Genomic DNA, 72,089 nt, shown 5'->3' with positions numbered 1-72,089 from the left:
AACACGGGTGGAAAATTTTCTACAAACTAAACCTAATATAAATTTCAACTAGAAATTGTGTTTACATAATTTTAAAACTCTAATGGGAAAGGAAGGAAATATGCAATAGTGATATAGAAAATTCCCAGAAGTCCTATTAAAGAAACAGAAGAGCATCCAGACAACTCTGAGGCATATATAGAGCTCTTCAATAATAAAATGATGTGATTTCACAAAAAGTAACTTTAAAAATCAAGTGTCTACTCACTCACAGCTCTACCAGGAATTTCAGGACTCAGATTCTAAAAATAACATATATAAACTAACAATTCATGTAAAAGCCAAAAAGGGTTTAGGGAATTGCAAATCCCAAAGGCATTAATAGTTTAAATTGCACAGTTGGTTTGGAGAACTATTTTCTGCTATTAAGAATTCAACATAGGAATAGAAATACCTTACAACCTCACATATAAAACCTGTTTACACACATAAAAACTATGTGCTACATGCAGATCTACTTACTATACTAAAGTGATGACCAATAGAAATGTTTCTTTTCAGCCAAACAATATATCATATATGCTAACATCTAACAGAACAACTTAACTAAACCAAAATATCAAATGCCTCATGCTGAAATGAACCCAGGAAGTAACTAGTACTACAGCCGATTTAATGACATGTACGGCAACAGTAAATGATGTTCATAGACATACAAATGTAATTGTTATGAAAACATTTTCCATAAAAGACATACAATACTTTTACCCAGTAGATTCTATTAGGTATAAAATAGTGCTGTTATCAAAGTTTTAATGAGAATACAGAAGGTTTTTTTCACTTTCATGCTGACATTAAAACATTTTTCTAAGTTTTTATTCCAGTAGATTTATGCACCTACATCACATGCATACAGTGCCTCAGGAGACCAGAAGAGGTGTCTGTAACTGGACACTAAGTTATGACTTGCCATATGGCAATGAAAATCAAACCTGCATCCTCTGGAAGAGTCAGTGTTCTTACCCCTGGGCCATTTCTTCAGCCCCACCTTCTTTATTTATTAAAAACCTTGTTTAGTATGAGAACTGAGCATGTGTTTGTTATGACGTAGCATCTCCTGGATGTGGAAGATTGCTAATTAAAACTTATTTAAATTAGTCATTTTCTACTATTGATGGCTTTAACTATTTAAAGGTAGTGTTATTTTGATTGCATGAAAATCTTTTTTTTTTCTAACCAGATAGAGAGGAGTTGTGTTTCATGTCTATAACAGCAGCAATTAAAGGAAGGTCCTACAGATATTTGATAGGTCATGCATCACCATCATGCAAGGGAAACAAGTTTCAGATATCTCTTAGTTTGGGAATCTCACAGTTTCCATCTGTAGTTTCTGAGAGCATCATTCCACACTCCAAATAAGCAGACAAATCAATTAGTTGCAAAATGAAAACCAATATAGAAGTTTGGCTGTGATCATTTTTCACTGGGGACAGATGACTGTCATTTACTAGCAAATATATTGCATGTAGCTTAAATTGCCTGTTGATTTAGATGTATATGGCATCCCTCCAAAAACACCAGACAGTTGACTTCAGCTTCTGAGAACAAGACTGAATTTACTGGAAGACTTCCCCTGGCTGGTATGACTTAGGGTGTGGCTAGACATAGTTTTCTCCTTTTTGACAAAGTCCAATGCATACTTACCATTTATTAATTGGAATATAACAGCTGCTTGGTTTTCAAGGTCTGTACTAAAGCACCATGTCTCACATGAGTTTTATAACTAAGACAATGCAAGTCCTGACCAGTGTAACATTGCAGAAATGGTGTTATTGCTAGAATAGTGAAGACTTTGACTTGAACTGGGTCTCTGGTTCTTTCTTCCTGCTTCTCAGGATTCAATGACCTCAAGCAACACTGCTAACTGTAAACTTAAACTTTCAAGAAAATTAGGTTGATATAACATTTTTTAAACTTTAAAGGTCGTTCATTTTTCACTTCATTAGAATATTGAAATCCAAATCAGTTTCATGAAACTAAATGCTTACTCTATTAGTAACCAGTGAAAAGTCTACTCAGTATTTCCACTCTGTTAGTATAAACCAAAGAAAACTTCATGTGTATCTTAAATTAGTTAGGGTTAATATTGACTAAGGTTACTAGAAATTGTTGTACCATGTGACTGAGAAATGTAGAGAATTCAATAATCACTCTTTGAGCCATTGCTTTCACAGAAATTATAGAAAGTAAGGGAATAAGCAAGTATTCACATATGCTAAAATAGAAATGACATTTCTGTATAATCATCCACCAAACCCATCAAACAAGACTTCTTTTTAGACTAATATGCTTGACAGATTATTGAACAAAACAAAGCAAAACAGCTCACTGCTTTCATAGCTAGGAAATTTCTCTCTCTCTCTCTCTCTCTCTCTCTCTCTCTCTCTCTCTCTCTCTCTCCTCTCTCTCTCTCTCTCTCTCTCTCTCTCTCTGGGTGTGTGTGTGTGTGTGGTCTAGCAATTGCCATTTGTCTCTCTTGAGTGTGTTTTATCCTTTACAATTTGGGGGATAGAATTCAGTGGAATGTTGTCAGGACTGAATTGTCTCATCTGCATCTGTCTTTTCTAGAACCTTGTTAGGTGCATAGTAGAGAATGCAAAATCTACTCATAACTCCTTAGTGTACATATTCATAATACATGAACACATGAAAAACCTGCCTCAAAGGTTGTGGGTGATTTCTCATTTAAATTCATCTTATGTTTACTGCATTTAGCATGGTGATGAGAACTAATCAAACAAATGGACTTTTGTCATCCTCACTGGATATTTCTTCCTATTTTTTAAATTTATTCTTCTTACATACAGTGCAGGCTAACCAGAATTTCCCCTCCCACCACTCCTCCTAGTTCACCCCTTTGACACCTCTTCTCTTCCCGAGATCCACTTCTCCCCCAGTTTCCTTCTGCAAAGAGTAGGCTAATAAGTAGTGAACAAAATAATTGAGTTAGCTTCACCCTCAATGTTTCATCTCTCTCTATGTATGTAATGTCTGAAAGAAGGTGCACATTTAAATGATGAAACTTCAAAGCATGTAACCACTAAGTTTAGAAAAGTGAGCATGGTGGATTGGTGAAGAAGGTTGAACATATGGAAATTCTTCTGCAGTCTTGAAGATGAAAATGAATCATAATGTTTCCATCCTTTCCAAATCATGAAGTATATGTCTAAGAAATGTAAAAATAATCAGCATACTATTAAAACTCTGGAAACCTCTTTACTATATTATTCTTAGTTTGCAAGCCTAACTTCCTCATGTATTAATACCATTAAAAAGTCAGAAATTGGTTTATGCTACAGTACATATTTAAATATTGTTCAGTAAACTATGTCTGCTAGGGTGGCAAGAGATCAAGATAAGTCTGCGTGTCTTTTTCTCACTCTCCCTTATATTCACACCTAGGAAGAGGAATAGCCAAAGCAATGCAGTTATTAACATGTGGGGTTTGGAGATAAACTTGTCCCATTCATTGTGGGGAAAGCTCAAAGGTCACTATGTAGACTTACTGACCACCTACCGAGAGGTACAATATTTCCTTAGAATTGTACCTTTCTCTCCAGGAATCAGGAGAAAGCTCACAAAACTCATACATTAAACAAGATTCAAATTTGCAGAAAAGCAGACACAAGGTCTTTAAAAGAGACCCATCCCCCTGAAATGATGATTCATCTTGTGCCACCTCTCCGCACCCCTGTAGAAATCCCTTCAAACATTCCAACAATTCACTGGTTGACCTTATATGACTTCACCAGAATCTTTATGTTGTTCTATCATTGGTTTCCTGGATGGGTTGAGGATGCAAGTATGTCTAACCAGGAAATGCCTCCTAAGCAAGACATTAATTGGGAAGCATTTGACCTTTCTCTTAATTTGTAAGTAGTTTACAGCAGCTCCTAACAATGTTAGTTCTTAACTTGCAAATGTTACCATGCAAAACTTTCTTAAAGAAAGTAAGACAATTATTGAGTTTCCACTTCTAAGTGGGAATGAAGCATCCTCACTTGGGCCTTTCCATCATATAAAACTTCATACAATCTGTGAGTTGTTTCATGGGTATTTTGTACTTTTGGCTGATATCCACTATCAGAGAGTACATACCATGTATGTCATTTTGAGTTGTCATTACCTCACACAGGATAATAGTCTCTAGTTTCATCTATTTGCCTGCAAAATTCAAGATGTCTTCATTTTTAATACATAAAATGTCTTCATTTTATGTAAATGAACCACATTTTCCACTCTTTAGTGGAGAGACATCTGGGTTGTTCCCAGGTTTTGGCTCTTAAGAATAAAGCTACTATGAAGATAGTGGAGCACCTGTCCTTGTGAAATGGTAGAACATCTTTTGAATATATGTCCAGGAGTGGTATCACTGGGAAAAAGGGGACAGGATCAGGTATGGTGTGGGGAGTTAGGCAAGAAACCCAGAGGGCTAGAAGAAAGAATGGAAAAATGCAGGTGTGGGGAAGCGAGTATGGAAGGAAACCTGGGATGTGAGAGTCTCCCAGGACTTAGTGGGAATGACCTTAGCCAAAACGTCTAACAGCAAGGAAATGGAACCTGAAGAGGCCATGACAGGACCCCTATTGGAGAGATGGGACCACTCACCTATCTTTAAAATTTTTTACCCAGAATTGTTCTGTCTAAAGAAAATACACACACACACACACACACACACACACACACACACACACACACACACAAAATGGAGCAGAAACTGAAGGAAAGGTCATCCAATGACTGGCCCAACTTGGAATCCACACTAGGCATGGGCAACAAACCCTGATACTATTACTAATGCCATGCTGGGTTTGCAGACAGGGATATAGCATAGTTGTTCTCTGAGAGGCTCTATCAGCACCTGACTGGGACAGATGCAGATACTTACAGACAACCACTGTACTGAGGTAATGGATACCTATGAAAAATTTAGGGAAAGGATTGAAGGAATTGAAGGGGTTGGCAATCCCATAGGAAGAACAATAGTATCAACTAACCCAGATACCTAGGAGCTACCAACCATGTAGCATACATGGGCTTGTCTGTGGCATTTCACATATATGTAGACTTGTATGACCTCTTGAGAATGGATGTACCTCATTCTGTAGACACTTGATGCTACAGGGAGAGGGTGAAGTGGGCATGGGTGGGAGGGGAAGTGCCCTCTCAGAAGAAAAGAGGAAGGGTCTGGGGAGAAGAACTCTGGGAGGCAGGACCAGGAAGGGTTCAACATTTGGAATGTAAATAAATAACACAATTTAATAAGAAAGTAAGGCAAATTCAGCTAATCATGAGAGACAAGCTTTATATTTAAAATGGTTCTTTTATAAAAACTTGGAACTAAATAAATGATTGTGTAAGTAACGACAAAGCAAAACTTTAAAAAGAGTCTGACTGAGAAACAACAAAACGTTAAAGTTTAAAATAACAGAATAAATAAGGGTGTTTAGAATGAATAAGAGATAAATTCAGTTGGGAATATACAATCGTTATGAATTTTAAATCTATAAAACGACAAGAGACCTCAATAAATATGTGGCAGATTTATGAAGAAGTTATTTAAAGTAGAGCGAGCAAGAAGTACAACACACATGGTAAAGCCATCACAGCCTTCCACACTACTGGGTCTGATCAAGTTTGAATCCTTTATGCTCTGGTTAGGCTTATTGCTCTGAAGCTTTATATATCCTGAACGGAGCAGTGGGACTTAATACACAGAAGTAATTAGGTTAGATACAGTGGCAGAGAAAGAAGTAACAAGCTTCAATTTCCTTCCCAGGACCAAAGGCACCATTTCTGACATTCATGCCTAAATTTTCCCGTGGGTAGAATTCTGGAGATCTATGAACTGTGTGTTTGAAGCATGGCTGGTCAATCAAGTGAGGAACTCTTCTTGTATCCTGCTATCCTTCATGCAGTTTATTTGCCTCATTTTTGTTAACATCTTACTACAGAAGTCATTTGACAAGTGAGTAGAGATGCTTACTTCTTACTACATTGAGGAGATGCCTTTCTTTTTTGAGGGTAGTATGGCAGAAAGCCTGACATCCAAGGGTCTCACTACTTCATTTTGAATTCTGTCTTGTGAGGTCTATGAGCTGAGACCATGATAAAGTAACATAACAAACTCAGAAACAATGTGGGTGCTTGGCTCTTCACATGTGATTTAAGATCCTGTGTATGGAATGGAGTTATAAGTGTTATAGTCACTGTTAACAGCTTTAAAGGAAGCAACCTAAAGCCACAAGAGACCAATGTAATTGTTCTATAGTTTTACTCATTTGATACAATAAAATTTAGTTATGTAATACAGTGTGAGGTCAGAATGCTTTTTGCCTCTTTTTTATTTTATAATTTAAGCTTATACTTAGGAAAAATTTTAATCATTTTATTGGATATTTTATGCATTTACATTTCAAATGTTATCCCCTTTCCCCCTTCCCTCCCTCTTTTCCCCTCCCTTTGTGTCCATAAATATGCTTCCACTTCCACCCACCCACTCCCACCTCATTGCCCTGGTATTCCCTCACACTGGGAAAATGCCAGACAATGCTGTACTGGGCTACATATACAGCTGGAGCCATGGGTCTCTTCTTGTGGGCTCACTGGTTGGTGTTTTCGTCCCTGGGAGCTCTAGGGAGGGGGCTGGTTGGTTGATATTGTTGTTCTTCCATGGGGAATCCTTTCAGCTCCTGCAGTCTTTTCTCTACCTCGTCTATGGTGCTGGAACTGCAGCAAGAATCAACAGGTTAAGGAGCCCAGATTTCAGCATTTATAAGATCTGCACTAATTATGAAGGGATGTCTATGTAGCCTGTGTCTTATGGGAAGTAAAACTGGATTCATTTATAAAAGTTAGAAAATACGGACTCATAGATGACAGAACTTTAGACCATGAAACTCATATGTACATTGGCTCTCTCATTCAGTCTGAACATCATGCTAGGGAGATGATTCATTGGGTAGAACATTTACTGCACCAGCTTGAGAGAGGTGGAGTTGTCCAGAACACATGTAAAGCTCTGTTTTGTCACACATATAAGAGCTCACTACTGTAATCCCAGCAGAAGGTAGAGACAGTCCCTCAAAGCTGATGGGTCAGACAGTCTAGCAAAAATCAGAGACCCTGTCTCAAACAAGGAATAAGGATACGATTTAACACCTACAGTAGAACTCTGAAACCTGAATTTCAATTAAAAAATGTCTTATGTATATAAATGCATTGCCTACATATATATACATGTATCAGTTGACACCTATGTGGACCAGACAAGGTTTCTGAATCCCCTAGAATTAAAGTTACAAATGGTTATAGGTTTTTCGGCATGTGTGTGTGTGTGTGTGTGTGTGTGTGTGTGTGTGTGTGTACTAACAATTGAACCACAGTTCTCTTGAAAAACATTCATTGCTCTTAACCACTAAGCACTCTCTCTAGTCCTCTTATTTTGTTTAAAATTTTACAATGTACACAAATTTACAAAAAAAAACCCATATTTTTTCAACATATATTTTATACACACATATACATATATTCAACATATTTCTATTTGCCTATATAGAGATATGGGGAAGTTCAGCTGGCTTTCAGTAGGAACTTGGCTTTAGTATTTTTTATTCAACTGTTGTTTCCTTCACAAATGATCAAAGCTATAAGAAGTATGTGCAGCATGCTTGTATTCCAAGGGAAATTATAAAATTATTTGGTGCACAGGTATTCATTCAGCCATGTCTGAGAAACATTTATTGAAACTCAAACTCTTTTGGAAAGAACTAGAAATATTATGAGACTTAGGAAGAAGAGCTAGATGAAGACTGTCTTAGTTCAATGACTCTGTTTTCTTTATATTGCTTTGACCCATGGGTCATAAGCAGCAGAAATGCTCTGACCTATAGTTCAAGATTAGTTCTGGAAGATGAAATTTGGATCCCACATACCTCAGTTTAGAATTCATCTGAATCCTGATGTGGAAGTCCCTCTCCCCAGGAAGCCATCCTCTTACTCTAACTTCAGCTGAGAGAGCATCAGGGACCTTTCCCGAATTCATTTGTAAGGGGGCTAGCTTTACTCAAGGGAGCTTTGATATTCTCAAAAGTTAATGTTCAACTTATTTTAAGGTATTCCTATTTTGCAATGACAAGATATGGACAGTTAGGAGTTAAGGAGAATTAGGAAGGATAAAGGGAATTTTAGGTCTTGAAAAAATTAATCCTTAAACCTTAGAAATTAGTCTAATTAATTCCTTAGTATTATTCCCAGAAAGGACATGAAAGATGTTCCTTCCCCGAATGTAGCACTGCTGCGCTGCTTATCTCAAGCTTTGCTTTTCTGGGGTTGTCTTTATTTATTCCTACAAGGCCATGACCTTAAGGATTTGGTGCAGGTAATGCATTCCATCTTGCTGAAGGCAAAACTGCACACAGAAAGCTCCGCTGATCTGGGGAGGTTCTGTTTGTGACAGCCCTGCAGTAATCTGAGATGTCTTTTTAACTCTACATGGAAGTAGAAATTGATTCTAGTAGCTACTGAAAAACACCACGCACATGGGCATGTGTGGACACACACACACACACACACACACACACACACACACACACTCAGAAATGGGGGAGGGGCATTTCTGTGAGCAGTGCACTGTAAACCTGGTCTTCCAGATCTGAAGCTGAGCAGCAGAGGAAATAAGAGGAATGGAAGAATAGATCTAAATATATATTAATTATTATAATATACTTTATTATTTAGAATAATAGATATTAAAAATAACTCGAATATTATTAACATTCTAATTGTTTCATTTAAAAACAGTGTTTTTACATTTGATGTCTGATAAGTGTGTGTGTTTACTTGACCTAATCAAGACTTGTACTATTTTCAAACACAAAAATCTGTCAAAATTAAGACAGATGCAATGTTACTCCTCATTAAAGAAAAGAAGCATCTATTATTTTCTTAGATGCCGATGTCTGAAATTAATTTTGGCATTACTTCCAACAAAATAGCAGTATTTTAAAGATTTTTTTATTCAGTTTAGTTTTTGTTCTGGGTGGTAGCGTGTGTGTGTGTGTGTGTGTGTGTGTGTGTGTGTGTGTGTATGTGAGAGAGAGACAGAGACAGAGAGAGACAGACATAGACAGACAGACTAACACTAACATAGAAACAGTTGCTATGGAAGCAAATTCCTGAAATGGAGCTAGGAAAGACAACTCCGAGCAATGCAGATGGCAGCAGTCTTCATCAAAGGCTCTACTGAAACGTATTTTAGTGTTGTTTGTAATTCATAATCTCAAGAAATCTTCTGGTTAAACTGTCTACACTAGAAACTGCTATGTTTACAAAGATTTCTAACACTAAAATAAGCCCACTATCAGTGGCCGGAAGCACTGAATTACATTGTACTTCAACAGAGTTTATTATTGAGAGCTTTATTTGTGCATAACTAAATTTTTGTCCAGAAGCCTGTCCTTTTTGTTGTGATTGTTGTTGTTGTTGTAGTGATACAACTTAAGCTATAGTACAGACATTTCTTTACTTTGTGACATGGTCTCATGTGTATCAGCAGACTATGAATTTCCTGTGTAGCCAATGGCAACCCAGAGCACCCGAACCTTTTGCTGTTACATCTTTAGTGCTGGTATTAGAGATGTGTGTCACTATACCCATTTTTGTAGAGGGTGATGGGGCTCATATTCTGGACTTTATGCATTTCAGAAAAGTGCTATATTCTAGACCTTTGCTTTCTTTTTGATCACATATTCAGACCTCAACATGACCAAGCATCCTGAAAGGACATAGGGATTTGTGTTACAACAATTATATGACTTTATTGACATTTTGTGAAATGAATTTTCTTATATGTATAGTGAACTTCTCATAATTTGATTAGACTCTACCTAGTAGGTAAAGTGGTGAAAGCATTCTAAGACTATCAGCTGTGTTCCCAACATATGGTTCACATCAGACCTCCTTATCTTTAATTTGTACAATTTTTGCTTCACAGAGATGCAGACTATTTTTTTATCATATTTGTCTGAATAGGTATTTATTTGGCACAAAGAGGTCTTATCTGCATTGCAAAAATTAACAGAACATTTTTGATATTTTTTCATCTAGCCGGAATAGATAGCAAACTTTGTAGTGAATCACACAAATGATACTGATATTATTCTTATCAAATGATATCAACCTAGGAAAAGCAGTGTCACACAGCCATCCTTTTTGTGTGTACACCATGAAAAGCAGCTTGCCTCAACTACTAACTTGATAAGCATGGAGTATATGAGTTTTCTTTTATATGAAAGCATTATATAATACTTAAAGGATAATAGCAAACCTTATGCTCAAGGAAGTATTAGAGCAAATTTGCAAATTCACTTCTAGTATATTGAACTGGAGTAGAGCTAAAATTATTGACTCTTTTATTCATAACAACAAATCCCTATTTTTTATTTTAATAAATGTCTACTAGTTTTAAAGTTACAATTGAGAAAATGGTAAAGGTAATTGGGTTACAAAAAGAACAAAAATCGCCTGACTCCAAACAAAGAGAGTAAAACCAACTTGCTGCAAAGACCCAGTCTCTGTCATTTAGACCACCAAATTAATCTTTCCTATGCAAGAAAGTAAACAAAGGATTTACTTTGAATCAAATACTTCCGGGCTCAGATGTATTTAATTAGTAAGATTTGAATTCTTGATTAACTTAGGATATACAAAAATCTTTTCATTTTTTTCCTCTTAAATCCCTCTGTAGCTCTGATTTCGGGCAAAATACCTTCTAATATTTTAGTCATTGTGAAACAACTTCTCCAGAATTGCAGTTCTCCATCATTGGCCAAGAGAATAAAAATGATAAGGAAACATCTGACATTTCCTAGGCACCTTTCCTCTTATGTCAAAATCCTGTCTTTGTGTCATGCAAAAGGGCTCCTTGCTTGTCTAAGCCATTGGCTCAAAAAGACTTAGCTTAAGGTAGTGATTCACATAGGAAATACTAGAGGATTTGGTCTCTGTAGCAACTGCTCAGCTTGGCTGTAGTGCAGACACAGTCATGGTCAATACAGAAAACAAGAGATATATCTAACATAACTTTATTGGAACCCAGTGGGTTATATTTGAAGCATAAACTGTCCATTTTTACCTCTGCCCTAATAACAAAATAAAATCACACTGGGACATTAGTTTTTTTAACCATAAATCAGAGAAATTCCTTGGAGCACTAAGGTAGATTTTGTATGTCATACAAGCAAGGCTTGATCGTTGGACCTTTCTACTTCAACCTCCTGTTTAACTGGGCTTTGTAGACCTGTCTCAAGACACAGAAGTTTGCAGATTTTCTTATGTCAAGTAAAGAACATGTAATAAAGGAAACCATAAAACATTAGATTTGGATCAGAAGCATCAAATAATGGCCCAATACTTGTACTATCTTTCCATGGTGGGCTGGGCAAGAATACAATGGGAGTAATAAACACTTGGTCTCAACTCTTGAATCTATGTGGACGGCTGGTTTATTTATAACTCATGTGACACTGCAGAAAGATGCTGAGCATCCCCCAAATCTTCTGTATGTAGTTTGAGATATTTAATCAAGTATTTCTCTGTTGCACTGTACTCAATCCTGTGCCCTGGTCTCTTGATATAAGTTCTGACTTCTTTGAAGCTATTATGATCTGAGGAGACAAACACATAGAGATGACATAGGCAGTTCTTCTAGGATGAAGCCACAGCCATGGGTTTTGTTAACACAGATGCCAATTATGTAAAACACTGTGGTTTAAATAGATTTCCCTTTCAGACTTTTATGTCCAATTGAAACTTAGGCAGGGAATTAAATAATGGGTTTTCAATACTAAGTTTTCATAGACTAAGACTTAGAGTTTTCATAAACTAAAGATCCACATAACATGACTCAAAGGAAGGGGTTCAGTCCTTTTCTCCCCTCTGCCCTTTTCATCATGTGACAACACAACATCCTCTCTCCTGGAGATGCCACATTATGGTGCCATGTTGGTAACAGGACAGCCTTTTCCGTCTAGTGAATATTCTAGGTACAAATCTGTGAGTTTTCTGAGGTCAGAACTATAAGAGACACATTTCTGTTCTTTATAAGTTACATAATACAAGATGTTTTGTTAGAGCAGCACCAACAGCCTGCATTCAGATGATCCCATCTGCCTACTGTGGCAGCTTCCAGTGCTTTCCAGCAAAGACTGTTCAGCTGAGACAAATGCTTGTTTTCTTGTCTTCTGTATTACTGAATCAGGGCATCTTGGAATACAGAGGACCTTTCTTTGATAAGTCTGGAATAAGTTGTAATGTGGGTTTTATTTTGGAAAACATTTAGTTGCAAATAAGTATGTCAAGAAGTATAGCATATGATTATGTTTACTGACGTCTCTGAAATGATGACATGTGGAATCCCAGCTTTCTCTACATAAAACTCTGACGGATTTGTTACAGTTTGGGCTTCCAAATACATTCTTTGTAGTCTTCTACAAAAATCATTTTATAAGGAAAATCAAGGTGTGATTGCAGGAAAAAAATGAGTAGCTGACAAAGTGTAATAACATTTTAATATTTCTCTATAATCATAATTGGTGATTATTTTATGTCTTGACACTTGGGACTCCAATCAGTTTTACTTGCATAGAAATGCTGTTTTGGGTTTTAAAGATGACTATATTATTACTGAAACTCAGCAACTATTTTTTTTCCACAAACATGGTCATGGAAAATGATTGTATTTAGAAAACGTTCCTGAAATAAACTGGATTACATAACTGGGCTGTAAAACTCAGGATTAGAGGGCTGGCCTACTGTACAGGAATCCTTGGTTTCAATTTTGCAAACTGCTTGTGAACATATGCACACATGCACACACATATACACGCACACACATATAGACCAGCTGTCTAATACCCTTCTTAGGCAAGTAATTGATACTGAGGTACTGCATAAATTCCAGTCTAGTGACCTTCAAAATAACGGTCAATTGTAAGAGTCAGAATGGTCTTCATTAATCTTACTTTTACCCAGGAAGAATCTGAGCTTTGAACATGTTCATGGAATGATATATAGCTAGGAGCAATGATTTCTGTGCACATACAAATTTATTCTAATCTAAATCACTCCAGAAACAAGTGACGTTGCTCATTTCTGTGCACATACAAATTTATTCTAATCTAAATCACTTCAGAAACAAGTGACGTTGCTCACTTATCATGTAGCACAATCCATACTTGATCCAGCATTGGCCATTTTCAGTGGGGGCTCTTCTACTTAATAGTTCTCTAGAATCTGCTCAGGGGCTTTCACTGTTTCCTATGTGTGCCCTGTCTTACTTCAAGTCATCTTGGGGGTTTGAATGTCAATTTTCTTAGGCATTTTGAATAGACCTTCATCTAATCTGTGTATGCCTTTTCCAGCCACACATCATGTTGACTTAAATCAAATTTAAGGGTGGAAGTTTCACCATGTACATGCTATGCCATCTCAAAATTCTCTGGAATTTTAGTCATTTTTATCTCCTAGGCTAAATAAGACTGTCAGTCTTTGATAAAACCTTGGAGAGATTGCACCTTTTCTCAGTCAAGATTTTTCAAGATGCTTTTATACCAATATTAAATGTATATTTGGAAAATGTTCATATTGAAGAACAGAATAGTAAGATTTACTGAAACCAAACTCTCCAATACTTATTGCTGCCATTTCTTCCTGATAATAATTTATGTCAAGATCAACTAATTTATTACTTTCAGGCCACACGTGACTGAAACCTGGGACAGAATTTAAATTTGTTTCTTTCCTTTAGTAGGCAAAACTTTAAGAAATACTCCAAGCAGAAAATCTTCATTTTATTTTTGGACACATATAGATCACTTTAAAATGCAAGTGAAAGGGCTACTGCATAGTTGTCACGAATAAAGTCATGATCTTTGTTGATCTTTTGATTTCCTTTATGCTGATAGTGTGGTGAGACCTCTTATACTGGAAACATTAATATGCAGGTGGTTGGGATCTGAAACAGTGGAAGCTGTCTAAACTTTGATATCTAGAATCACCAAGACATGGGCATAAATAATTATTCTTTAAACCATTTTTTGCTAATGTAATACATAAATGCAGTGTATTTATATTATGTTTCACCTTATTTTTTATTTTTTTATGCTTTTTATTTATTTATTTTTTTTATGTTTCACCTTCTTATGTCCTCTAGGATAAGCTCATACATGCATCCACTGCCACAGGAGGAATCATATGCCTGGTAGTAATCCTGGCCAGAAATCTATGACTGGGGGAAAAGCCCAACTACTATGATTTTTCTAAAGATACATAGTAGCAACATTTCTCTCTGGTATCTTTATTCCCAGTTGCATAGTATAAATTGTATCCCTCATCAGAGCAGCTTCTTTTTGGACTAGAAACCATTGCATGGATGGTAGTTAATACAGAGACTCAAAAGCAGTCGAGGGGCAGAGAATAAATGACTATGGAGTGCTCAGCCCTAACCAGGAAATTGATATCACATTGACTCCCTCATAAGAGGTAATATCATAGAAGATAAAGTAGAAAGATTAATAGAACTGAAGTTCGGGAAATTCTGCTATGTTTATACTCCATTTAAACTTCGATTTGCCTTTTATTTAAAATAGGCTTAAAGATATAGTAACTATGATTATGGTTTCATCTTCTCAAACAACTTGAGATTCTCCCCACTTCTCCTCCCATCAAGATCCACACTCATTATGTATCTTATAACAGACATCTAAACAACAATAATAACATCAACTATAAAACCAGACCAGTTAGATTAGGACAGATTAAAAGAAGAAGAAGGGGGAGGATGAAGAAGAGAAAGAGTAGAAAAGGAAGAGTAAAAGGGAGAGAGAGGAAAGAATGGAGAGAAAGGAAGAGTGGAAGGAAAAAACACAAGAAATACACAGAGATACATAGGTTTGCATACATAGGAATCCTATAAAAACATTAAACCAGACGCCATAATACATAGACAAAAGACCTGTAAGGTTAAAAAACAAGGCTCTGACAAAATATCATGCAACTATCTAAGAAACAAAAGACTTCAGTGACACCATTGAGGGCATCATTTTGTGTTTCCTAGATAATGCTGCCCACTCCACGGGGCCCATGGCCCACCATTAAGAGTGGTTAATATCCCCAGTTAATATCCAAATTTCTCATTTGAAAATCGTTATCATTTAGAAAGAACTTCTGGGTTGGAGGTAGTTACTTGTGCTCACTTTCCTTTTCAGTGCTTGAACGACATCTGGCCTTGGAACTGTGCATGTTCTGTGTGTACTGCCTCCGTCTTTGTGAGTTCATATGTGTGCTCTGTTTGGAAGGTATGGCTTTATTAGCGTCCTCTATTCCCTTGTTTAATCTTGTTGTTCCAGACCACGATCCATAAATATATTATTATCCCTTCCTAAGAAAATATGTCTCTACCCCTAGTCTAAAGCTACCCACTGTGGTTTTATATGTCTCTGTCTCTATCTCTATCTCTGTCTCTGTCTATATCTCTGTCTCTGTCTCTATCTCTATCTATATCTCTGTCTCTATCTCTGTCTCTACATATCTTACTTATTAAAGACTTAACAGCTAACATATAAGTGAATGCACACCATATTTTTTGTTGGCTCTGGATTATCTTACCCAGGCTGACTTTTTTCTAGTTCCATTTATTTACCAGTGAATTTCATGAATGCATTTTTTTTTTCTCTTGAGACAGGATTCTCTGTGCAGTGTTGGCTGTCCTGGACCTCAGTTTGTTTACCAGGCTGACCTCAAACTCAGAGATCCTCCTGCCTTTGACTCCTGAATGCTGGGATCAAAGGCTTTGCCACCAACAACCCGGTCATGATTTTATTTTAAATAGCTGAGCAATACTCCATTTTGCAAATGTATCATACTTTTTTATCCACTTATACAGTGAGGAATATTTAGACTGTTTCCCATTTCTGGCTATTATGAATAAAGTAGTAATTAACATGGTTGCACAAATATTTTTGTAAGAACATAAAGCACCATTTGGGTATATACTGAAGAATGGTATACTGGAATCTTGAGGTAGATCTATTCCAAAAATTCTTGAAGAGTCACTGCACTCAGTCTCATCTCTTTATATTCTTAGTGTACACATTCATTGCCAAATGTTAGTTTCAGTTTTTTTTTTGTTTTAATGTAAGTATGGTTAATCTAGTACATGTTCATTGGAGAATCTGACTGGCTTCTGCACAGGTCTGAGCTCCTACATGTTCTCTCACAGACTGCCCCATACTGACTAAACTTTAAAACATGTGTTGGGACTGGTATCTTTAAAATTTATAACATATTTTTAATATGCAGACATCCATCAGTTCAGTAAATACTGCCAATTGCCATGGTGACTATATGGATTGAATTGTCTAAATGCCATGTGAATGCTCTGATTTAATCATGTCTTTCCTATTGTCACTTGCATAAGTGTAATTCCTAGGTCTCTGAATGCAATTTTTACATAGAAACATGATTGAAGAAGCTGAAAGGGTTTGCAACCTCATGGGAAGAACAACACTATCAACCAAACCCTCCAGAAATCCCAGAAACTAAAACACCAACCAACAAGTACACAAGAAGTGACCCATGTCTCCAGTGGCAAATGTAGCAGAGGATGGCATTGCCTGGAATTGTTAGGAGGAGAGACCTTTGGTCCAATGAAGGCTCATTTTCCCAGTGTAGGGGAACGCCATGCCAAGGCATGGAGATTAAAGTGGGTGGTTGGGAGAGGGAGCACCTTCATGGGGGCAATGGGAGGGGAGGGAAATGAGAATAGGAGGAAAGGGGATAAAATTTGAAATGTAAATACAAAGACTATCCAATAAAACTTAAAAACAAAAACAAAAAGAAGAAAAAGTCAAGATTATCACCACAGAAGATGCAATTTTTAAAGATAAGACCATGAATGTATGATTTAATCAAACAATACTAGTGTCCTACCTTCTATAAGAAAGAAAAGCTTGATACAGACAAACATGCACACACATGAAAAATGCTATGCCTATCTGAAGATTAAGGTGACTAGTTGGGAATGCTGTGAATTGCCTACACACCACAAGCCAGAGGAAATAGATGGGATAAAATCTATCATATGGACCTCATCTATCCCTGATCTTGAACTTCTAGCTTATAGAGCTAAGAAAACAAGTCTATTATTTATAATAACCAACTGGTGATATTTTGTGTCTCTGGTGAACCTAAAAATGAAGTTTGGGGAAGCAGTTGTAAACACTTTCTTCCAAGTAACAGAAATTCCAGACTCAGCATACAGAATATTCATATCAAAATAGGTACAATTAACTTGTCATCCCTTTCTGAGTACTGTGCATGAGGTCACCCACTTAGGAATTTCTCAATTTGTACTAGAAAGAATACGATTCGGTTGTTTACAGCATCACAAATCTATTAATATCAAAGTACTACAACCAGTGACTTATGTGAGATGTAAAGCTTGCATATTTAGAGTGACATGTCATGTGCTTTTTATTATCCAAATTAAATGAGAGAAATAAAGGCTGGCTTTGCAGTCAAATTTATATTAACACTCAGGGGAAAGTCAGCTAAAATGATCTTTATTTATTGCTAGCTTTATTTGACATAAGTATGGAAAATTAATGTAGGTATTTTTTATAAAATAAATGACATAGATAGAAATTGATAAAAAGCCCAAGTATAGGGAGATATGACATCCCAGACTGGACTTCATAACTGAATGCACCATATTTGCATATTTTCTGGCCATTTACAACAACTTTTACATTATCCTTAGGTGTGATGTTTCAAATCACTGAAACAAGTAGATCATGATGATCCTATCAGAAAAGATGAAATTTTATCTTGTCCTATTGTTCCTGAGTGGCTATTAATTCAGTAAATTCTGAAGAACTGTGGTGAAGATTCAACATATGGGTCATGACTTATGCAGACATATATTCATGTTTACAAGAAATGCATCTGAAACTCAAGGAGAATATTGGGTTCCTCCATTTGCTGCAGACTCATTTCCTTGCAGGGCCAAGATTCTTTAGATGGTAATTGACATGAATTGCTTTGCAGTAAATTTGCTTCATTCAAAATAGATATATAACCAAATTGTTTTTGTTCCATCAATTCTGGGAAACTAGCTTTTCCTTCAGATCTTGGTGTGATTCTTATGGCAGGATACCAGTATTCCTTTCATATAGTACCACCACTGCCATCCATAATTATCTTCACAGTTGTCATTGATCGTGGTTCTGTGATAAGAATGCTTCATCAAAGGACCTAGTGAGTTTCTAGCAGCTGTAAAAAATGAGTTTATTACTAGAAATATGTTTCCCATGTTTGTATCTTCCCACATCATTAATTAATATAATATAAATGACTATGGATTCCATTGGCAATAAATGAAAATCCCACCTCTAGAAAATGGTATTTCTAGGTTTATAAAATATTTTCGTGAATTATGCATGTCTTACTATATAAATATATATTAATTCATAAATAAAATAATATGCTATTCATTTTCAGTCTTATATTGTAAATATGAAGCTTTGAACATTTTTATGGAGGAATCAGTGACAGATCTGTTTTGATGTCAGTTGGACTTTTTGTCTTGTGTTAGCCATTGACCATTTTTATTCCAGGTCAGGCAAGGAACAACTAATCATCCCCCAAATCACTTCAAAGGTGTCATTATTCTTATTTGTGTATGTATCAGGGTCGATACTTCAATTATAAGCCTTTGCCAAAGTTTCTAAGCGTTGGGAACTTTATACATTATCACATACTGTTATATTAATTATTGATCTGATGTAAGGACATTTACCAAGATTATAACTACTTAAGATACATTGACTACTTCAGTATTTTGGGTGATAGGATCTATGGACTTTGCTTCCTAAATTAAGTTAAGGGATCTTCTGCCGGGAGGCTCACAGAACTGCAGCCTATATGTAACAGTGACACATTTTAACATACACTCTTACCTTAGCTATTACCATGCTTCTAAAAATGTACGTATTTATTGGCTTACATACATACTAAGAAGGTTATCTTTTCCCCTCCTTTGTCTAATCCCTTGCAACTAGGAAATCAAAAGATAAGTTTTCAGGTAGAGTGTTTGGAGAATGTCATCATATAGTTGATCCCTCTTTTCCCCTTCCTCTTCCCTGTATGCTAGCATTATGACCTTGTTCTTGTGTGCTTATGTGGACACCAGAGGTTTATAATCAGTTTCTTCTTCCATAGTTCCAGCTTATATTATGAGAGAGGATCTTATATTAAATTCAGTGCTCACAATTTGGGCTAGGCTATTGTCTTTATCAATTTCTGCTGGTTAGTGATATTTTCATCTGCCATGCCTGTGGTTGAAGATGTGACCTTCCACCAGACATTATCATGGTTGTCATCATTGTACTTGGCAAGTTCAAATATTTATAGAATAACGTTGAGGGCATATTTGCCTTTCAAATGGCTTTTGCATACCCATTCACTCTACATTGGAAACCTTTTTTTTTTCTGACAACTTCCTGACTTCTACTTCAGTATCTTTTTTATTTTAAGCTCATTCAAATTAACTAATGTAGTTTGGATGAGCTTATATGAGGGTTATTACAGGGCGCATGCATGACCAGCTTTTTATGAGATTCAGGGGTCTAAACTCAGGTTGTCTACTTACTGACTGAATCATCTTTCCATTCTAGATCTAGTTTCCTAATCCCAAATCTACATCAAATAATAACTTGAGATAATTTTCACTGTTGAGAGAGGAGTGCTAGTATTTGCAACCTTTTGTTTGTTATTATTTTTATTAGATTATTTGCCCTTTATGTTTTTCCATATTAGTATGAGAGATTTTATGTTGATTGTATTGCACACAGTGGATTCTTCCCAGCTCTTTGTTGCTTTTCTTCTGTATTTCTTGAGGTTAAAAAACTTATGGGGATGCCTGTATCATTCATCCTGAAATGCTTCCCTCATACACCATGGGAAGGGTTCTTAACTTGCACTTACACTAATCAACCAAGTCTCTGTTTCTCATTCAATTTCTATCATGTCATGAGATACAGTTTCTTTTTGAAAGGCTAATTGTGAAATATATTAAAAAAAGCTTCCCAGTATGTATTCAGTAGTGTTTCAAATCCAGTTAGACGTGTTCCAGTATAATTAAAATTATTCAGTAGAGAAATGAGACACCTAACTGCCCAGCTATTAACAGAGGACAGAATATTTGCAGATATAATCGTGTTAGAAGTGAGTAATTTTTAACAGATATTCTGGTTTGAGCTTCCATATTTCTATTATATAGGATCTGAGGGTCTGCAGATTCAACAACAATGAAAAGCTTTCAGTATAAGCCAGCCTCACTTCAACGTGCTTCCCAAAGAAAAATGGCATGCTCCTATGTGGCAGGTTAAAAGGCATAAAAGGCTAAACTGAAGCTAATCTCACAGGAGACTATATGGCTTAATGACAAATTGTCCTGTTTCAGCCCGTGAAGATGAAAGATGTTACATTTGCTTTGAAGCACAGCAATCCCCAGTTCTCAGTACCACTGATTACAGAGGTGTCTAAATAATTAGAGTGGCAAAGTACAAGACACCATTACACTTAAAAACTATCATTATCATTTTCTTTGCTCCAGAAAACACATCTGCTGCCTAAGAAATCATTTATGTTGCTCGCCTTGGAAGAAAATTCAAATAAAAGTAAGATGGCAAGTTAAGTAAGCCCCTTTCTTTAAGAAAAGAGATTTCTATGAAAAAACAGAGCATAGAACAATCAAAATTATTAGTTTCTTATTTTCAAAGGCTTACATTTTATAAAACATTGTAATATGAGCCATCTTTCAAATAATCTTTTCTCTATTTTGATTAAACATTTTATATCTATAAGAAAAGAAATTACTATATAATTTGTTTATGAAAGTTTCTTGTCAGAGTGAAAATAGGAGCTGAAGGGGTTCGCACCATCATAGGAAGAACAACAATATCAATCAACTAGACCCTCAAGATCTCCCAGGGACTCAATCACCAACCAAGGAATCCACATAGGGGGACACATGGCTCTAGCTTCTTATGTTGCAGAGGATGGCATTGTCTGCGATCAATAGGAGGAGAAGCCCTTGGTCCTGTGAAAGCTCATTTTCCCAGTGTAGGAGAATGCCAGGGTGCTGAGGTGGGAGTGGGTGGGTGGGAGGGGGAGCATCCTCACAGAAGCAGGGGAGTGGGATGGGAGGGAGGGAACTGGGAAAGGGAATAACATTTGAAATGTAAATGCATAAACTATCCAATAAAAAAAAGAAGAAGGAGGTGTGTTTAAGGGAAGAAGAACACAAACAAGAAAGGCTACAACTTAGTGTTTGAATATACCCAAGTGTCATGATATCCATCTTCAATGTATTTTATTCAACGGTTTTTGGCATGGGAATCACTAATTCTAATTTCTTGAAAGGAGCTGTCCATATGTATTGACACTGGTATAGGAATTGGATTATTTTAAAGCTTATATATCATGTAGCCCATACAGTCTAGAAAACACTATTGAAGAAAAAAAAATTATAATATAAATAATTTTGAAATTCTAAACAAATTAAAAATTAAGGGACTAGACAGGGCTACCATGCCCTGACTATCTCTCCATATATAAATCCAAGCATTGTTTTTTCTGGGTTTATGCCTAAATTTAATTTTCATTAGTTACATTTTGTTTTCATTTGGAAAAAAATGCACATATCAGTTAAATTTCTCTCTCCCGGGTTACTGATATGCTCATTGGCTCCAGAGCATGCTGACCTCCTTCCAAAGCCTGTTCTCAGGTTTAGACATACATCAACCATTTCCCTGTACTTACGACGTTTTGGGGACTGGCAATAAAGGAAAGAATGTCAAGGCAACACCTTGCTTGTGGCCCAGTGCCTGTCAGGTCCCGGTCATGCTGTAATGGCTGCAGTCATCACAGAGAAAAGAATCCCCTATCTCATTGAGACTCTCTTGATGTCCACATGGATGGACCCGCTGCTGGGACCATTACTTATTTAGTGCTCCTGCTGTCCCTGGAACCCTGGGATAATGTTGGTGGTCTACATCAAACTGAGGCATTTAAACTACAATCTAAACCCTGCCGCTAGAACTTAATGACTTCTAACACAATCTATCCCCATGCCTTTCAGGCCAGGTAAGCCCCATTTTCACATACATTGCCTCTTTTAATTATTTCTGAATAGATGATTTTTAGTCGCTTGTTTTGTGTTTTATTTATTTATTTATTGTTCTTTTTGTCATGTGCGTAAAACTACATTTGCTATAGTGTTAATGGAGTTATACATAATTATATGTTGATATTGTTCATTTTAGACTTCCCACTCAGTCACTCTCTTTCCTGTATCAAGGAGAATTGTGGAAATATAAAGACATTAACACTCTTGTTGGGTTCTAAAGTATCACAGTGAATAAAAAATGAAAGGTCATTGCAGGCATCAGTTTTCTTCTTTAAGCATTTTTACTACTATGAAGCTTATATTGATAAATTTTCTTATGTGAACTTGAAAGAAGTCTAAGCATTTAAATGGAATATTTTCACTGATTTAGTTTCTGCTAAAAATATACTCTCTCTTTTACCATATGTTTGTCTGTCTATCTATCTGTTTTTCTCTTTTACTGTCTATCTTTATATACATGTCAATAAACCCACGAATATGTAAAAAATACATTCTTCCTTCAATGCATGCAGATCTGACATATCAAAGAGCACCCTCTGTAAAAATGTAGGTTTTATTCCCCAGTAACTTGAAGGGCTGCCTGGAGGGGTCCTTAGCTCCTATCTAATGTGTCTATAAGGACAATGCTTACTTCTGCCTCTCCAATATGGAGAATTTTTAAAGGTTACTTGGGCTTTAGATTGCCTATTGGTTCCGTGAGACTTAATTCTATCCTATCTTCATTCATGTTCTGATTCATCCTGTTTATGTCCTTCCCAGATGGTCATTATGGGAGTACTGTCACACATTTACACTTCAATCTCCATTCCAGCGTCAGCTCCCTAGATGACCATGTGACAATATGAGTAGGAAAAGAGTGGTTTAAAATATGTAAATCTAAACTTTTATTAGATATTAAAATTTTATTCTTTATTTGTAAAATGTTCAGGTAGGCAAATAGAAGCATTACAATGCTATGTATGTAAATATCACCTAGGCTTTTCTTTATCCAACACACATACACACACACACACACATACACACACACACACATATATAGGCAAAAGACAAAACAAAACATGTGTCTCCTATTAAAAAGTGTAAGGCCAATTGGTGCTTCCCACATGCCACCAGATGACTTGTAGCTGTGACAAATAGAGACCAATTGTCCACATATAGCTGTCGTCCCCATTTCTGCCACATCTCTGTTTAACGCAGTTACGTTGGGATTAAAAAATGCCATTGTTACTGACTATGTAGTGCTTTGAATCCAGAGGTCAAACATTTTGTGCATTCTCTTTTACTGGTAAGATTAAACACACTAATAAGCAAATAAATAGACCATGCTTCACCTTTTGGAAAACTGTGAGATCCCAGTCAAATTATGTGATGTATAGGATTCTATTGAGCAGTTTCTCTTTTTAGGGAAGCTGGGTGCTAACACAACAACTGAAGAAGAATATGTTGACTATGTGGCAGATAGAACCCAGAGTGGGTATGTTTGATTTCTGAGCCAGTATTTCCTCAGATGAGTGAAGCAACTGGAGATGAAAAGATGCTGAAGAAAATATCTTCATCAAGTAATCATTAAAAGTGTCTCCTTATTTTGTCCTCACCATGAACCTGTAGCTCAATTTTCAGAAATTTAAAGGTTGAAGGAAAGGAGGAGAACACTACAACTGGATACCAAAGCAGTAACTTCCCTGTTGCTTAGCAACTGACTACATTCTTTCCATTTTTTATACCTCTTCCTCTTTCCCATCAAGTGAGCCCATATCATCCAAATTAACAATTTGTTCTAAGAAAAGATTGTGTTGTCTCACTCTATAATATTAAGTCAACATTACTTTTACATTCTCTGGGTTCTAATTTTGAAATTAGACACTGGATGCTGTTGCAACCATCATCTCTCCTCATCAGTGATGAATCCAAACCCAATTGTATTCAAAGAGAGTAGCAACCTCAAAGAGAACTGGGGAGAGATTCTAAACTGAAAATAAAGCATCATTGATTAGCGAGGCTTAGTGCCTCAGAAGGGAAAGTGGTGTGTGTGTGTGTGTGTGTGTGTGTGTGTGTGTATTAGATTATTTTATTTATTTACATTCTGAACTTTGCTCTCTTTCCTGGTGCCCCCTCCCCAAGTTCTTTATACCATCCTCCCCATAGCTCCAGCTTCAGAAAGGGTGTTCTCCTACCCTCTCAACCACCCCTGCCACACCCCAACCAGCATCCCTCGTCACTGGGCATCAAGTTTCCACAGGACTAAGTGCATCCTCTCCCACTGAAATGTTTTCTCAAAAGTCTGATGACTTCATTCCTGTCTGCTTAAGTGAACACTACAGTAAAGGGTCACACTTTTGTGTGTGATCTTTTATTGCTTAATTGCTAAGGTGATTATGTTGCCCATGTGTCTCTGAAATTATTATTGTTTTGGTGTGTGTGTGTGTGTGTGCTTATACAGGCAGGTATGTATACATGTGAGTGTTCTAGAATGCGGATTTCTGAAGAAGTTCATGTTGGGTGTCTTCCTCAATTATTTCTAGACTGACTAAGCGGTGAGCCCATCACTGGGATTGTAAGATCACACATAGCCTGGTAGTTAAACCCAGGCCCTCATGATTTCACAGAAGTTTCTCTCTGACTGAGCCATCTCTCCAGCCCCATGTAGTTCTATTTTTGAGTAATGGCATTTAACATGCTATCCCCAAACATAAACCCAATTGGTGAGTTTATGGGACACATTTTGTTCCCTTAGAGCAGCAAGCTCAGCAAATGATCTGACACTATTGAATTATTCTCTCAAATGCATTTTAGTAGAAAATCAAATCATCTGATTTTATTGGGCTTGAGGCTCTTTGCCATCTTGTTAGGGATTACATTTTCTTTATGAAGAAGATCATCATCAGGTGGTATGAAAAAGCAAGTGAAGAGCCGTTGTGTTTCTAATGACACACTGGCATAAATCCTAATGGAATCTGTGCATCTCCAGCAAACTGCAATAGGACATATTTAGGATGCTTCTTCCAAGCTTGCTTCCCTGCATTTCAGCTCTTTGTTTTGTTTGTGTTTGCTTGCTTTTTTGTTCTTTCTTATCTAAATCACAGCAGCTTTCTATTCTTGAATATCTGTAACTTCTCTCCTGACGAGACTGAACTACCGAGGGTAAAAAGAGATTAGCTGAGTAAAAAAGTTGAGCAGTCACAGAAACTATAAAGGCCTGGCTGTGTACAATCAGTTTTATGTGTAAGTTTCTTTGAGAAATATAAAGCTGTTAGTGACAATGTTGTTTCTTTTATTGTTTAGGCACATATTTATTTTTATATATCTCACTATATTATCACATGAATGTCTTATATTTCTTTTCTAGGCATGTATTTATTATTTATCAATTTATCTTTTTAAAAATTTATGATTCAGCTGTTGTCCCACCCCTTCCATTGTGCCTCTTCCCATTACTCCTCCACCATGACCCTGAGAGGATGCTCCCCACCATAGGCCTCTCCTCCTTGGGTCCTCAAGTGTATCAAGGATTAGCTGCATAGTCTCCCTCTTAGGGAAAAATAGGCAGTCTTCTGCTACCTATGTGTCAGGGTCTCAGACAGCGCCTCTGTGCTGCCTGGTTGGTGGCTCAGTGTATGGGTGCTCTCAGGGTTCTGCCTTAGATGAGACTGCTGTACTTCCTATGGGGTTGCTCTCCTCTTCTGCTTCCTCCATCGTTCCCCATATTCAACCATGGAGGTCCCCAACTTCAGTCCAATAGTTGGCTGTAAGTATGTTCATTTGTTTCAGTCAGGTGTTGGTTGGGCCTCTCAGAGGACAGCCATGCTAGGGGTCTGTCTGTAAGCACATCATAGCATCAGGAATAGTGTCAGGCCTTAGCATCTCCCCATGAGGTAGATACTCAGTTGAGCTGGTCACTGGACTGCCTTTCCTTCAGTATCTTCTCTATTTTTGTCTTTAAAGATTTTTTTGGACAGGAACAATTCCATGTCAGAAATTTTATTATGGGATGGTAACATCATCTTTCCTCTTGAGGTCCTGTCTATCTTCTGAAGGTGAACTCTTAAAAATGTCCTTCAGTAGATGAATGGATACAGAAATTGTGGTATATTTACACTACGACTCAGCTTTTAGAAACAATGACTTTATGAAATTCCTAGGAAAATGGATGTATCTAGAGAATATCATCCTGAGTGAGGTAACCCAGTCACAATGGAACAGACACAATATGCAGTCACTGATAATTGGATACTAGCCCCAGAAATCTCTGAATACCCCCCAAAACCCTCATAAACCATATGAAGCTCAAAAAATAAAAAAATAAAGAAAAGGAAGAAAGAAAGAAAAGAAAAAGAAAGGCCAAAAAGTGGAAGCCTCAGTTCTTAGGGAAAAAAAAATAAGTGTATAGCACCCTCTCAAGAGTGGGATACACCTAGACCTTATATCATTAATAACTTAAGGGCTAAGAAGATAGCCTTGTGGCAATTTTTGGTAGTTAAAAATCATTATGTTTAATCTTTACACACCAAGAAAATGTTGACTATTTTCATGTTATGATTTGTTTTACATGTACTTTATGATCTTTGTAAATAGTAAGATTTCAATGCATACTATCAAACCTTTAAAAAATCAAGTACTGACAAAACATATTCATATATATTTATGCTAAAATGCTTTTAATAATCTGTACATGTATCTCTGTTTTTTTTTTTAAATAAAGTTGTAAGAAAAAAATGGGTTACAAAGCTAAACAGAGAATTCACAATAGAGGAATCTCAAATGAACAGGAAGCCCTTAAAGAAATGTTCAAAGTCCTTAGTCATCAGGGAAATGCATTTCAAAATGACCCTGAGATTCTTCCTTAAAACAACCAAAACTGCTAAAATAAAAGCTCAGGAGCAGCCCATGCTGGCAAGTATATGGAGAAAGAGGAACTCTTGCATCGTCAAAAGGTGTGCAAACTGGTACAATCACTCTTGAAATCAATCTGGTAGTTCCTCAAAAAATCGGAAATAGACCTACAAGAAGACCTAGCTATACCAGTCTTGGGCATACACCCAAAAGACGCCCCACCATACCAGAAAGACCAGTGCACTACTGTATTCATAGCAGCCTTATTTGTAATAGCCAGAGCTGCAAACAACCCTGCGAAGTGGGACTGAAGCATCCTTACTTGGCCTTTCTGCTTGTTAAAGTTCTTAAGTTCTGTGGGTTGTATCCTAGGTATTCTGTACTTTCTGGTTAATATCCATTTAGTAGTGAGTACCTACCATGTATGTCTGGGTTACCTCACTCAGGATGATATTCTCTAGTTCCATCCATTTGCGAAAAAAATTCATGATGTCCTCGGTTTTAATGGCTGAATAGGATCCCATTGTGTTATGAACCACACTTTCTGCATCCATTATTCCCTTGTGGAAAATCTGGGTCATTTGTTTCTGATGGTTTGAAATTAATTCTCTAGCCCAGGGTGGCCTCCAATTTCTGATTTTTCTACCCAAGCCAACTGAGTTGAGTTACTAGCATGTGCGGTGGTGGCAAGTTTGCACATATTGTCTTAGGTATTTTCCCCTCAGAAAAAGTCATCAATACTAAGAGATGTTGTAAAATTTACAACTAAAGAGAAAGAACAAAGAAGAAAATGTTCTCTTCAGGGCTCAGAGCATTTGTGGGAGAGGAGGGAGAAGAATTATAAGAGCTGGGGATGGGGAACAGCAAGTAACCAAAGCCTTTTAAGCACAACAGACCTATGGGCATATGGACTCAGGGAGACTGGGGTAGTATTTGCAGGGACAGAGATGTCAGTGCTAGAGGAGAGATGCACACTGTCTCCCATTCCTCATTAAGAATCCTTTTCTACTTGACAGCTGCATGCTAAGAAAAAAATTAACAGTTTTCTTTAAAGGAGCCTCACTGTGCATGCTAACTACACTTAATGGTAAAAGACCACCACAAAACAAACTCAGTGGTGATTTTGTAGATTTTTTTTTTTTAATTTTGTCTCCTATTGCTGTCTTTGGGCATCTTTAAACCTTACTACTCTTTCATTTGAATATTATAGTTTGCTAGTTTGTGTTTTTAATGGACATCATTTTGTGTGTTTTTATGTCTATGCGTGTTTGTTTATTATGATTCCTTCCTGTTTTGTTTTTGTGTGTTTTGTCTGATTTTTTTTTCTTCTGTTCTGGTTTCCTTGTTTTTTAATTTGCCAGTTGTTTTCTAGAGAAAGAAAGAAATGGCATGGAGGTGCATAGTTCTGGGAGAAGATGGAGGAGGAGAAATCATTCTCAGAATAGACCGTATAAATTTTAAATTAAAAAGTTGCAAAAATATTTTTAATTTTATTTTTATTATTAATAATAATAATGTGGGAATGTGCCTTATATCTACAGGTACAAGTCATATGGCTGCACACAGGGGGCATGGTAGAGTTTATAGTGTTATTTCTTTTGTGTTACTTTACACAGATTTCAGGAATTGAATTCAGGTCCACAGGTCTCACTGTGAAGTGCCATTTTCTACTGATCCATGCATGCCCAATGACTGGGAACCTTTAGTAGTAATTGGCCATAGTGCTTACCTGACTTCTGCAGTATCCCTTTGCTTAAATTATCACAGTTTCTTACCATGTTTCCATGGATTCAGAATATCTCTTGGTCTAGGTTATTATAAATAAACTTTTACCTCTATTAGTGCTGTTTGTTTTCTTTGTGCACTTGCTATACATTTTAAGGAGCACACAAGTGTTTACCAAAGTCTTGGTTATTAATAATTAATTGCTTCAGCAAGGCTCAATTACACAGAAAGCAATTTCTTATAACCTGTCAGTCAGTCATTAATGTATCTGTCAGTAAAACATATTAGCAATGAATTATATATGTTCTTTGCTTACTAGAAACACAAAGTCCTAGCAGAACCATAGGAACAGAAACTCACAGAACTAGTATGAGAAATTTGATATAGCAGCCCAATAATTTAAATGTAAAGTAAATCCATAAAATTCACTAAATAGCTTGTACATTCAGACTTGTTTCCAAAGAGATGCAGAAATCCACTTAAGTGAGGAAAAATATTTTTCTTGTAATTTTAGCATAAGAATTTAGTATTGGGGGTTTGAATATGATGTGGATAATCATATATTAGTGATAAAGAAAATATGAGTCAGAAGGATTACTACAATATATACTCATGCAGAAAAATATGCTAGTGAATATATGAAATTATTTGCATAACGATTCTTCATTGGCTAAATTGCTGTGTAAAGGGTAATACTTGTAGAAAATGTAGAGGACTTAGAAATATTAATATGGGAGACAGGGATAAAAACTCTTCTTCAATATACCTGAAATTAAGAAGGTATGAGAGATATTGACGGGAGCTATAATTATAGTGTGAACTGTGATTATCTGTTTTAGAATCAGCTAAATGTCTCATGTATCACTTTGCTTTCCAGGGTTGAGACTCAGTCTTTAATGGTCAATTTTATTTTTCCATCAAAGGCAAAAATGGCGACTCCCCTTGCGCTGATCCCGTAGGTGGGCAGGAATTCATCAGAGTTGTGTAAGTAAATATCGATTGCCTTAAATGATGTGATCGCAATCTCAGTCCAAAGGGACATTAAATTGAGCAAACCTGGCAGGACAGGGTGATACATGCTGCAATTAACCAGCCCAGTTTAACAAGGCTCTAGAAACAGGCCAGGAAGATGTTCTCACTAGCCAGTCCCTCCCAACCCCCCAAACTGTATGCATGTTTATGGGTCTTATTGGGGCAGTGAATTTGTTTCGTTGATTAATTACCCACTGATGGACAGCCTGGTGACAGGGTAATAATGCTGGATGCTTTTTATAGACATGCTAATGCACTTTTGTATTGGAGGAATGATCCAATTATTTTTGCTTGTCCTGCAATTATTTTATCTATCCAAGCTACCCCTGCATTCAAATGCTGTATTCAGAATTATTCAAGTTCGCAGGGCTAAATATGCTGCTTGAAATACCTCTTGTTCCAAACCTAGTATCCATTCATACCACAGGATGCAGAAACAATGTAAGTGAGTAGTGGCACCAAATATTTAAATGTGTCAGGTTGTTTTGAATGTTAGAATTGAAAAAATTGAAAAGTTTTGTGTCAAGCCTACAACTCTCATTATCCATTGCTTTAGCAATTGGCTTTCTCAACTTGTATTTAAGAGCCATCTTAGACTTCTGCAGGTTGATTAGGGTCACTCTTATTTGGAATCTCTCATGTAGTTGTGGTCAGATTGTTATTACCGTTATATACCGTTCAACAGTTGTAGACATCCAAGAGAGATCATGAGCGTGGTTGGCTATTGTGGTGCTATCTGAAGGGTGCTTGCCTTGGCTATTTGTTTTAACAGGTATATAAGGTCTTAGACTGTGGCCTGGCTGTTCTGAAATTTCTGGTCTTCAGATTTCTTTGGTTGCTGCCTGAGTAACTGCCTTCTGGCTTCCACTTGGCCATTTTGCCCTCCTTGTCAACAATGGCTGCATGTGACCTCTCTATATGACTTGGCTCTTTTTGAAGGAAGCACTGTGATCCTAAGATGTAAGAATATTCAATATTTACATATGAGGAGGTTGATCAAGAGTGTGAATGAGTTTTAAGGAGCTGCTATAAAAGGTCCCATGGTATAATGGGTCTTAAGTCTTAAAGGTTGTGCTATGTTTTGTCTTCCAGTCACACTGAATGGTCCCAGCATGGCGTTCCTACTTGTAATAGAGTGGATTCTTGCTTCTCACCTGCTCTCACTGTCAAATGCATTCCTCAGCGAATATACAAGGCCTTTATTTATTTTACATTTTCCTTCCTTCTGCACCCCCCATTATATATTCTTTACAACTATAAAAATCTTATATTCAAATAATATCACATTATGAGTTATTAGAATTTAGAAATTCAGCATGACTTGTGAAAGATGGAAACTCAACCTGTAACTAGCCTGCCATTCAATTGACAGATTACAAACCTGCTATATTTTACTGGTCGAAGCAGTTTTAGGGTATGACCAATTCTGACAGGTTGGGCATATTGACCTTTTAAAATGTAGATTGTATAAATTACACTGCAAAATACTTTAAAGAATGACACATATTGGTATAGGCATTTCTGGAAAATGAAACCATTTTTACTCTAACCTTTATGTAGAGTGATGTAATTTTCTTCCAAATACAATATTCACCCAGCATCAGTACCACTTAAATCAGCCCCTGTCATGAATTAGGCCTCCTTGAGCATGTAGCTGTGTGATTACTGTCAAAGCTTCTTTGACAATCCTTGAACTAAGAGGATTCTTTCTCTCACATGCTGGCACGGAATGCTACAGAAGGACTAGAGATGTGCTACAGAACTTCTAAACTACACAGTAGAGACCATATATAATAGGTATGACTTTATAAGTACATTTATATCCAGCTGGGTGTGTATATCTCTCCGTGGGTGAACAACCAGAACTTCTCCCTGGTAGTAATTCATTGGGGATGTTACTATAAAATTTCAAATTTAGCATATTATCTGAGCCTTTTTTTCTATCAAAACTAAAATGATTAATGTTTGTACCTGAGTGCATATTTTCAGCCTCCTATAGGCTTGTAGCTAAAAATGATAGAGGCAAGCAATCTCTCTCTCTCCCTCTGTCCCTCCCTCCATATCTTCCTCTCTCTCTCCTCCTCTTTCTCTCTGTCTCTCACTCTCTGTCTCTATTCTCTGTCTCTGTCTCTCTGTCGGTCTTTGTTTCTCAATCACTGTCTCTGTCTCTATTCGCTCTCTCTTTCTCTCTCTCTTTACCCTTTCCCTCTTCCCCCTCTGTCTATCTCTGTCTCTCAGTCTCTGTCTCTCTGTCTCCCTGTCTCTCTCTGTCTTCCTTTGATGAGCATGTATAGTAGTTTTTCCTCCCAGACTTTGCAGTGAATGACTTTCTGTCACTGTTCACACTAAGAGGATAGAAACCTAAGCTCCTGGCTCTTCATGCTGCCATTTAGGCCTTTTCTTTTTCTGTATGACAATTAGGCTATATAATCACACTGTCATCTAACATCCCCATATTTAAAGCAAGAGTCTCAAAACAACTTAGAAATCTGGCTAATGAAACTTGTGAACTAAACTTTTAACAGAAGACTTCTTTTGGCTTAGATTTCTGAGCAATTCTGTACATATGTCAGACCCACCCCAAGGCATGACATAGCAGCTAGCAAAGCTCAAAGTTTACTGTTACTAAGAGCAAAAGGAATCTTTTACACAAAGACATCAAAATGCAAATATCATCAGGAGGGCTGTGCTCCTGTCTCATTGGTGCAAGGAATGCTCACTGGGCATAGTGAAATATCAGCCTTCCTGTTACTCAAATACTTTTAGAAATGGCAGATAGAAAAGTTGGACTTGCTTCTCTCTAAATATTGTACAGAAAGTGTTTTAATATTGTCTAGTATCCTGATCACCTCTGGGCCCCATCTGCTGGGTACTAAGAATTAACTCCTGAAAATTGTTGTCTGACATTCTCATAAGTACATTGTAAATATTTACAACCACCATATAATGTATAAAATATAAAGTTTGACCAATGTCCTGAATCCCAAGCATGTTCTTGAGATACACAGAAATCCTGAGAACAGTTTTGTGAACAATGGATTGATACCCTAAAATATTATTTAATAACAACTATATAAGCATCTCTATTTGAATGAATAAATTAATATTTGAAATACTACTACAGGCATATTTATCATCTTTGGACTTAAGATGATTTTTTAAAGTGATGGCTAATGAATTTGATAATATATCAAGTTTCATTTTGGTTAACTTGGAAGAAGTTCATGAGATCTGGGAAAAAGAAATTTGTGCAAATTACTTTTATTATATTAATGCAAAGATAGTTCAAAATGTATAAAGCAATATGTGGTGTATGGCATATCAATATAGTAGACAAAAATCACATGATCATTGCAAAAGGCCTTTGACAAAGTTCAATAATCATTGCAAAAGGTCTTTGACAAAGTTCAATAATCATTGCAAAAGGTCTTTGACAAAGTTCAATATGTTTTCATTGTAAACACTGTTAAAAACAGGGAATACAGAGAATATACCTTAATATATTAAACACTATATATGAAATACCCACACCCAACAATATATTAAATGTGGAAGGATTGATGTCATTTCCTGTAAGATTAAGGAAGATACCACTGTGTCCATTTCCCCCACTAATATTCAATGTTGTCTTGATGTTTGCACTATAGTAGTAAACAAATAATCGAGATAGAATAAGGATTCCTATTTGCAGATGAAATGCTCTTTACTTATTAGAAATAACCAGAGGCCAGAAGCAATCCAGATGTCTCTAAACCAAAGATGGATACAGAAAATATGATACATTTATACAATGGAATACTATTCAGTTACTAAAATTAGAAAATATCATCTTAAGCTAGGTAATCTAGACCCAAAGGGATATTCATGGTTTTACTCACTGATAAGTTGGTACTGGCCAAATGTACAGAATAACCATGATACAATTCATAGACTCTATGAAGCTCAACAACGAGGATGGCCCCGGGTAGGATGCTTCAGTCCCACTTAGAAGGGAGAACAAAATAATCACCAGAGACAAAGGGATGGAGAGACCTAGGAGAGGGGAGGGAAAGAAAGAACCTTTAGAAAGTCCCAGACATCATTGAGGTCCCAGGACTCAATGGGGATGACCTTAGCTAAACAGTGGGCAGATAGAACTTGAGGAGACCACATTCAATAGCTAGATAGGGTCACCAGTGGAAGGAAGGGGCCATCCCCCATCTTCAAAAGTTTTGACCCAGAATTGGTCCTGTCTAAAGGAAATGCAGGGACTAAAACAGAGCAGAGTCTGAAGGAAAGGTCATCCAGTGACTGGCCCAACTTGGGATTTATCCCATGTTAAGACACCAAACCTCAGTACAATTACTGAGGCCATGATGTGCTTGCAGACAGGAGCCTGGTATGGCTGTTCTATGTGAGACTCTACCAGCAGCTGACCAAGACAGATGCACAGAGAGATATTGATTGAACTGAGGTCCGTAACCCCAATGGAAGAGTCAGGAGAAGGACTGAAGGAGCTGAAGGGAATGGCAACCACATAGGAAGACCAACAGTGACAACTAACCTTGATAACTTGGAGCAGGCTGAGACTAAACCACCAACTAAAGAGCATACATGGGCCTGTCTGTGGACCCTGCACATATGTTGCAGAGGACTGCCTTGTATGGCCTAAGTGAGAAGGGATGTGCCTAATCCTATAGAGACTTGAGGGAAGAGAGATGCTAGGAATGAGGAATGCACTATCTCAGAGTCAAAAGAGACTGGGACATTGGGTAATGAACTCTAGGAGGGCAGCAGGAATGGGGGCAACATTTGTAATAAAAATAAAATAGAGACTTCCCAAGAAGGATTCTGTGGCTTAGAAAGCCACAGCAATGTAGACATGCGGGTTTACATGACCTTGCCCCACCCACAAAAAAACCCTTTGTAGATGAAGACATACAATCAGCAGAATGAAACCTCCAAAATGAATGCATAATATTTACTATTCACCTCACATCTGATAGAGGGCTAATATTCAATATAGATATAAAGAACTCAAGAAGCTAACCATAAAAAGAAATAAACAACCCAATCAAAAAATAAGGTATAAAACGAAACTGAGAATTCACAACAGAGAAATCATGAATGGCTGAGAAGCATCTAAAGAAATGTTCAAAGTCCTTAGTGATCAGGGAAATGCAAATCAAAACAACCCAGAGATTTCATGTTACATTAATTAGAATGGCTAAGATCAAAACCTCAGGTGACAACACATATTGGCGAGGATGTAGAGAAGAAGGAACACTTCTCTATTGCTGGTCGGATTGCAAACTGGTACAGCCAATCTGGAGATCAATTTAAAGGCTCCCCAGACAATTGGAAATAGATCTAACTGAAGAGCCAGCAATTCCAGTCCTTGTAATATACCCAAAAGGTGCCCCACAATGCCATAGAGGCATGTACTCCACTATGATCATAGTCGTCTTATTTGTGATAGCCAGAAGTTGGAAACAACCCAGATGTCCCACGACAGAAGAATGGAAACAGAAAATGTGGTTCATTTACACAATGGAATACTACTCAGCTATTAAGAATGAGGGCATACTGAGATTTGAAGGAAAATAGATGGAACTAGAAAATATAATCCTGAGTGAGGTAACTCAGACCCAAAAGGACATAGAACATGCATAGTATGTATTTACTAATAAGTGGATATTAGCCAAAAAACAAAAAATTCAAGATACAGCCCCACAGAACTCAAGTTGAAGGGCCCAAGTAGGAATGCCTCAGCCCATCTGGGAGGGAGAAGAAATCAACCACAGTGGGAGAGAAAGGGAGAGATCTGGGAGGGAAATGGGACAGGGCGGAGGAAGAGGTGAACATGATCTGGTTTGGGGGGGAGACTGAAGCACTGAGGACCAGCAGAAACAATGGAAACAGACAACCTCTGGAGGTAGAGGGTTAGGAGGGCCCTCAAGAATGTATCAGAGATCTGGAACATGAGAGACTCTCAGGACTCAAAGGGATTGACCCTAGGTGAAATGCACTACAGTGGGGAGAGGGAACTTGTTGAGCCCACCTCCAGCAGAAAGACAGGGCATCAAGTGAAGGATGGGGTTGCTATCCCACAGTCAAATGATTGTTCCTATTTGAAAAAAAACCCTGCAGGGATGGAAATGGAGAAGAGCCTGAGGAAAGAAAGGTTCACTCACAAGCCCAAAGTGGGATTCAATTCAATGAGAGGTCATAAGGCCAGACACTATTACTGAGTACACTCACAAAAAGGGACCTATCATGAGTGCTCTCTGAAATACCCAGCAAGAAGCTGAGTCAAATAAAGATATTTGCACTCAACCAATGAACAGTAGCTGCTGACCCCTGTGGTTGATTTAAGGAAAAGCTGAAAGAAGCTGAAAAGGACTATCAGTCTGTATTAACCTGGACCCCTGAGATCTCTCAGACACTGGATTACCAACCAGGCATCATATGACAGCTGCTATGAGGTACCCAACACACATAAAGTTGAGGACTGCCATGTCTGGGTTCAGTCAAGAAGATGCACCTAACCCTCAAGAGACTGAAGGCCCCAAGGTGTTTAGAGGTCTGGTGGAGTGAGGCCATCCTCATGGAGATGGGGATAGGGAGAAGTTATGGGATGTGGAATAGTCAGAGGGTGAACTGGGGGGGTGAATAAAATCTGGAGTGTAAAATTAAAAATAAAAAAGAAAGAATTATTTTTAATTAAAATAATTAAATTTAATAAAAAATAATAAAACAGAATGGCTAATCAGGGAGTGGGTGATGGAGTGATGCTGGTCACAAAAGAAGTAACAAAAAGTGATAATAATAATGTTAAATGTTGTCAGCCATCCAAGAAAAGCTAAGACTATATTACGATTGCATCTCATCTCAGTCTGAGTAACTATTATTAAGAAACATGGGCAGGCAAGGTTGGTGCGAGTGAAGGAACTCCATTGTACAATAATATCCCACACTTGCTTTATCCATGCCTCTGTTGATGAGCTCATCTATTATGAATAATATAACAACAATTCTGACAGTACAAATATCATGATGATATTTTGACTTTCTCCTTGATGAGGCAAACATGTTTAGTTTAGTCACTATGAAAGTAAGACAATAATGCAACTTATGGGCTTGGCAAATGACCCAGTTGCTAAAGCACTTGGCAGGTAATACTGAGAGCCAAATTTGGATCCCTGCACCCATGATGTTAAAATCCAGGTATGGTCATTTTTATTTTAATTACAGGCTGAAGAAGAGACTAGGGAGTCTCTGAAGCTTACTAGCTACCTAGCTTAGTTAAATCAATGAGCTCCAGGCACAGTAAGTTATCCCACTTCACAGTTAGACAGACAGAAGGAAATACTCAGTGTTCCCTCCAAATATATGCACAGATATGCATGTGCACCCCTACATGTGCACAGATTTTGAGTAAACAGATACACAGAGAGGGACAGAGAGACAGAGAAAGACAGAGACAGAAAGTGACAAAGACAGAGACAGAAACAGAGAGACAGAGAGACAGAGGGAAATATTAGAACAAAAGTAAAATTAAAAGCTGGTAGTTCTGCAAAGTTCTGAAAATAGAGCCACCATACCTTCCTTCTGCATCACTCTTAGTTATATAACAGAAGGAATCTAAATCAACATTCCACAGAGATACTTGTACATTTAGGTTTATTGTTAAATTATACACAATATGCAATACATGGAAACTGCTTAGAATCTCAAGAATGTGATATATATATATATATATATATATATATATATATATATATATATATATATATATATATATGTTACAATGTTATACAATGGAGTTTTTATTTAGATATTATTATTTCATGCAGATACTGGATGGAACTGGAAATACCATCTTAGTTAAATGAGGCAGATTCAAGAAAATAAATGTTATACTTTTCTCACACGGGGAAGCTACATTTAAATTCTTGTGTGCACATAGATTTATTTTGTATAAAAGTCACAGAGTAGAGGGCTTGCAGAAGAAATCTTTTCTAAAGGAATTAGAGAAACAAGAGATGGAATAAGAGGAAGAAAGGCAAAATCTTGCATCTTCATTCAGACATGGGTCCAGATTCAAGCATATGCAGAACAAAATAGGGGTGATTTGGATGGAAGGGGGCCAGAATGAGGGGAATGAGGGAAGGAAAGGGGAGTTGTAGTAGACATGACCAAAGTGTTATGATATATGCATATGTAAAATTATCATTGTTATATGTATTATTCTGTTAAACATAATTGAAATAAGATTATTTATTTATTTATTTATTTATTTAAAAAGTCAATGAACAGAGGCATTGTTCTAGCAAAGAAAATTTAGAATTATTACACTGAAGAAAATAATGTACAATGGATGCATTTCTTATAGCATCCTATGAAGGGAGTGCTTCACTAGGCTAATAGGGAGTGGCATGTGTCTGAAACAGTAGTGGAAATGAGTCATCTGCCGTCTGAGGTGTAGATGGATGTCAGAGCATTATAACCATAGAATTGCAGGCTCTTACTGGCAACACATGACACAGTATTCAAGCCAAGTGAATCCACAGAGATTCTAATGGGCACATTTGGGGGGGTAGTGCACTCATTTAGGTGGAACTGAATTCTTAATAAAAATCAAGGAAATTAAGATAAACTATTTTTTCTCCAAACTCACAGACTTAGAGTTATCTAGTTCAAAGGGATGTCTCTATACTACTTTAGGCTTCACTGGTTTTTATTATGGCTGTGGTGGGGGATTTTTAAAACAATTAACTTGCAGCTGCAAAGGACTTCCTCTAATACTGAGAAGGATCTCCAGGACCACCTATCCTATTGACTCTCACGTCATGGTTGAATGATAACATCAGTACCTATAACAGGGTCTGTCAATTGTAGAGTTCAAGAAAAACGGAGTAAGAAGAACTTTACCCCAACATTTCTAACAAGTAAATATTTTTCTTCAAAGGTACTTACATTATGTAGATGTATGTATGAGGCTGTCTGATTCTGATGGAGGGTTTGGTAGTGAGGAAACTACCAAAGGTAATGAACATTCCCTTCACGAGGAGCTAGAGAGTATCCATTGGTCAAAGCATAGGCTGAGTCTGTTAGGAAAGGCTGATATAGGTATCTGACTAATATACCTTTAAAATCTGCAGCAATCAGAAGCTGGGCATTCTAGTCAGGATTGGCTACAGTAAATTCATATTATTTTGTTTTGTTAAAGACTGTAGACATCATTGTTTTTGGGTAGCAAACTTGGTACTTTGTGTTAAACTTTACACATTGATAAAACCACAAAATTGCAATACATACAAACAATAACAACTATAAAAAGTTTCACCTCCATTTTATCTTTGTTATCTTTAGTGATCCAGACATACTATCCATCACAAGAATTGTCGGTATTCATTCAAATTGTATAACATAGGGAAATGGTAGCTGTCCCATATAAAACCATGCTTTTCAATATTTTTGTTAATATAAACATTTTTACTTACTTATGTTGATGGTTCTCAACTCAGATAACTTGGAATTTTTAACATATTCCTTCTCTGGCAGTTTAACCCAAAAACTTACTGTTTTCTAAACCAAAAATAAATATATTAAATTTATTTTGGTATTGTCACAGATCTGAATTAACAAATTGAAAGATTATTGTGTGGGAGAAGTATGAGATACTGACCAATTGTGAAATCTATTTTAATATCAGATATGGAAAGAGGTTAATTACAATTACAAAGGCATGCTCAATTTAAAAATAAGTAGTAGAGTGAAATTTAAAACTACCTGGTTTTCCATGGTGGCTCAGTATGTAAAAGCAATTGTCACATAAGCCTGATATTCTGAGTTCAGTTTCTAGATTTCAGGAACATGAAAGCCAGTTTCTACAAGTTTCTCTCTGCCTTTTACCTGAATACTCTGACATCTGCAGCCCCAAACCTACACACACACACACAATAGTAATAAATTAAGTTACATTAAAATGAATAAAACAATACCCTCCTTTATTACTACCAGGTATATTTTTTTTTGTTTTACGTGTCTGGAATTGCTCTACATGAAAAAAATATTATATAGTATTAAAAATAGTTCCTACAAATCTCATTGACATACAAGAAAAAGAAACAGGGGAGGTAATTAGAGATGTTTTCTAGGCACTTAACAGCTTATCTGCAATTGTTTATTCAAAAATTAACCTGTGCTGTGGTTCAGATTTCTTTTTAAAAAAGGAAAATGTTAACATCCTTATAAGTTTAGTAAAACAGGCATGAAACGCAGGAGTTTGAGGTGATGATTTGCTGTTAGTCTCTTTCCCCTCACTATTGCAACTGAGAGGCTTTTCTGTATATTGTACTCTAGGGTGGGATATGTGGTCTCTCAGTTTCTGTAGAACATCTGTCTAGGCCCTTCTGGTTTTTAGAGACTCTATTGAGAAGTCAGATGTAATTTTAATAGATCTGCCTTTAAATGTTACCCTTTTCTTAAAGTTTTAAATTTTCTTTTGTCCTGTATGTTTAGTAATTTGATTATATTCTGTGGGAAATATTTTTCCTGACAGTCTCTTGTACTCTATGTATTTCTTTTATCATGATATAGAAAACTTTTTTAGGTTAGGAAAATTATTTGCTATGTGCGTGTTGAAATAATTTATGTGTTTTTTTTTTTTTTTTTTACCAGTTTTACTTTTCCTACTTCCATTCAAATTATTATTTGGCTTGAACTTTTTATGATGTGCCACATTTCCTGCTTAGTTCTCTGAGAATGGGGACAGGAAATGAGGATAGGCCACAATATGTAGTGTTTTATAGAGCTGGCGACTGAACTGGGTGATTTAATATGGACCAGATAAGGGAGATTGAAGATATGAAGCTTGCCTACCTGCATTTAACTTATTTCTCTAGCATTTGGCTGATGGATACCCAGGGAATTCTTGCTAGAGTTGGAAGTTGTAATAAGAGGATGAGTGGGGAAGAACAATGGAACAGAAGTTGTACATGATCCCCCGGATATGGGAACAGACAGGAGGAGACAGTCACAGTGGATGGTCTGCCATGGAGCTGTAGTTGAGATTGGGGGATCAAATGTAGTGGAGAGGATGGAGAAATATAGATCTGTAGTTAGGCCACCTGCTTCTCTTTCCTCATTTCCAGAGAATCACTAATGACTTCTTTTACTTGAACCTAGCTATTCCTTTTAAAATTCCTTCTTACTACTCTACACTTGCCCAAAACCCATAGCTGGGACAATCATGGGTTTTACTTCTGTGAGTTCACATAAGAAATGTAGTATCCAACTGCTTTCTTTCTAAGGACTTCTTAATCCATTGCCAATTACAACTCTTATTCTTTATTAATAAAGCTCCTTGATGCAGTAGGTGGCAGTTAATACAGATACCATAAATGGTAAAATCCCGAGAACAAGTGACCATGAAATGCTCAGCCTTAAATGAGACACTGGTATCATATTCATTCTCCTCTAAGGTAAGAGAACATCACAGAATGGGGGAAAAAAGACTAAGAGCCAGAAGTCAGTGAAGACTCATACAAGGTAATTAATGTTATATAGACAGCACAAAGCCACTGTATTCATAAAGTCAAGCAAGTGATGTGGCCCTGCACAATATGTGTACAAAATCAATATGTACAAAGTCAATACTCCAGTATTCCTGCAGAAAGGTATTAAGTGATTAAGGGTCTTATTCCCTTAGCTGAGGAATTGTGAAGCTAATGGCAGCTGGTGGGAACTGAGAAAGGCTGGGTCAGTTAATTTTAATAATGTGGCCCAGAGTCTGTTACTATCACCATGCACCAATTTGACTCAATGTTCTTTTTGGAAAGGAAAATTAAGAACAAGCCATAAATTTGGAAGTAGGATGTACAGGTAGTGCCTGAAAGGAGCTGCTGAATATAATACACATCCTGTTTATACATGAAATTATTAAATGATTTTTAAAAGTAGAAGAGAACATATGTGAGATATATGAGCTTTAATTTCAGATCTTTCTAATTTTGTATTAGGTACAATCTTATTGTTGTTAGGTTTTAGATATTCTTTTGTAAATCATGGTATCTTAGTCAAAGATTGTAAATGGCTTAAGGATAATTTCACCCTACTTAGGGTATGGCAGAGAGCTTGTAAGGGGCATGTGTTATTTCTTAGAAGCCTCTCTGTGGCTTTCCCTTGGGAACTAGAAAAAAAGTGTCTGTATACTCCACATGCAGAATATACTAGAGTCCAAAATAATAATCCTACCAAATGTCTTCTTGCTAAATCCATTTATTGGGATATCTTTCAGGGGTGGGGGTGAGGGTTTTGTTGCAGAAACACAGAAGACTCAGAGCAGATGCTTCAGCAGAAAGCCCACCATAGGCTGGATAATGCAAGTGCATCTCTAATTTTCTCAGACGGAATCTTTGTTCATAGCTCAACCTGTCAGAGAGTCTCTTCCCCAGCAGCTACCACTACTTACGCAAGCCCAGGAGGTGTGGGTATATCTTGTAAGTTTCAAGTATATCCTAAGATTTTAAATATTTTCTAGAGCCTTATACATTCTGCTTCTTTTTTATATTTGAGACTCCCCCCCAAAAGTATTTTAATTCTGGATAAATTGATAAAAAGTGGAAGCTAAAATGTATCATTGTCTGTAAGTGGATTCATTAGACCTCTGTGGCTATGGAGGACATACATGGCCTTTGAAAGTGGTGACCCTGATAGTATGAGAGGTTGGTGACTTGTTATCAGTGAGATAAATGACAACGATGAAACTACTTTTTGATGACTTTTGAATAATAACCTTAGGCCATGCTCCATCAGTAAAGCCCAGCACAAGTAGATGGGGTGATGAGATACTTGCCTCTTAATGTTTCCTGTCACCTTCTGTTATTTATGTACTCTTAGTTATTTATTTTCATGCAGTTTCAGCATCTGTGTTACAGTCATAGATGTTCATATAAAATGCTAGTTTGGCAAATGTGTAAGAATAATCCATTTTACAGTATAATCCTTCACCAGGAGGATGATGGCAGTTTTACTGAATTAGATACATAAAATAGTTTATAGTCAGAGGACATTGGAGGGCAAATCTCTAGCAGTGGTAATTATTCTTGCATGAAGCTCCTCACACATTAAGGGAATAAAATAATGGGAATAAAAGAACAGTTAAAGCTATAGGTGAATGTTCTAAAGCTATTGTGGGTTACTTTTCTGTGCTTCATTCAAGAATGCCACACATAAAATTATGCATTATGGGAAGATGATACCAAAGAATACTTGTGCTGTGGGAACCAGCTTTTGCCCCTGTGAAAGTCAGTTCTTGTGCTCTATGTCCACTGATCAATTTGGATGCTGCTTCTTATCAACTTCGCACAGTCTACTGCCTTTTATTTGAGTGGTCTTCAGACCGTGGGGTCAACAGATCCATTGGTCATTGCTGTATCAGCTACATTGATAAGCCTTGCACTGAAAGAACCTTACCTTCAGGTATGATTCCAGCTACATCCCATAGTCACCAGGCCATCAGAAATTAAGAATACCTTTGCTTCAACTGGATCTTCAAGAATCTATACTCAGTTTTGTTTACTTTAATGGAGTGAGAGAGGTAAATATGTTAAGAGCTTCTGAAAAGAGCCTAGCTGGTGGTCACCTGATGGGGGTGGGGGGGCTGTTCAGCTATTTTTTTTTTTTTTTTTTTTTTTTTTAGTAAAGGGAAAATAAACTGAGTTTTTTTCACTCTAGTCCAATTTGTAACAGTGACTTCTTCTTGGATATGTTAGTTGGTATTTTGTTTTCAAATTAAACACAGACAGATTTTCATGTGCACCCACAAGTACTGGGGAGGTACCTAGTTAAATTTGTTCACATCTGCATTTTCCAAAATAAGTAAAGGTCAACCACTGACACATAAGCTATAGATAATTCACACAGTTTGGTTTATTTTCTTTGCAATGTAGAATTGTGTAAATCAAGAACAGCAATGGTAGGGAGAACACAGGCTAATATAAACTGACTTCAGTGGCTTCTAATTATGACTGACGTGTATCATTCTGAATACCTTATGATGCCTTACGCATAATACAACTGGTTCTTAGAAACATCTGTATTGTACACATGACTACTGACTATAATTTGCAGAAGATAAAGTAAGAGCTAAAGAAGGATTTTGGTCCCCTAATCTTACATTACTTCCATATGATCTGAGTCTAGCAGGTAAACACTGATCTTGAAGTAAAAAAATATAATGACTTCTGTCTTGAAACTTAGCAAACTTGACTACTTCTTGCAAGTTTCTACAGGCCTGGAACATATGTGTAAGAAAGCTAATTAACATTTCCTATAGTAAAAGCCATAATTGAACCTGCTTCAATACTAGATCTAACTGTAATAGGTCAAAACAGTGGTTTGGTGTCCCGCGCAACCGTCTCGCCTGCAAGAACGACGCGGCACACAAAATAGAATCCTTCTGCGGTAAACTTTATTGCTCTGGAAAACCAGTACTTGCTTCACGACACGAAAAAGACGGAGAAAACCAAGAGATCCAAGGAGACGAACAGGACGAACAAGCTCCACGAGGCGGCCGAAAACCAACGGGAGAAAGAGAGGAAGAAGAGAGGAAGAGAGAGAGAGAAGAAGAGAGAGGAAGAGAGAGAGAGCTATCCAGCCCGTCCCCTATAAAGGGATCAGTCCTTGCCTTGGACGCGGAGCCCCCTGATTTGTTGAAACTCAGCAGGCCCTATGACGCCACGGAAGAGGCGGAACTCATGAGGCGGAAAAGTTACCCAGCCTGTGCGCACATGGCTTGTTTACTGCTAACTCCAGCCAGATATCAGCGCCATCTTGTAATGGCGAATGCGTGGGAATGTGTGGGCGGCGCCCCACAGTTTGGGTTGTAGCACATATGTAAACATAGTTCCAGTTTAGATGCAAGGGCAGATAAATACTTTTTCATTAATTGCCTGGTACAATCTATTGCAATGCTCTTCTTTATTGAATTTTATTTTAATTAATTTTTTGCTTCCAGGAGAAGCAATTTCATCCCATCATTATCTGATAGAATTCTGTTCAGTTAATTCATTCAACTATTACTGACAACTTTTTTTAAATTTTTTTTAAATGACTTTATTATACAAAACAAAGATAAATGTACAGATTTTAAACATTTTTTGCTTAAAATTATACATTTTTGTCAGTACTGTTTTTTCAGACATTGAAATAATTTTTACATAAAACCATGTGAATATATTTTTTTAGTCAGTACTTGATTTTTTTCAAGGGCTTGACAGTATGCATTGAAAACCTAATAGTTACAATAAGCGTAAAGTACATGCAAAACAAAACACAACATGGAAATAGTCAAAGTCTTCTTGTTTTGTAAATATATGTATATTTTTTTGTTTTCTTTATTTCTTGGACTTCATACAGTCTGTGAGTTGTTTCTGGGGGAGTGCAAGCCTCTGCGGTTAGCATCCCACTATCAGTGACTGCATATTATATCTGTTCTTTTCTGACTGGGTTATCTCACTCAGGATGATATTCTCTAGATGCAGCCATTTTCTTAAGAATTTGGTTAAGTCATTGTTTCTGGTGGCTGAGTAGTATTCCATTGTGTATATGTATCACAATTTTTGTATCCATTCATCTTCTGAAGGACATCTGGGTTCTTTCCAGCTTCTGGCTATTATAAATAGAGCCGCTATGAACATTGTGGTGCATATATCTTTGTTGTGTATTAAAGTGTCTCTGGGTTATATGCCCAGAAGTGGAATAGCTGGGTCTTCAGGTAGTACTATATCCAATTTTCTGAGGTATCGCCAGACAGATTTCCAGAGTGGTTGTATTAGCTTGCAACCCCACCAACAGTGGAGAAGTGTTCCTCTTTCTCCGCAGCCTCGCCAGCATCTGCTGTCATCTGAGTTTTGGATCTTGGCCAATCTGACTGGCATGAGGTGGAATCTCAGGGTTGTTTTGATTTGCATTTCCCTGATGGCTAAGGAGGTGGAGCACTTCCTCAGATGTTTCTCAGCCATTCCGTTTTCCTCAAATGAGAACGCTATGTTTAGCTCTGTACCCCATTTTTTAATAGGGTTATTTGATTCTCTGGTGTCTAGCTTTTTGAGTTCCTTGTACACCTTGGATATTAGGCCTCTATCTGATGTGGTGTTGGTAAAGATCTTTTCCCATTCTGTTGGTTGCCGTTTTGTTTTCTTGACAATGTCTTTAGCCTTACAGAAACTTTGCAATCTCATTAAGTCCCATTTGTTAATCTTTGATCTTAGAGCTTGAGCCATTGGTGTTTTGTTCAGGAAATTTTCTCCTGTACCTATGTGTTCTAAGGTTTTCCCTACTTTCTCATCTAATAGTTTCAGTGTATCTGGTTTAATGTGACAACTGACAACTTTTTAAATTTAAGAGTTTTTCTTTTATGTTGGGACTAAATGTGAAGATTATAGAGATAGGCTAAATTTAGAGCATTCTTTCAAGAAAGCTAAAATCTAGGGGGAAATATTTCATATCAGTGAAACAGAAAGCTCTAGATAGCTCAAGAAACAATTCACAGAACTTATGATGTTCTAGGAGAAGGAAAGTCAGAAGGTGGATGCCTCAGCCTTTCTTAGAATGGAGAACAAAACATTCATGGAAGAAAATAATGGGGTAAATAGAGGAGCAGAGATTGGAGTAAAGATCATCCAAAGACAGCCTCACCCAGGGATCCATCCTATATGCAGCCACTAAACACAAGCACTATTGTAGATGCCAAGTAGTGCTTGCTGGCAGGAATCTGATATGGATGCCTCATTAGAGGCTCTGCTAGAGCCATACTGATACAGAGGAGGATGTTTGCAGCTAACCATCGGACTGAAGACAGGGACACCAATGAAGGTGCTAGAGAAAGGACTGAAGGAACTGAAAGGGTTTGTAACCTCATGGGAAGAACAAAATTATCAACTAACCAAACCCATCAGAGCTCCCAGGGCCTAAAACATCAACCAATGAGTTGTTATGGAGGGACCCATGGCTCCAGGTGCATATGCAACAGAGGATAGCATTCTCTGGCATCAATGAGAGGAGTGGACTTTGGTCCAGCAAAGGGTCGTTTTCCCAGTGTAAGGGAATGCTGAGGTAGGAGAGGGAGGTTGGGAGAGAGAACATCTTCATGGAGACAATGGGTGGAGTTTAGGGGGATGAAATTAGTAAAAAGGGGATAACATCTGAAATATAGAGATTATCCAATAGAAAATAATTTTAAAAAGCTCTAGATTTCAAATGGATCTAAACAAGGTAGTTAGTCTTCTTAAAAATTAGATTTATTCTTTTCAACCCAGGATCTACCCTTTCTATCCTCCCAGGTGTCCTTTCCCGCAAGTCCTTACCCCATTCTACCCCCCTCTTTTCTGAGAAGGGAAGCTCCCTTCGGGTGTCACCACCCCCACTAAAACTCTACATTCCCTACGTTCCCAACCCCCACTGCAATGCCAACCCACCCTTCAGCCCTCCCCCCCCCAGGCTCACCCCAGCATATCAAGTCACTGTAGGACTAGGCACATCCTCTTCCACTGAGGCCAGAATCCACATGGCTTGGGATCCACGGGCAGGTAAGTAATGGGCTCAGGGACATCCCCTGCTCCACTTGATGAGGGAGAACAAACTGCTCATCTGCTACACATGAACCTAGGTCCAACCTGTCTTTGCTCTTTGGTTGGTGATTTAATCTCTGGGAGCCTCCAAGAGTCCAGGTTAGTTGAGGCTGTTGGTCTTCCTGTGGAGTCCCTGGTATCTCCTGGTCTCTCAATTTTCCTAACTCAGTAAGACTCCCTGAGCTCTATCTAATGTTCTAGTTTGAATCTCTGCATCTCTCTCCATTGGCTGCAGGGAGGAGCCTTTCACAGGATAGCCATGTTAAGTTTCTGTCTACAAGTGTAACAGAATATCTTTAATAGTGTCAGAGATTGGTTCTTGACCATGAGAGATTTGGGGCAGTCATGGGTTTGCTATTCCCTCAATCTCTGCTCTATCTTTGTCCCTCCACATCTCATATGCAGGACACATTTGGGAGTCAAAGGTTTTGTAGGTGGGTTGCTGTCTTTATTCCCCTACCGAGGGTCCTACCTGCCTACAGGGAGTATAGTCACTCTATAGGATGCATATCCCCCACTGCTAGGAGTCTCAGCTAGAGTCACCATCATATACATTCTGGGGCCACTCCCCATCCAGGTCTCTGGCATGTCCTAGAGATTGCTCTTCCAATCTCCCTTTTCTCTCTGCTACTATCCCTGTGTATGATTCCCCCTAAGACAACTCCCCTCTTCATCTTCTCTTCCACCCAGTTTTCCCCTCCTTTGACCCTCAATATCTAGTTTTTTTTTTCACCTTCTGTGAAAGATTCAAACATCTTCCCGTGGTCCTTCCCTGTTATTTGACCTCTTTGGATTTATTGATTATAGCATGGTTATTCTGGGCTTATGGTTAATATTCACTTATATGTGAGCACATACCATGCATCTCCTTTTGGGTCTGGGTTACCTCACGCAGAATGATATTTTCTTGTTCTATCAATTGGCCTGTGAAATTCAGGCTAACTTCTTAATTACAGAGTATTATTCCACTGTTTAAATGAACCACAATTTCTTTATCTATTCTTCAGTTGAGGGACATCTAGGTTGTTTCCAGTTTGGGGCTATTATGAGTAAAGATGCTATGAACATAGGTGAGCAAGTGTCCTTGTGGGATGGTGGGGCATCTTTTGAGTATTTGCCCAGGAGTGGTAGTGCTCGGTCTTGAGGTAAAATTATTCTTAGACTTCTGAGAAATTGATTTTCAGAATGAGTGTGCAAGTTTGCACTCCCATCAATAGTAGAGGTGTGTTTTCCTTGCTCCACAATCTACTGTCCTGTCCTTTGATCTTTTCATCATAGACATTCTAATCTCAGAGACACTTTGATTTGCATTTCCCTGATGGGTAAGGATCTGACTCTGTCAGCTGTCTCTCAGGCAGAACATTCTGTAGGCTGTATCCCTGGCAGACCCTACTCTATAGGCTATGTCCCAGTAAGAGCCAACTGGGCCAATTGGGATTCTGGATGGATCCAACAGAGATTTGAACAGGATTCGAATTGGTGGAACAGGATTCAAATGAAGCTGATTAGACTTTGTGTCTCTGAAAGTTTCTACCAGGAAGCAGGACACCCTTGGGGTCCTGTAAGACTTACGTGGACAGAAGAGTAAGCTCAGAGCTAGACAATGGGGCTCATGGGATTGTGAGATATTCACCTCTGCAGGCTGCCCCAGGAGGACCAAGTGGGATGGAGGGCAGATCCGACTGCAGGCTGTCCCAGGTAGACCAAGAAAGTTCCCAACTTTAATACAGTGGTTAGTCTTTTAATTGATTAATAACTTGATTTATTTTCTTCAGGATGGGTGCATGTATGTATCTGTGTGTTCTTATTATTTTGATACTGAGAAAAATTAATATATAAAGAGGACGTCATAGGTCTGGAAAGATGTCTAAGATGTTAAGAGGTTGAACTGCTTTTAAAAAGAACCTGAATTTGACTCTGAACATTTACTTCTAGTGGTTCACAAGTGCCCATAACTCCAGCCCCAAGGCAACTAATACATGTAGACTCTCCTGGTACTTGTACTTGCATGCACATACTCCCCACTACTTCATGCACATATAATTTAGAAAAATAACACAACAGAATAGTAGATATTAATTTTTCTCATCCTGAACAAAACATGTGTGAGAGTCATCATAATTTCTCAAATTTATAATATAGCTTTTTCTCCAAAAGCTAATTTTTAAATGTTGCATATTTGCTTTTCAGCAAGTTAACAATTAGACAAAGCACTAAGAGAAAAACTGTCCTTAAATTTTGTGAGAATAATTTTTCAGCCATCAATTTTCCAATGGAGATCACATGACTGAAATTAGCAGAACACTTAGACTTCTCGTGGGTCACCAGCATCACCATAGAAAAACTGAAGTTTCTAGAACGCCAAGAAATGGCCAAAGATCACAGAGAAGTTTATGCACTGGGTCCTTTAATGTTTCCTTCTCATTGTGGCCTGCTTGTTGCTTTGTATCTCCTAAAAACTAATAAAATGTGCCTGGAGAGACTGCCCAAGCATATTAGAACTGGCTACTTTCCTAGAGGACCTGAATTCAGTTCTCAGCAACCACATCCTGGCTCATAAGTGTCTGTGAGTCCACTTCTAAGGGATCTAGCACAACCTAGGGGCCTCCATGGCTACTAGGTATGTATTCAATACATATGCAAACAAGCAGGCAAACAAATATAAACCCAGACATAAACTTAAAATTATTTCTAAAAATTGAACTTTGCAAAATATATTTTGATCATTCCTTCAAACACAATTCCTGTGATTATCTATCAAAATATTTTAAACAGAGCAAATTTTAGCAGTTTCCAAATTGCTGTCTTTCTTTCTTTCCTTAGTCCATTTTACATGTCAAGATCCTTGCCTTAAGACACTAAACAGAAGATAAATGGTACCATAAGGGTAGCAAAATCAATTCCTTTACAAATCAGTGGAACTCGCTTTCCCCACCACCACCACATTAGTCTTTATTATTTATCAGATTTTTAAGCCATCTATGAAATTTGTAAGATCAGCATCAAGTTATATTTAAGTAGATACATTTACACAAATTTACTATTTTGGAATAAAAGAAGATGAGTATAGATTTCCACTCTAATGTTACTCTAACCCTTTCAAATACTGGTTAGAAAATATTGAGAAACTGAGGGAAACAAAACCATCATCTACAGATTCACCACTGACAAACATTATTAAGATTAATTATTTGAACAGATTTATTATTTATTTTATTTTTTGAGATTATATTTTCAACCTTTCCTACCTGCAAATCCTCTCATAGACCCCAATCCACCTCCACCCCATTAATTATTATTGTTATATACATCATGTTTATGTATACATATATACTGATGACTTTAACCTACCCAGTCTGTATAATGTTACTAAAGAGCATATTTTCAGTGATGACCACTTGATACTGGACATTCGATTGGTGTACTCTTTCCTGGAAGGCCGGGATTTCCTCTCCTAGGTCTCTTCATTTGCCTGCATTTCTTTGTGTAGGCTTGTGTCAACACGGGCTTTACCCACCAATTTTGGAACTTCTGTCAGTATAGTCCTGGTCCAGGTCACATTTGGACAGTCATGTTGGTGACACTTTATGTATGTGGTTGTTTTACCCAATTCTATGCTTGTACCACTTACATGCCTAGTACACTTAGAGGCACAAAGAAAGGCTTAGGATACCCTCGAAAAGCCCCTCACTCAGCTGTGAACAACCATGTGGTATTAGCACTGAAAAGCACATCTTCGGATAGAGTGGCAAGTGCTTCCAACTTCATGAGCCATATCTTCCCCCAGTATATAGCACCTCTCTGTCACATAAAAAAGTGGATTTTTTTTCTGTACTCTGATTAAATACTCCAAATATTAGCAATTAACTTGCTGCAACTGCCTTTGTCATCTTTTAATTATTTTTCTATTTCTGTGCTAACAATCTTTTTATAGAGACTTGTAGGATTTCCCATTTCCTATCCCATTGCTTTATTTCCACCAAAAAAACCCTGTAGGCATGCTGATCAAATTTCATTATGTTCCCAGCCTCATGGCCTAAGCTTTAAATTATTCTTTAATTTATTAAATCATTCATGCACAAATATATTCACACATTTATTCATTTGCATATAAATTTTTGCATCTGTTCATAATTTCTCTGGAAGCATGCTAATGCCTTCCTTGTACCTGGAGCCAAGCTAATTTTTACTCATAAGCAGTTGGGCAAAACATGTTTTTTTTTTTTTTTTTTTTTTTTTTTTTTTTTTTTTTTTTTACTATGGTTTGCAAGTCAGAGAGGTGTGTAAAAAATGTGTCTTTCCTGACTTTTCCCTCTCATTTTAACAAGGATCCTTAGGGGAAGTTTTTTATTGCACCCTCATGTCAAATATAACCTTCTGTGTTGGTTAATGTGTTACCGTGACAAGATAAGGTTAAGTAATACCAAAAACTTGGTAAAATCTTATTTCTGGTTGTAGCTTTTCCAGTTTTTAAGGTCTCAGGGCTGAGAAAAAAATTCCTGTTCCCTCTATTTTACTCCAACAATCAGCTGGCAGAGTATGGGGCCCATTAACCTACTGTGATAGCTTGACTGTATCTGGTAGAAACTACAATCCAGAAATGGAGGGCACACCTGTGACCTGAAGTCACAAGCTTTTGATGAAGATCTGAGGTCAAAGACATACATATTTAATTCAGATTTTGAGGCGCAACTTTATTTTTTTCTCTCTCTTACAACTTTATTTAAAAAGAAGAGGGATACATATACAGATTTTTAAAGGCATTTTGGCATAACATTATATGAAAATTTTTGTCAGTACTTAATTCTTTTAGAGGGTTGATAGCATGCATTGAAATCCCATTAGTTATCATAAGCATAAAGTACATGTAGGACAGAACGTAACATGGAAACAGTTTTCTTGGTGAGTATAGATTAAGCATGATGATCTTTGAATACCAGAAATTGCCACAAGGCTATATTCTTAGCTCTTGGATTATTAATGATTTAAGGTCCAGGTGTACCACACTCTGAGAGGGTGCTATACATTTATTTTTTTCTTAAGAAAGACTGAGGCTTTCAATTTTTTTTGGCCTTTGTTTTTCTTGAGCTTCATATGGCCCATGAGTTATTGTTGGGGTGTTCAGAGCTTTCTGGGGTTAGTATCCAGTTAAATCAGTGACTGCATATTATGTCCATTTTTTGTGATTGGGTTACCTCACTCAGGGTGATATTCTCCTGATGCATGCATTTTCTTAAGAATTTCATAAAGTTATTGTTTCTAATAGCTGAGTAGTACTCCATTTTATAAATATACCACAATTTTTGTATCCATTCATCTACTTAAGGACATCTGGGTCCTTTCCAGCTTCTGGCTATTATAAATAGGGCTTCTAAAAACATTGTGGGGCATATGCCCTTATTGTATGTTGGAGTATCTCTGGGGTATATACCCAAAAGTGGAATAACTGGGCCTTCAGATAGGACTATGTCCAATTTTCTGAGGAACCACCAGACTGATTTCAAGAGTGATTGTACCAGTTTACAACCCCACCAACAGTGGAGGACTGTTCTTCTTTCTCTGCATTGAGGCATAACTTTAATCTTGATCATAAATTCTGCTGGAGGCCTGCTCTGCAAGAGGCCTATATAAGGACAAGAAAGGATTCCTTTTACACCTGCTTGCAGTTATTGCCAGAATATCAGTTAGAGTCTACTTCAGGATTCTAGCCTAAACACCAAGGCTTGTTGTCTTGAGCAAGTAGAAGATCTCTTGGACTCTCCACTCACAGTTGGCCATTGTTGAACTAGTTAACCTGCTGTCATTAAGTCATTCTAATAAATTCTTTCTTTTCCTCTATCCCTCCCCCATCTCTCCTTCCTTCCCTGTATATATATATATATATATATATATATATATATATATATATATATATATATATATATATATATATATATATGTATGTATATATTCAGTCTGTAATTTCTTTGACTCTAGAGAATCATGACTAATACACCGACATAGTTCTGTCTGCCTATCTAATTATCTATCTGTCTGCCTATCTATTTATCTGTCTGTCTATCTATCTATCTATCTATCTATCTATCTATCTATCATCTATCTATCATCTATCTATCTATCAATCATCTATTATTTATCTATGATCTATTTATCTATCTATCTATCATCTATCTATCAATCATCTATCAATCATCTATCATCTATCTATCTATCTATCATCTATCTATCAATCATCTATCTATCAATCATCTATCATCTATCTATGATCTATCTATCTATCTATCTATCATCTATCTATCATCTATATATCTATCAATCATCTATCTATCTATCAATCATCTATCATCTATCTATGATCTATCTATCTATCTATCTGTCTATCTATCTATCTATCTATCTATCTATCTATCTTCATCATCATAATCATCATCTATCTGTCTGACCCTCTATTTATACTTTTTAATTTTTCTGGAAGATTCTCTCAAATAAATGTTCTGAGAAGGCTAGAATTAAAGTTTAATTAGTATATTAGGTTTTATTTTCTCAAATGTGCTGGCACACATCTTCATTCCTAACACTTGGGAAATAGTGGCAAGAGGATCAGCAGTTCAGGATTACTGTTGGCTGCATAGCAGGACTACATAAGAGACTGTTTCAAAAACACAAAGGCATGTAAGTGAAAACTCTCCTCCCTAAGTGCTGTATAGAACAGTAGTCAAAGAAACTAAAAAGCAATGTATGGCCATTCATGCCTAGTCATCACATATAGTATACAAAAAATTTGAGGATGAAGAACTTTCTGAAATTATCAATTCAGCAATACTAAAAGTGTCATCTATCAAAAGGATGCTATATAACATTCTCCTTCTTCACAGCTAACAAGAAACTGTAAGGTTTAGAGTCTTTCATCTTGGCTTTGCTTGCTTGAAAACTCATAATGAATTTTCAAGAAAATGCAAACGCCTAAAACAAAAACCAAAACAACAAATGAATGAGTACCTCTTAAGTTTCACACAAGTCCCCTACACTGAATAACTTTAAATGTTCTGAGAAGAAAAGCCAAACTTGAGTTTTTCATGAGTTCAGGAAAAAAAAAAAAAGAAGCACTATTGTGGATGGTCAGAGTAATGGCTCATTCATTAGTCCATGGCTGGAAGAGGAAAATTCTTCCCGCAGCGTTTGTGAGCACGTGAGTTTTGAGGGTTCACAGTAGAGCATCTAAACATGTTTCTCAGCAGCCAGCCCACCCATTGATAATACACAGTGTCCCTAACGATTTTTTTCTTTTTTACCTTCCTTATTTTTTTTCCAAATTCATTCGATATTCTCTGTATTTACATCCCTAATGTTGATGCAGAAGCTTTCTAGACCTTGTACATATGGTTAACTATAGAAATTTAGGCACTGGCAAACTCATCTATGTCAGACCAGTAAAGCAAGTGTTACTAAAAACAAGTAGCTTGAGAATTGTTAGATAAGAAACACCAAGTTGAGAACACACACAGATAGATGAATTTCTCTTCTCTTGTTATTTGGGAGGTAAAATTGCTTTTTCAGATTCTGATTTATTCAGGCAATTAGAAATGCCAAGTTTGAAACTATAAAAGCCAGAGTTCATTTTTTATAAAAAAGCCCCTTTTCTCACTAGTCTAACTGCTGCATACAAACCATTTGCTTAGTTTAAATTGAGTTGGATTTGACAAGAATAATTCACAGCATGATTCAAACATGTATATTCATTTAACAGAGCTGACATGTGTCCAAATTCTGGTTTATTAATAATGTGGTTGTCAAGGAGGTGATAGTTGGATGACTTAGTGATTTAGAGTACTCACTGTTCTTTCAGAGGATGGAGTTCGGATTTCAGCATCTACTGATTGGCTCACAACTCTATAAGTTCAGTTCTAGGAGAACCCAGTGCCTCTTCTGACATTTATAGATTCAAACCATCATATGCCGTGCATGCATACACATAGGCATATAAAATAAAAATAAAAAATAATGTAGGACAACATATTATATTAGCTTAATGGCAGTTTAAAATAACTCTTACCAACAAAGTAAAAACACCATTGGACAAGATTGTTGGATGGGCTGGACAAGATTGTTCACTCATAGGCTCATATATTTTGAAGATTGGTCACTGGGGAGGGGCACTATTAGTAGGTGTGGCCTTGTTGGAGTAAGTGAGGTTTGAGCTCAAGCCAGGGTGAGTATCTCCCTCTTCTTGCTGTCTTCCAGTTCAGATGCAGAGCTGCCAGCTCCTTCTCCAGTACGTGTCTGCATGGATCCTGCCATTCTTCATGCCATAGGAACAATAGACTAAGCCCGTGATCCTGTAAGGTTGCCCCAATCAAATGTTTTACTTTATAGGAGCTGCCAATGTCATGGTGTCTCCTAATCACAATAGAAATTCTAAGATGAAAGTTGGTACCAGCTGCTTGGGTATTGCTGTGATAGGCCACATCTCTTTTTAACAGAATGACAACTTTGGGACTTTGTATTAGGAAAGCAGTTGGGCATTTTAAGTGTCATTTAATAAGCCATACTGGTGGGAACTGGGAAAACAGTGATGCGAAGAGTGTATATTATGATAGTCTGGCTCTAGCAGTTTCAGAGGAGAAGAATATTACTATGTGATTTAGAGATTTTTCTTGTAACATTTTTGTGAAGAATGGGGTTGCTTTCTGTTCTTGTCCAGAAAATCTGCCTGAGGCTAAATTGAAGAGTTTTGGATTAAGAACCCTGGCAGAGGAGATTTCAAATCAGCCTACTATGGAATATGCCGTGCGGTTATTAGTGCCCACTCTGAGGCAGATCTATTGTGCAGATTCACAATGAAAAAGAGCTAGGGGCACAAGGAAATACAAAACGTACTGTTTAAGGAGCAGAAGAACATTAGGAAGGGTAATGTAGATAGGTCCAGTGATCAAGGAGATAACATTTAAAGAAAAACGTGATGCTAAATGGAAGGGTGACCTCTGGACAAGACTACAAGCAGCTGTGCTTCCAACTTGTGAAAAGGAGTATAGAAAAGCTTAGGGCTTATTGTGGTAGTGCATGTTTTTAGTCCAGCATGTAGGAGACAGAGGCAGGTGGATCTCTGAATTTGAGGCCAGCCCACTCTACAGATCAAGTTCAAGGACAGGTGTCTTAGTCAGGGCTTTTATTCCTACACAAGACATCATGACCAAGAAGCAAGTTGGGGAGGAAAGGGTTTATTTGGCTTACACTAACATGTTGCTTTTCATAACCAAAAGAAGTCAGGACTGGAACTCAAGCATGTGAGGAAGCAGGAGCTCATGCAGAGGCCATGGAGGGATGTTACTGGCTGGCTTCCCCTGGCTTGCTCAGCCTGCTTTCTTATAGAACCCAGGTCTACCAGCCCAGGGATGGCTCCACCCACAATGGGCTGGGCCCTCCACCCTTGATCACTAGTTGAGAAAATGCCTTAAAGCTGGATCTCATGGAGGCATTTCCTCAACTGAGGCTCCTTTCTCTGTGATAACTCCAGCTTGTGTCAAATTGGCACAAAACCAGCCAGTACAACAGGCAAAGTTAGTGAAGAAAACCGTAATAACAGAAAGCTAATGCAGACAGAATTGAAGAGGGTTTCGTGGAGGACATTCTAGCCTGGGGGGAGTGGTGGGGGGAGAGAACTTGACAGCTTTGGCAGTGTTGTTGTGGATTTATTTAGACCAGAATAGAGACAAGCATGGTTGTAAAATCACCCTCCACCATGGCTAAGAAAAGCCACTAATGCCAAATGTGTGTCAGTAGTGTCCCTGAATGAGCCCCATAGAGGCCATTACATGAGGCTGTGAGGGTGAAGCCTGGGAGACTCCAAGACGTTGGAGATGTTGGAATTCCTGAGTTGACTTCTAGTAGTGGAAGCATCACAAGGGGAAGTGTATTCCAATCAACAAAGCTGCAGAGTCTGACATCTGAAGAGTGCTTTGACTCCAGACACAGAGATATAGAGCTCAGAGTTTGTCCAGCTAGATTTAATCCAGGATTTCCACACTATGCTCTCTGCCCTCCCCTTCGGAATAGTAATGTTCATCTGGTGCCATTGTGTATTGGAAGCATGTGATTTGCTTTCCATTTTCATTTTATAGAACATTACATTTTAGAGATTGCTACAAGTTTCAGAGACTTTGAAATTTGGACTTTTAAACAGTTTTGAGACATCATAGACTGGAGATGTTTGATACTAGACTGCATGCATTCTTGCATTATGGTACAGCCACAAGCCTATGGAGGTGGCAGAGAGTGGACTAGGATTATTATTTGTGTAAGAATGGGTCCCATAGACCTCAGAGTGAGCACTATCAGGAAATGACAAAATAGATGTGTCATCTTGAGTTTGTCAGAAGCTCAAGTCAAGCTCAGTGTCTCTCACTTCCTTCTGCCTAGTGATCCAGATGTAGAAATCTTGACTTTGTCTCCATCAACAGGACTGCTTGTGCTACCATTAATCCACCATTATAGTTCTTTGAGAAAATCGTACAAAATGATTTGATTATATCAACTGCTCCCTCAGCTCCTCTCAACTTTACTATTCTCTTTTTCTACAAATTTATAGCTTTAAAAAAATAGCCAAGTCTTAACTATATAGCCCATATATTACCCCTTAGTTATGTGGCTTATATTTTTTGTTTATTCCCTCTGATTATGTGGCTTTCCAATGGAGTATGGTCCTCTGCTAAATGCTACATTGAAAAGGTGATCTTCATCCTCACTCCCATCCTCAAATAAGTATGAGCCACATTGTGTTTATTTTGACAATAGAAACTCTTTTCATTTAATCATGAGGATCTGTCTAAAGCTCATTTATTGAATGTATTTCGCTCTTTCTGAAGAATAATCTGGCTTTAATTTTTACAAAGTACTCATTGAATTTTACTATGACCGCTTACAGTAAACAAAAGCACATAAGGGCAAAAGAACCAGTAGTTTCTCCCAGGTCAAGGAGTGGAATGAATGACATTTTCAAAACAGCTGTGACAACAGAATAACATAAGGAGTTACATACAAGAAGCAAACCAAGTAAATAGACTGACTGGCTGAACTTTTCAGAAGGTATTATATGTGTCCACACAACTATAACATGTCCCAGACAACTTGTAAGTCATTAAATTTGGAAATATTTGAATAAAGGAAATGCGCCCGAGATCCTGGGTTATTTCTGCCACTTTATTGGCCAAATCTTTAGACTCATTTACTAAGATGCCACTCAATTAAAGTGCAATTTTGCAAGTTAACTCACAGTTGCTGAAGCACAAAACCAAGACAAGATGATGCTAAAGTCAGACAAAGATTCTTGCATGGAGAGAGGGTAAGTGGGCATCAGGTTCTAGCCCTAACTGGGGACCTATTGACAATTGTACTCTGCCATAAGAGTGAGAGTCAGTTTTCGTTTTGTATGTAGCCTTTGGTGGATCGATCACATACAATAAAAAGACACGGAGACAGTGATATATGAGCAGTATAAATACGCTTCAAGGGTTATTAAAAGAATGAAGAGATGATAAATCTTGGAGAATAAGGAAGGGCCATGAATTTGGGAGGAGTTGGGGAGGTGAGTGAATATGGTCATAACACATTCTACCAATTCCTCAGATAACTAAACTTAATTAAAAAAAAACTCCCATTAATTTTTTTTTCTTTGCTAAATTTTAATTCAACATCTAGATTTGGTATATTCTACAGGGACAGGGTTGTTCACTATTTGCTTGCCCCAAGCTCCCGCATTCCACTCGACTCAAAATAGTTTCTCTTTGCAAGCTTCCGGGGAAAATACTCCATAATCTTCACATGGCATTTCTAAATTGAGTTAAGCTTGGCCAAAGTGGTGTTTCCCTTCCCTACACTGTTTGTATTGTATTTCTTTTCTGTATAGCATGGTTAGCCCACGAGAATATCTTTTTGTATAAATTTGTATTTAAGGCATTTTCATGTCCATATCTTCATTTCTGTTTGTTCCTGATCACCAAGTGTAAGAGACATGAAAGGTGATTCCAGAACACAGACAAACAGTAGGGACTGAACTAATCTTGGCAAATAGATCTTCCATGGATACCTGTAAGCACATAACACATTTAGTTCTTTTCCCTTCAAAGTGTAGCCTGTTTTGGTCATGACCCTGGAAGGGCAGGTTAGAAAAGTATTGGCAGCTGGAAAGAATCCAGATGTCCTTCAGTAGATGAATAGATACAAAAATTGTGGTATATTTACACAATGAAGTACTACTCAGCTATCAGTAACAATGGCTTTATGAAATCCCTAGGAAAATGGATGTATCTAGAGAATATCATACTGAGTGAGGTAACCTAGTCACAAAAGAACAGACATAATATGCAGTCACTGATAATTGGATACTAGCCCCAGAAAGCTCTGAATATCCCAGAAACAACTCACAGACTATATGAAGCTAAAAAAAAAAAAAAAATAACCAAAAAGTGGAAGCCTCAGTCCTTCTTAGAAAAAACAAACAAACAAACAAACAACAAAAAGCAGTAAGTATATAGCACCCTCTCAGAGTGGGGTACACCTAGACCTTAAATTGTTAATAACTCAAGAGCTAAGAAGATAGCCTTGTGGCAATTTTTTGGTAGTTAAAAATCATTATGTTTAATCTTACACACCAAGAAAACTGACTATTTCCATGTTACATTTTGTTTTACATGGACTTTATGATCATTATAAATAGTAAAATTTCAATGCATGCTATTAAACCTTTAAAAAATCAAATACTGACAGAAATATATTCATTTATTTTCACGCTAAAGTGCTTTTAATAATCTGCACATGTATTTCTGTTTTTTTCTTTTAAATAAAGTTTTAGGGAAAAAAAGACTTTCTATTAAAACTACCAACCCCACACCCCCCCAAAAAAGAAAAAAATATTGGCTCAGAATTTTGCACCTCTTTGAACAAACTTTACTTAAATTTTCATCCAATTGTTATTTATGTAAGAATCTCTACTAACATGGGTGCTGTCTGATTATTTTTTTATATTTATGTGGCCACTGATATTTCTTCCTGTGTGTCTGTATTGAAGTATGCACATATAAGTGCAGTGCTTACAGAGTGTAGAAGAGGGTGTTGATCGGGTGGAGTTGTTAGTTTTTCAATCTGTGCATTGGAAACATGACTCTGGTTGTCTTTGGAACAGTAGGAGCAGGACCTGTGGGACCCTGTCTTCTCCATCCTTATCAGAAACTGAACTCTATATGAGGAATTTGAGTTAAAGTCATTGAATCTGTCCTTTCTGATACATTTACATATCTGTCCTTTGACATCCTGGGCAATCATTTAGCTAGCTTTACTAATTTCGCTTTAAATAACGACAAGGATTAAACACATCTCAAATTTAACTGGCCTGTTATCCAGAGAGTAGTACTTGGCTGAAGACACCATCATTAATGTTCACTTCCACAGGGGAAGTTATTTTACAGACAGTGCAAGTCATGAAGCAGAGACCAGAAAGAAAGCAAAGGCAGTAACTTCCAAGTGTCAAACATAAACAGGTCTTGAGGAGCTATGATGTACCTTCCTGTAATGTCTTTGTGACTTGCCAGGTTTTATTGGTCTTGCCCTGAAAGCCATTGCTCCTATCCCAAATGTTTCATGAAATGACCATCTGGCCTTTGATGTATCTTCAGGGAAATAACAATTTCTGTAAATACTGAAGTATTATCCATGTATCAGAAATGTAAAAGAAATCTAATTCACTAGAAAACTTGGAAATCAATGTGCATTTCTTACTCATAATATATATTTATCTTTTATCTTTTCATTAGATAGTTTATGTATTTACATTTCAAATAGTACCCTAATTTCTTCCTCTCCCATGCCCTCTCCCCCTGCTTCTATGGGTCTGGTTCCCCCCTACCAACCACACCCACTCCTGACTCAATGCTCTGCCATTCCTCTACACTGGAGAAAAAAGCCTTCTCAGAATCAAGGCCTTCTATTGATTAAAAAAAAAATGCCATTGTCTGCCACACATGCAGCTGAAGCCATGGGTCCACCCATGTGTACTCATTGGTTAGTGTTTTAGACCCGAGGAGCTCTGGGAAATTAGGTTCACTGATATTGTTGTTTTTCCTATGGGGTTGCAAAACCCTTCAGCTCCTTCAGTCCTTTCTCAAAGTCTTCCATTTTGGTCCCTGTGCTCAGAAGATGGTGGCAACATATTGGAAAAGAGGAATGTTCCTCAGTTGTTGGTGGGATGGCAAGCTCTTACAACCACTCTGAAAATCAGTCTGGTGGTTCCTCGGAAAATTGGACATAGTGCTACCTGAGGACCCAGCTATAGTACTCCTGGGACTATACTAAAAAGATGTTCTAACCTATAACAAGGACACATGCTTCACTATGTTCATAGCAGACTTACTTATAATAGCCAGAAATGGAAAAGAACCCATATGTCCTTCAACAAAAGAATGGATACAGAAAATGTGGTACATTTACCCAATGGAGTATTATTCATCTATTAAAAGCACAGACTTCATTACATTCTTAGGCAAGTGGATGGAACTAGAAAATATCATCCTGAGTGAGGTAACCCAGTAACAAAAGAACACACTTGGTACGCACTCACTGATAAGTGGATATTAGCCCAAAAGCTTGAAATAGCCGAGATACAATTCACAGACCATATGAAGATCAAGAAGAAGAAAAACCAAAATGTGGATACACTTGTTCTTCTTAGAAAGGTGAACAGAATACTCATGGGAGGAAATACAGGGACTGAAGGAAAAGCCATCCCAGAGACTGCCCTACCTGGGGATCCATCCCATATGCAGCACTATTGCTGATACCAAGAACTGCTTGCTGAGAAGAGCCTGATATGTATGTTTCTGGAGAAGCTCTACCAGAATATTACTGGTACAGATTAAGATACTTGCAGCTAATCATCAGACTGAGCATGATATTCATATAAAAATATATTTGATATTCAGCAATCCCATCCACCCTGTGAAGTCCTGGATAACCTGAAAAGAACATAGTCTCTTCTCATAAGAAGCATATACTTTAAAAAGGTGGAAAAAAAGGAGGTGGACAAGAATTGCTTAAACATTTTATAAAGTATATACAGTGTTAGAAAGGTATAATATATGTCTACGGAGACACATGGGTGATTATAAAAGTTGACCCCGGAGAACTGTAGACAGAACACATTGTTTTCTGTCACCGATTCTCAAAAGATCTTGTATAATCTAAGTTCTTTAAAGGAAACTTTTCTTTTCAACTCCTTTGAGATCAACGAGTTGACATAGGTCTCAAGCTGTCTTTTCTGTGAAAGACAATCTGTAAGCAAAATAATAATTGAGGGGTATAATGTTGGAGTCTAGATTCCTGGAGTGGTTTTCAAATGAATAAATACATTTTGAATATTGAGAATAAGATGTTTCTCTGGAATAATTCCAGGATTAGGAAGGCAGATGAACAAAGGAAAAGTTTAAAGATATCGGAGCTTTACTTCTGCTTCTGTTTTGTTTAGAGCTCTTTTTCCCCTTTCTTATTTCCCCTTTTCATTATATTAAAGCTGCATGCAAATTTTTAGTTAAAAATAGTTTGTTTCCTCCCAGGTCTTTGGTACATTCTAGAGGGTCACCCCCACCTACCATCTCCAGAGGTTGCCTGTTTTGATTCATTCCGCTGGACCTTAGGGCTTGACTCCTGTCCTCCCCCAATACCCAGTCATGTTCCTGTTTCCCTCCGCTGCACCCCTCTCCCATTATTGTTTTCTTCTCTCTCCTAGGTGGGACTGAAACATCCTAATTTGGGCCCATAGGCTTGTTGACCTTCTTGAGTTCTGTGGATTGTATCCTGGGCATTCTGTAATTTTTGGCTAATATCCACTTAGTAGCGAGTGCCTAGCATTCATGCTCTTTTGGGTTAGAGTTACTTTACCCAGGATGACATTTTCTAATTCCATCCATTTGCCTACATAATTCAGGATGTCCTCATTGAAAACACTCCAGAAAAAGAAGACTCAGACATGAAATCCTGCATCAAGATGATGATGGAGATTCTTAAACAAATACAGGAAGAAAAGAATAAAAAATTAGAAGCTTTTAAAGAAGAAACAAGAAAAACACTCAAAGAACTCAAAGAACTAGAAGAAAACAGAACCAAATAGATGAAGGAATGGAAGAAGGAATTTAAAACAGAAATGGACATAATAAAGAAAACACTAAAAGAGACAACCCAAGAAGTAGAAATCCTAAAATAGAAATCAGGAGTCACAGATGCAAGCATTTCCAACAGACTACTAGAGATGAAAGAGAGAATCTTGGGAGCCGAAGACAACATTGAAAACATAGACAAAACAGTCAGAGAAGATGCAAAAACCAAAAAGCTCCTAACCCAAAATGTCCAGGAGATCCAGGACACAATGAGAAGACCAAAATTAGGATAATAGGAATAGAAGAAGGAGAAGAATATCAACTAAGAGGCACAGTAAATATCTTCAAAAAATTCATAGAAGAAAACTTCCCTAGCCTTAGGAATGAGATGACCACAAGCATAAAAGAAGCCTTGGGCACTCCAAATAGGTTGGACCAGAAAAGAAATTCCTCCTGACACATAATAGTCAAAACACCAAGTGCCCAAAGCAAAGAAAGAATACTAAAAGCAGTAAGGGAAAAAGGTCAGGTAACATAAAAAGGCAGACCAATCCGAATCACACCCGATTTCTCAATAGAGACTATGAAAGCTAGAAGAGCCTAGACAGACATCATGCAGACCCTAAGAGAGCACAATGCCAGCACAAGCTGCTATAATCAGCAAAACTATCAATCACCATAGATTGAGAGATGAAGATATTTCAAGACAAATCTAAATTTACACAATATCTGACCACAAACCCAGCACTACAATGAATTATAGGTGAAAAACACAATACAATGAGGGGAACTACATCCTAGTAAAAACAAGAAATCTCCTAAGCAAGAAAAACAAAAAAAGAAAGACACAGACACAGCTCAACCTACAAAAGCAATAATAGCAGGAAACAGAAACCACTATTCCTTGATATTTATTAACATAAATGGTCTCAACTCCCCCATAAAGAGACATAGGCTATCAGACTGGATACATAAACAAAATCCCGAATTTTGCTGCATACAGGAAACTCATCTCAGAGACAAAGACAGACACTATCTCTGAGTTAAAAGTTGGGAAAAGAACTTCCAAGCAAACAGCCCCAAGAAGCTAGCTGGAGTGGCTATTCTAATAACAAATAAAGTAAATTTCCAACCAAAAGTTATCAAAAAAGATAAAGAAGGACACTTTTTACTCATTACAGGGGAAATCTGTCAGGAGGAACTCTCAATCCTGAACATATATGCTCCAAATAAAAAAGCACCCACATTCATAAAAGAAACCCTACTAAAGCTCAAAAAATACATTTCACTCCACACAATAATAGTGGGAGACTTTAATACCCCACTCTCACAAAGGGACAGATCATGGAAACAGAAACTGAACAATGACACTGTAAAACTAGCAGAGACTATGAACCAACTAGAATTAATAGATATCTACAGAACATATCATCCTAAAGTAAAAGAATACACCTTCGTCTCAGTACCTCACGACACCTTCTCAAAAATTGACCACATAATTGGACACAGAACAAGCCTCAATCGATATAAGAAGATTGAAATACTCCCATGCATCCTCTCCGATCACTATGGTCTAAGGGTAGTCTTGAACAACAACAAAGACAATAAAAAGCCCGCATACACATGGAAACTAAACAATGCTCAGAAAAACAATAGCAGGGTCAAAGAAGAAATAAAGAAAGAAATTAAGGATTTTCTAGAATTAAATGAAAACGAAAACACAACATACCCAAACCTATGGGATGCAATGAAATCAGTACTGAGAGGAAAACTCATAGCCCTGAGTGCTTCCAAAAAGAAACTGCAGAGAGCACACATCAGCAACTTAACAGCACAGCTAAAAGCTCTAGAACAAAAGGAAGCAGATACACCCAAGTGGAGTAGATGGCAAAAAAAAAAAATCAATCTTAGGGCAGATATAAACCAAATAGAAACAAAAAGAACCACTGAAAGAATCAACAAAATCAAGAGCTGGTTCTTTGAGAAAATGAACAAGAATGATAAACCCCTAACCAGACTACCTAGAGGGCAAAGAGAGAGTGTCCAAATTAACAAAATCAGAAAGAAAAGTGGAGACATAACAACTGAAACTGAGGAAATTCAAGAAATCATCAGATCCTACTACAAAAGCCTATACTCCACAAAGTTGGAAAATTTATAGAAATGGATGAATTCCTAGACAGATACAAATCCTAAAGTTACACCGGGACCAGGTAATCCATTTGAATAATCCCATAACACCTAAAATAATAGAAAAAGTCATCAAAAGCCTCCCAACCAAAAAAAAAAAAGCCCAGGTCCAAACGGGTTCAGTGCAGAATTTTATCAGAAATTTATTGCTGGCATAACACCAATATTCTCCAAACTATTCCACAAGATAGAATCAGATGGAATACTACCTAACTCATTTTTTGAGGCTACAATAACTCTCGTTCCTAAACCACACAAACACCCTACAAGGAAAGAGAACTTCAGACCAATCTCACTTATGAACATTGATGCAAAAATACTCAATAAAATCCTTGCAAACCGAATCCAAGAACACATCAAAACGATCATTCACCATGACCAAGTAGGCTTCATTTCTGGGATGCAGGGATGGTATAAGGAAATCCATCAACGTAATCCACCATATAAACAAACTCAAAGAACAAAATCACATGGTCATCTTACTAGATGCTGAAAAAGCATTTGACAAAATTCAACACCCCTTCATGTTAAAAGTCTTAGAAAAAACAGGAATGAAAGGTCCATACCTAAACATAATAAAAGAATACTCATAATAATAATATAGCAAACCAACAGCCAACATCAAACTTAATGGTGGGAAACTTGAAGCAATCCCACTAAAATCAGGGACTCGACAAGGCTGCCCACTCTCCCCCTACCTATTCAACACAGTACTGGACGTTCTAGCTGGAGCAATTAGACAGTAAAAGGAAATCAAAGGGATACAAATCGGAAACAAATAAGTAAAAACATCACTTTTTGCAGATGACATGATAGTGTACTTAAGTGACCCCAAAAATTTCACCAGAGAACTCCTCCAGCTGATAAACAAGTTCAGCAAAGTGGCGGGATATAAAATTAACTCAAACAAATCAGTAGCCTTCCTATATTCAAAGGACAAACATGTGGAGAAAGAATTAAGGGAAAAATACCCTTCACAATAGTCACAAAAACTATGAAATACCTTGGTATGACTCTAATTAAGCAAGTAAAGGAACTGTATGAGAAGAACTTCAAACCTCTAAAGAAGGAAATCGAGGAAGATCTCAGAAAATGGAAAGATCTTCTATGCTCATGGATTGGAAGGATCAACATTTTAAAAATGGCCATCTTACCAAAAGTAATCTACAGTTTCAATGCAATCCCCATAAAAATTCCAACCCAGTTCTTCATTGAGTTGAAAAGATTAATGTGCAATTTTATGTGGAATAACAAAAGACATAGAATAGCAAAATCCATCCTCAACAACAAGAAAACATCTCCGGGAATCACTATCCCTGACCTCAAGCTATATTACAAAGCAATTGTGCTGAAAATCGCATGGTACTGGTACAGAAATAGGCACATGGATCAATGGAATAGAATAGATGATCCAGAAATGAGCCCTCACGTATATGGTCAACTGATTTTGACAAAGGAGCTTTGAACATCCAATGGAAAAAGGACAGCCTATTCATCAAATTGTGTTGGTCCAACTGTCACTCAGCATGCAGAAGAATGGATATAGACTCTTTTTTATCTCCTTGTACAAAGCTCAAGTGTAAGTGGATCAAAGATCTCTACATTAAACCAGACACACTGAAACTATTAGATGAGAAAGTAGGAAAAACCTTAGAACACACAGGCACAGGAGAAATTTTCCTTAACAGAGCACCCATGGCTCGAGCTCTAAGGTTAAAGTTTGACAAATGGGACTTAATGAGATCGCAAAGTTTCTGTAAGATAAGGACGCTGTCAAGAAAACAAAATGGCAGCCAACAGTGTGGGAGAAGATTTTTACCAACCTCACCTCAGATAGAGGCCTAATATCCAAGGTATAAAAAGAACTTTAAATAGCTAGACAACAGCAAATCCAACAACCCTATTAAAAATGGGGTACAGAGCTAAACAAAAAGTTCTCAATTGAGGAATATAGATTTGCTGAGCAGCATCTAAGGAAGTCCTTGACATCATTAACACACTTTAATCCACATGCAATAAATGTAACCTTGCTATGTAAATGAGTACATATGAAACTTTTTTTTAAAGGTAACAATGGCCTAGGGTTATTGCCAAATGTTAAGCTAATGCAGGGGATCCAGGCTCGTCCTTGGTTTCTGGAATATCACAAGCGTAAGTGACTCAGGTGAGTACTCTGCCCAGAGTCCATGTTCCAACAAATCTTTCTTCCCTCATGCCCGTGTAGTTTCATGTCTTGAGACGTTCATACTATTCATATATTTGACTTGAGATAGTATTTTTATATGTACCAGGCTGACACTCTTGCAACCTGCTGGCATTGATCTTCAGCTTAAAGGCTTTCTATCCTTCTTTACATTTCTATACATATTACATTTTCTTTTTTCTTGGAGCCTCCCTTTGCCTCATTTGTCTCTCTGATATTTTCTAGTTTATTATGCTGCTTTTGCCAATTAAAAATAATCTGCCATCCCAAATCCAGGCTGTGCTCCGTGATGTCAAGATGATCTGCTTTTCTTATTTTCAAAAATCCCATATTTCTAAAACCTGGGATGGGGGATTCTAAAATAAATACTTGAAACTGAATGCCATGCCCCAACATCTTTCTTCTTATTGGAGACGTTATGAAATAAAGGATCTAAATTTACAACCAGTTTACCTCCTGGCATATTTGCTCATCTATTTAATTAATACTACACTCTTGTCTGCTTGCTTCCTGTCCTAAGTATGCCATGCTACATTTAAACAGAAGATTTAAGTGAATTATTGACCTTTATATAAGTATCTCTTAAAGAGCTTCAGTGTGTATATCATAAAACCAATAGATATATTGCTTCATGGGGATCTAGATTCAGATCCAATATAATGTGCATATGAAATACATGGAGGGATGCCATTTTGTTGTTTTAATACCAAATTCACACAATGCTGTAGAAAAAATCAGATTTTTCTTCTTACCTAAACTTTTCTTTTAAAATAAGAAAAGTGCCTATGCATCATACATTTAAGTGCTATAAATATATTTGTAATGTTATCTGCATGTGTGTATCCATATGTTGGTTTGTGTAATGAATAGGTATTTCCAGACACTAGAGGATGGTGTCAAATCCTTTGGACAAGAATTAAAAGCTATGGTAAATGGTTTGACCTGTGTGCTGGTCAAACCAAGATGCATTGCAAAATAGTATGTTCACTTAGCTGCTGCATCATCTCTTCAGCCATATATATATGGTATTTTTTGGTTGCATTCATGAAAGTGAAGATAAGTCAATGTTGCTGAAGATGGCACACACTACAGGTATATGATTTAGAAGAATCAAGTTAGAACTAACCTGGAAATCTCATCCTTGAGGACTCTATTCTCACAAAATAACGAAGGTGCTATACAAGGTATTCAATGAAATGCAATAGGTCATAGTACATACCTATAAAAAAAAATCTATGAACCAAAAAATGACTTAACTGGCAGGGTATCTACAGTAGTGCAACACTGGTGATTTTAGCTCAGAGATAACCAACAATTGCCCAATTGCTTTTGAGATAATAGAATTAATGCTTTTTACTGTAAAGTTTGCCAAGTAACCTTAGCAACAGGTTTCATAGAAATTGGAGAGTAAGCTGGTATTACAATTTCCTGAAATTAATACAATTTCTAACCATATTCTGAATTCATATTTTTGTAACAATGGGTAAATGTAGGTCTTTTGCTGATAAAAAGATGCTTCTTTTGGAACTAGAGGTGAACTAGTGCAGAGATCTTCAACTGGTCAAATGCAGAGAACACTTGTCTCTGGAGTGTCCGGCCCTGACTGATAAATCTGAATTGCAACCCCTACCACTTCTCAGAAAATCATCAAAGAGGAAAAGAAAAAATATGGAAGAACCATAAGACCAATATGGCTGCTTCAAGATATTGTCACATGGACATAATGATGCTAATGTATTAGTAAAATCTCAACAATATGATTGCACAAAACAGATTGCACAAAACAGACTGTTATACTGACATCTGTTGACGTGGCAATGTGGACATGGGGAATTTCATTTGGTGTTACACTGAAGAAGAGGTCAGTGGCTCCTTAATCAGTTTTCTTCTCTACAGTTAAGTTTCTGCATAGGCTGTTCAACCGCAAGTTGTCAGGACTGAATGTGTGTGTGTGTGTGTGTGTGTGTGTGTGTGTGTGTGTGTGTGTAAGAGCAACAGTAAATGGAATCATTACTGTAAGAAATATCATACACTCACAGACACATGTGTGACAGGTTTATAGATATGGTACCAATTTAGAAAGTGATCATGAATTTATGAGGGAGAAGGAAGTCTTGAAAGGAGTTGGAAAGATGATAGTGTGTATACTATAGTATACACACTATGCATAGAGTACTATAGATAAAGCATTTGTGTATACAGTTTTAAATGAATTACATATGACAAAATAATAAAATTAACTATGTTTCATGTTAACTTTCATGACTGTAGTCTTCATTTTTTAACATAAAAAATCTTGTTTTCTGTTCTCACATACACAACTGTAAATATTGAACCTTACATAGGACAGAACGATAAATATTCTCTCTAACATGGGACCATGCATTCCCCAGATCACTGTGGTGACTTTACACCAGTCTCCTAATTCACATAGTGTTTGTTTTATTCTCTCTTTGTCAGAACACACAATAGTGCATATAACTAAAATATAAATTAATTACAACTTCCTATGCTTGATAAACTGTTTCATAATATAATTTTAAAATATGAAATTTATTTATTTTTTAATCATTTCTGAAAGTTCTTAAGTCTATAAATTTCATGAATATGCTTTTTAAGTCAGTCATGGAAGCCAGTTTCTTTAGGTTTTCTTTTTCTAAGTGTGAGAATTTATCTCAATAGAATACAGTACTAATGACTATGCCTGCCCTTTATATAAACGTATTTTGAGGGATTTTTTTCCATTACTTGGCTCTAGGTTCTAAAGATATTCACTCAACCAACAAAAATAATTTTAGCTTTGATAATAAATATGCCAAGTGTTATCATTAAAGCTTCAGTTTTTGGACCAAATAATGTAGAAATAATAATAAACAATATTTACTTTTTCTTCAATTGTAAATCAATCTTTAAAAATATGAAATGTATGCACATATGTCTGTACATATGATTATAGGTGCTTAAAGATGTCAAATGGGACTTGATTCCTTTAGTAAAGGAGTAACTTACAATTGTAGGACACCAAATAGGATGCTGGGAATTCAACTCAGTTCCTCTACAAAATCAGCAAGTACTCAGTTGCTAAGCCATCCCTCCTGCCATTCTATCTACAAAGTCTTGGTCTCGGGTTGATGTTTATAAACAACTTGACATAAACAAGAAGACTTGATGGTAGGGACTTGAGTATTTTGTGCTCATACAAAAAATATGAGAAACATAGAGGGAGAGAATTACAAACTGAGTTACCTTAGGATTATGACCCAAACCTAAACTAATTTTCTAAATTAAATTTTATAAAGCATACATACAATATTTGAAATTAAAAATTAAATATATTTATAAAATTAAATTTAGCTAAAACTATACACTGCTAGAGAAATGGCTCAGTATTTAAGAGCACTTGTTATTCTGTCAGATAACCCAAGTTCAGTTCCTAATGCCAAAGTTTCTCAGCTTACAACCACTTGTAGCTTCAACTTACAGAACCTGACACATATATTTCTAACCTTCACAGGTACCTGTACACAAAGAACATTTAGACAAACATATAAAAATAAAAATAAATATTTAAAAATTAATATAGTTAATCTATAATTTTATTATGACAGAATAGTTGTATCATGCATTTATATGTAAGTATTTGGTGTAGATCATGCATCAGAGATTATGGTACTAAAAAAGGTTTATTCCCTCTTTCTCTGTCTCTCTCTCTCAATCTTCATCTCCCCTCTCCTTCCTTCTCCCTCCTTTTCCCTTCCTCTCCCTTCCTCTCCCTTCCTCTTCCTTTCTCCCTTCCCCCTCCTTCCCTCTTTCTCTCTCCCTTTTTATCCCTCTTTTTCTTTCTCTATTTCACTCTCTTATTTCTATATACTTGAACTACTTTAGCGACTGAATGATCAATGTGATAAAGCCAAGATGAAAATTACCACAATTTATAAGCCCATATGCATTTCTTCGCAGACAAATTTAAATTTCTAAGTATAATCAAAAATATAATTAGAGTCAATTAACAAAGTAAAGGATGCATACCATGAAAGCACAAATAAACCCTGAAACACCTGTAA

Source organism: Micromys minutus (genome assembly GCF_963924665.1).
Source record: "Micromys minutus genome assembly, chromosome: 18".
Lineage (NCBI taxonomy): Eukaryota > Metazoa > Chordata > Mammalia > Rodentia > Muridae > Micromys > Micromys minutus.
This window is presented reverse-complemented; position numbering follows the sequence as displayed.